Below are 71,077 nucleotides of genomic sequence, written 5' to 3' on the forward strand. Positions count from 1 at the left end.
CCTTAATCTCACATGTCAACAGTACTAGTATCATGGGATGAGTAGGAGATTTTTTTTTCTTTCTCCTTTTATCTTTTTGTACTGGAATTTAAGTCACGCAATATGGATTGTTTCTACCTATTGAACCTCCTTCATGGGATCTCTAATCACAGAGGTTGGGTTGCTTCCCTAGGTGACTTCCTTATGGGCTTAAACCCATCCCCCTTGACAAATCTAGGACTACACTCCTATATAGACCTTTGGTCAACTGATCAACAATGTTCTTTTCTGATTTTACAAAGTCTAAAGATACAACTTCTTTGTTTAATAGGCTTCTTACAGATTTGTACCTAACATATATATGTCTATTCATTTTTTTTATTAGAATGTGTTTGCTTTACTAACTGTAAGAAGCCTTGTTGTCACAATGGATAGAGATAGTTGGAATAGGCTCTCTAATCAAGGGTATTTCAAGTAGGAAATCTTTTATCCATTCAGCCTCAGTACATTGAATATCAAGTGCTATAAGTTTAGATTGCATAGTACTTCTAGTAATTATAGTTTGTTTCTTGGATCCCCAAGATATGGCAGCTCCTCCTAAAAGAAAAACATATCCTGAAGTATGTTACATCTGAGCTATCGGAAATCCAATTGGCATCAGTATACCCTTCTACTACATAAGGAAATCTGTTATAGCAAATAGAAAAATTTAAGATACCTCTTAGATACTTAAAGACTCTTTATAAAGTAATCCAATGATCCTTACTTAGGTTATGGGTATATCTACTTAATCTACCAACAACAAAAGATACATCAGATCTAGTCTTATTTGCTATGTACATCAAAGATCCAATCATTTGTGAGTAATTCAGTTGAGACACAGGTTCTCCCATATTTTTCTTTAAAACTAAGTTAGGATCATAAGGTGTTGAAACAGACTTGCAAGTATAATAATTAAATTTCTTTAGCATCTTTTCAATTGCACTAGGCTGATTTAAAGTAAAGCCTAGAGAAGTTTTCTCTAATTTCATTCCTAAGATTATGTTAGCTTCACCTAAATCTTTCACATCAAATTTCTTTGATAAGTAGATTTTCACCTTCTCCACAATTTCTAGACTTGTTCCAAACAACAGAATGTCATCAACATATAGACATAATATTCCACATTCTCCATTCCATTCTTTATAGTAGACACATTTATCATGTTCATTGATTTTAAAATCATAATCTAAAATAACTTTGTCAAACTTTTCATGTTATTGTTTTGGAGCCTGTTTAAGTCCGTACAAGGACTTAATTAATTTGCCAACTTTCTGTTCTTGACCTTTGACAATAAATCCCTCAGGTTGCTCCACATATATCTCCTCATCTAAATCTCCGTTCAAGAACGCAGTTTTTACATCCATTTGATGAATTACTAAATTATGTATGGATGCTAAAGCTATAAGAATTCTAATGGTAGTGATACTAGAGACAGGTGAGTATGTATCAAAATAATCTATACCTTTATTTTGTGTGAAACCCTTGGCTACTAGTCTAGCCTTATATTTATCTATGCTACCATCAGGTTTCAGCTTTTTCCTAAAGATCCATTTGCAACCAATCGGTCTAATTCCGAGAGGTAAGTTGGTTAATTCCCAAGTGTGATTTTATAAAATAGACTCAATCTCACTATGTACTGCTTCTTTCCATAATGGAGCATCTGCAAAAGCCATAGCTTCTTTGTATGTAGTTGTATCACCCTCAATGTAGAATACTACAAATTCATCTCCAAAATTCTTTTCTTTTTCTTATTCTTTTAGTTATTCTAAGTTCTTCTAAAGGTTATGTTTCTTCAATTATGAGATTACTAGTACTAGTGGAAGCTTTATCAATATTAGTAATGGCTCTGTCTCCTATTTTATTTGGGATTCTAGACATGAAAGGGAAAATATCTTCAAAGTAAGTTGCATCCCTACATTCAAGTATAGTGTTATTGAAAATTTCACAAACCTCAGAATTTATCACTAAAAATTTGTTAGCACTACTATGGTGAGCATAGCCTAAGAATACAGTATCTACAGTTTTGGGGTCCAATTTCCTTTCTGTACTTACATGAGCATTTGCCAAGCATAATTAGCTCTAATGAGCCACGCTCATGCTACCGCCAGGGTACCAACTCCCGCTAGCGAAGTGACCTACGGAAACACAGCCAAGCAGGCTACCGCCCGAGCCCCGGCTCACCCCCAGATCACCGCCGACGCTCCCCACGCGCCACGTCAAGATGACATCAGAAGCTCCAGAAGCTGGGAACTGAAGCATATCAGTCCCACATCAAAAACATGGAAGAGAGCAGCCTCTTCCCCACCTATAAAAGGTTTTCTCCTCTCTCTTCATTAATTACGCATTTACTACTTACCTACTGTTATTCTGTCAACACAAATACATTCACTAACTTAGGCATCGGAGAAGAGAGGACCGCCCAACACGGTTTCCCTCTGACGCCCCTTTGTAATTTACTTGACAGGTAGCTAAAGCTCTGAGAATATCTTTATTAGCGGTCCCCCATCGGACCAGTGTTAACCAAGATTTGGGCCACCGCTCAATCTTCGACATTAACATTGGTGCCGCCTGTGGGAATCCTTGAACAAAAGCCCATCCCACCACAACAATCACCATCACTAACGATAGCAGGGGAAACGCTGAGGAGCAAGCGGATCAGTCTGCCAACCTCCATCCCACCAACCCCGCGGCCAGCATTAACCCAGCTGTTAATGTTAACCGTGCATTATTCAACACTCTGGTCAACCCCAGGGCTCATCCCAGGTCTCGCTGACTCAAATCGTAGCGGAGGCCCGACCAGCCAGCAATCGCCCACCGGGTCAGGATCTCGCCGCTATATATGAGCTGGCACTGGCGGACCTCCACAAGGAAAACAGGGAGAGCGAGCAAGAGTACAGAGAGAAGGTAGAGGCCCAAAAACAAGTGGCCACGCTGATGTCAAAATTCGACGAACTGAAGAAGGCGTTGGAGGCAAACGCTAACCCATCGCAGAGCGAGCAATTGCGTAGCACTAGACGTATCGACCCAATACCGGCAGATTAGTACCCGTACCAATCAAACAGATGCAGGTATCGCCGAACCCACCAGAACTATTGGGAATGGGCTCACCTCCCCTGCCCCGCCTAATGACGAAACAGGAAGCGGAGTCACAGCCGCACACCAACAGCTCGGCAGCTAGGGCTAGGACGGAGGGCAATCCACCTATCCTCAAGAGGGAGCTAGTTCAGCGGAATATCCAGGCTGAGCCTGCTGGTGACACAACCGCCCTAATCCTAGAGAGGATGCAGCAATTAGAGCTAAGGCTAATCCTGGAGGAGGCAGGCGCCCCAGCGCCAATCCCAAATCCTCTCTTTGCGTCCAGATCAGGACCATTCACCCCAGGATCTTGCAAGCGGTCAGACCAGCATATGCAAAGACACCAAAGATGTCACACTACAGTGGCATGACTAACCCCTTTGTCCACATGGACACCTTCAAGAAAGTCACTAACAACAAGGGATTTGATGACGCCACCCTCTGCCACTTGTTCAGCGAAACGCTAGACAGTGAGGCAATGAGCTGGTTCTTTGAATGCCCACCTGGATCCATCGACTCATTCCATGTACTATCAAATGTTTTCCTCTCTCGGTTTATCTTGCTAGCCTCCGGGCATCACAACACAACTCAGTTCCTCAACGTCAAGCAGGGTGCAAAAGAGACATTGAAAGCATTTGTCACCAGGTGGCGAGCGGCAGCATCTCAGTGCCGCAATCTTGATAAAACAATGGCATTAGTGGCCTTCAAACAAGGACTCTTCAAGGGGCCATTTCTCTATCACCTCAATTACAATAATCCAAATGTCGCGTATGACCACGTCATGGGCGAAACAATCATCCATGCACATGCATAATTCATCACATATGGAGAAACCCCCCCATCATCGCCAACACCTGTAAAGTCCACTCAGCCCTCCTCCAGCCATCAGGAGACCGCTAACAAAATCTCTGCTACGCCGCCAACTGATAAGAAAAGATAGTGGCAATAGAGCAACTACCAGAACAAGCGGCAGAAGGACCAGCATTACAACAAGGGAAACCGCTTATCCCATGGGGATAACTGTAACAAATCGACGGAGTCCTCCCAGCGGTACATAGTGTTTACAGTCCTCACAGCCTCGTATGAAGAGATATACGACCAGTGCAAGGACCAGATCCCACTGCCACCCCAAAGAAAGTACCCAAGAGTAGGAAAACCAAGAAACACCGGCAAGTGGTATAAGTACCACGAGGACAGCGGTCTCAACACCAACAACTACAACTCTCTCAAAACAACTATTGAGACTTTGTTCCATGATGGTAAGATGGAACAATTCAAGGTGCGTCAACCGCCACCTGTGGTCACCAACATTGAACCTATGCGCCGCATAAACACCATCAACGTCGGTGCCCCAATAACCAACATGTCTCATAGGGCAAGAAAACGCTATGCACGTGCTAACCACCCTAAAGAAGTTTGCAACATCCGCTATGAGAGATCCACTAGACTCCCAAAGTCTGGTTGGGAACCTATCACCTTCTCAGAGGAGGAGGAGCATGGAGTACATCTACCCCACGATGATCTATTCTTGATCGACGCCATAATCTATAAATGGTTAGTGGGAAGGGTCCTTGTTAATAGTGGATCCGCTGTCAATGTCATCTTCAATGGTTGCTACAACCAACTCCAGCGGAATAGAAAATTGCTCCAAGATCATTAGTCGCTGCTCAGCTTCTCTAGTGACTTCACACAACCACTTGGTTCTGACTACATTCGACTAGTTATCGGTGCTAGTCTATGAACAGCGGAGATACATACAGAGTTCATCGTCGTCGACTGCTTTAGTTCATACAATGCCTTCATTGGTCGACCGACACTCAACAAACTCAAGTGCATCATAACAGGATACATGCTTCTCATGAAGTTCCCCACACCCAAAAGGACGGGCTGTGTGAAAGGAAATCAACAGCTGGCACAACGACTGTGGCACTGTCGACGCGCCGGCATGAGATCCTAATGGTAGGAAACCATGCACCGGCACCAAATATCTTTGAGGACCCTAGGGATGACGAGGAAAAATATGTAATGAAGGAGCCTATCAACCCATAAACATCATTAAAGGTTATAGGCATCTCCGACGATAACCCTGAGCGGACAATACGCATAGGCGCTCAGCTAGCCCCAGAGGTAGCGGCTGAATTCACTCAGTTTCTACGTGACAGCGCCGCCATCTTTGCATGGTCCTACGCTGATATGCCAGACATCTCATGTAACGTCCCAAACCTGAATTCACCTGATTACTAGTCATTTGGATGGTAAACGATCTTTATTTTCACTTTCACTTTCATTATCATTTCAGTACTTTTAGTTACCCTAAAAGTTGACTTTTTCTTCGGGTCAAAATTTGAGAAAATTTTCTTCATGAAAGTTGTAGAGGACGATTAACCGAGCGCGTGCATATGTGGTATTTAAAAATTGGAGTTCGTATACTAAAGTTATGAGCGAAATACGAAAGTTACTGTTCATAGTAAGTTTCTATAAAAGGTGGAAACTACTGTGGTAAGTTTCCATTTTCAGAAACTTACCGAGTTTTCTCTCTCCTCTCCCCCGATCCTTTCCTCCTTTTAGGCCCAATTTTTCCTCCACCGATTTCTTCCTCTTCCGGCCATCCCACAACGGAATCCTGGCACCAGCAAGCTCGCCTCCTCCTCCTTGTCACACCTGCGGTGGTGTTTTTCGACGACTCGGCTGGAGGAGCTCGGATTTGAGTCATGAAGCTCACTATAGCAATTTGGAAGTTTAGTCGATTTCCGGCGATTTCGACCTTCTCCGGCCACCAAACCGGCCTCGAAGGTGCGATTTTCGCCAATGATCATTTTCCCCCTAGCCTTGAGCCACGATTTGCAGTGTAGAGGGAGAATCAATCAAAACTCGATCCTAGGGTTCTTGGATTTTCTAGGTTTTCTTCACCTGCCAATTTCGAGCACTTAAAGGTAAAATTGGAATGTGCTGTAGTTGAGAAACTTGTTGGGTCTGTTGTGATGTTGCTGCTGCCAAAATTTGGTAGCCATCAGAGGTGGTGGCTGCCAGCGTGTGGGCCCCACGCTCTGCCACTGTTGGTGGCGCGTGGAGGCGAGTAGGATAGGTTTTTAATTCCTGTTTTAGCCCAATTAAATCCTATAAATGTTGTGGAGCTTGTATGTGAAGTTTGATGGAAATTGAAGGAGTGTTGTATCGATCGTGTAATTCCGAAGTTTGGGATGTCGAACATTGAATTACAGGAATCCGACCATCAGATTTCTCTCGGTTCTGCCCTAGAACCTTTAAACTAATGAGTTGGTATTAGGGGTGAAGTTGGATTAAATTGGAAAAGAAATTGGAAGTTTGATTTAGGGGGATAAGATATTAGAATCGTATTTAATTGCCGAATCGTTATTCACGAATTATATTTATGTATAGGGCGACGTACCGAGCTATTGCTCGACGAATGAACACGTATCGTGATCGCCTAAATAGTACTGTGAGTGGACTTTTGTTTTAAATAATGATGCATGCATTTATTTTGAAATTATTGATTTATTTAATTATCGTTTTATTTATCGAGCATAATATTTTTCTTTGGATTATAATTTTGACATTGTTTTTCCATATGAATTTCGGTTACGAATCTATTATGCTCGGATTTGGATTTATGATTTATTTTTCAATTATGATTCAGAAATGGAATTCTGAGACACCGATAAGTATCTCCGATATATTGCTTTGATTTGAAATCATGATTTAAGTGTTTTTTTTTTTTTTGACGAATTATTTTCCGAGGTGATTTCCGAAAATTTATAATACATTTCTATTCATCGATATTGAGATTTCTGGAATATTTTTTGAAAATGGGATTTTCGATGGAATTATATGTATCGATCATTTCTCGCCTATTGGTTTATGAATTCGAGATTATTTTGGCGTGCGGGGCCACGTCCTTGGAAAATGTCTTTTCTCGTGAGTTATTGGGGAAGCCTTACTGATTTTCGATTTTCGTATGATTTTAACCCACCATACCTGGGTCATCATATTTATTGCTAGATAGCCTATTAGTACTCCTCCCTGCTTACTATGTGTTCGTGGGTGAGTAGAGCAGAGCATGAGATGCTCCAGAGTGTGGGACACTCCGACCCGAGCCTGGGAGGCTCCCTTATTTGTGTGGTGAGAACTTCTTCCCCATATTTGATTGATACCTTCAGCTAGCGGGGTTAGCTCGATTTCTTTTGACCAACGGGGCTGGAATGTTTTCACGAATTTTCGTGTTGCGAGAAACATGTTTTATCCACGTTGCATGCATCAAGGTATTTATAAAAAAAAATTGAACATATGGGAAAGTATTAAAGCTTTACTTTCATTTGAATTATCTTACTTATTTATTTTTGTCCACTCACTCTAACGTGTTTTAAATTACTTTCCCATGGGCCCTTCTGTTTCAAATGCTCAGTTTGCAGGCGAATTAGTAGAGGTCAGGCGTACTTGGCATTTGAGGCATAGTTGTCACTACCTCAGCATTTTAGGATCTCTTGATCCTTTCCTCTTCTTTTTATATATCCTTATGTATTAGTATTGGTCTGATAACCTTTGGGATTAGTATTGTTAAATTGAGTTTTGTGTTTTGTGAAAGTGGAGTTGATGGTAAATTGGGAGCAGGGTGGCTCCAGGAGTATAACGTTGGTTTGCTTGAAGTGGTTTGTGCGTTTTACAAGTTGTGGGTAGTCCACTTTTGGGGGAAGTTCTGCCAAATTCTTGGTAGAATTCATTCTAAGGTGGGCCCCGCAGGGCCTGTTCGGGTTTCAGGGTGAAACTCGGGGCGGGTCCTGTCATCTCCCCTGAGATCATCACACACAAGTTGAGTATCAAACCATCCTTCTATCCTGTCAAGCAGCGGCGGATGGCCTTCGATGAAGAGAGATATTGTGCAATAGGGGAAGAGGTTGCAAAGCTTCAAAACATTGGGTTCATCCGCCAAGTTAATTACCCTCAGTGGATTTCCAACTTGGTCATGGTCAAGAAACCTAGCGAAAAGTGGCGGATGTGTGTCGACTTCAATGGTCTTAACAAGGCATGCCCAAAGGATAGCTTCCCTCTACCCCGCATCGATCAACTGGTCGATGCAACGCTGGACATGAGCTTCTCAGCATGATGGATGCCTTCTCCGGCTATAATCAGATCAAAATGCACCCCGGCGACCAGGAATGCACCACTGACAAGGGCCTATACTACCACAATGTCATGCCGTTCGGTTTGAAGAACGCCTGTGCAACTTATCAGCGGTTGATGAATGCCATGTTCGTGGAGCATCTCGGCAAGATAATAGAGGCATACGTGGACGACATGTTAGTCAAAAGCATCAAGGCCAGAGGACACGTGGCAAACCTCATGATCATATTCGCCATTCTCTTGGCATATGGTATGCGCCTCAACCCAGAAAAATATTCTTTTGGCGTCACCGCTAGCAAATTTCTGGGCTACATCGTCAGTGAAAGGGGCATAGACACCAATCCTGATAAGGTACAAGCCATCCTCATCATGAATGCTCCGGAATGGAAAGTGCATGTTCAAAGCCTCCAAGACAAACTAACCGCTCTCTCGCGGTTCATCTCCAGACTCACTGACAAGTGCCTCCCATTTTTCAAAGTTTTGAAGAGGACCCACAAGAAAGTAATTGACTGGACACCATTTTTCAAAGTTCTAAGTCCCCAACGCCACGTCACCAAGATCCTCCCCTCCTGCCGAGACCCGGGGGGACTGCCTCATCACTTCCTGAGTCTCGGGGGACTGATGCTCGCCAACATGCAATTGGGGACGCTCGCCCGCCTCACCAGTTTAGATGGGCGGCTCCTAGGGATATTGAGTAGTCTCCCGAGCACCCAGAACCTCATTCCCTTCGGCACCGGCTTCTTCATCGGCCCTCTGATTGAGATACTCTAGCATGGCATCGGGAAACCTCAGACACATCTCATTGGACAGCAACATACTCACCCAATGATCAGTCACACTCACCGTATCCGGCAACTCGACCTCAACTCGCCTTGCCGTCTGCGATTCTCGCAACAACCCCTGAATAATGGTATCAAGATCGACATCAGCGTACGGGGCGTCACTCTTGCTAGTCATTCGGCATATCCACTGCAAAATAAGCATATAACATTAGCAATGCCATAACACGACACACGATACACAACCACCAGAACAACAAAAGAGAACCCCTCACCCGGAAACATTCCCAACTCAAACCTCTCGTATATCGGGAGCCTACATAGACGATAGAACCCCCTCGTCCCCTTGGGAAACGCACCCATCACCCTTGCCACACTCTTCCCCTCCAGCGTGGTCAGATCGACCTCCTACCTCACTACGATGCAAAAAGACGCTATTAGTATACACCAAAGGCAAAACACCAAAAATGCAATCACGATACTCACAGATAGGTCGGAAACGGGGTCGGGGCCCTATGCACCATCTCTGGATCCTGCCACCGGCCTCCTACCAAGCAAGGCCTCCCCCGCCAGCGTGCATAAATGTTCGACAGCAAGTCCACGATTACAGCACGGCCGCGCGCCCTAAAATTTACGCATCCACTATCGCCGACTTTCGTCGAGTACTGCATCTTGAATAGGGAATTAAACTCGCCGATACTGGGACATAACAACTTGTTAAGCTTCCATAGCAGCAACACTCCCATTATTTGCCTCAATACATTAGGCGATAGTTGCGCTACCGATATATTCAAACAAGACAACAGATATTGCAACTCCTCCGGTATTGGGAATGTCAGCCCACACCTGAGCTAATATTCATAAAAGAATGCCCACCCCAACTCGGGGTGTGGCTAAAAGTTTCACCATCTGTAAGACCCCGGAAATTCGTTATTTATGTTTTGGAATTTCCTTGATTTAATAAAGTGTTCTTTAGTACGATTTCATAGTTCGAGGGTGGAGTGAAGTTATTTTCGGGCGATTAATTATTCGAATTGCACATTTTAGGGGGGTTACGAAGTCGACTTTTTATATGTACGGAATTTGAGAAAACTTCCTTCACAAAAGTTGTAGAGCTCATCGATACGAGTTCGGGCATATAACGAACGCAAGAATCAGAGTTCGTATGAAGAAGTTATCGTGTTTCGAAAAGTTTCCATTTCGGGTATAAATACCTAACTATTTTTGCAAATTTTCCGAAAGTGTCAGTTTCCATTTTTGGCAGCCAGCCCTAATCTCTCTCTCCTCTCCCCTGAAACCGAAAACAAAGCATAACTTCTCCGGCCATTTTCTCACAGCTCCGGCCATCGTTTGAGGTGAAACCAAGCCCAGATCGACTCGCCTCCTTCCTGTGAGTCGACTGGTGGTCACGGTTTACCCTCTCGTGGCGGCTACGTGACGGTGGAGCTCGAAACTGATCCGAGCCCGAAAACGAACCAGCTGCGATTTCTCCAAGATCCGGCCACCAAAACTCGAGGTTCTTCACTTGTTGAACTCGCCTCAACTTTCTGAACAAGCACCAAGAAGGACCGGACCTGAAGTGAGCAATTTCACATTGAACGGAGCTTCATCGGAAAACTGGAGAAATTCCGGCCAAACCGGACTGTTTTAGGTAATTTCGACCACTTCCACTCATTTTCTGACTTCGAACTAGTTATGAAAGTTTCTCAAAATGATTATACGAAGAGGAAAATCTCGGCCCTGACACCATAGGCGGTGGTCGGCGGCGGATCTGTGCCTAACTCCGGCGACCTTTTCCGGCCACCTCCGGGGGTCCCCAAGGGCAGTTTCTGCCCATTTTTATGTTCTACATGTTTATACGATCCTTACGATATATAGCATGTGAATTTTGGAGATCGTATGATTAAGTTATGAATTTTTACATTTCGATCGTTCGATTTGTGATCTGTGAAGATCAGACCGTCTGATAGACTTGTAGTTTTTCTATGATGATCGTATGACTGTCCCGATGACTTTGTGTGGTCACGGGCGAAGATCTGACCGTTGGATCTTCGTATAATTGTGAAATAGTATTTTGGAAGGCGAGTCATGAGAATCCGACCGTCAGATTTTCATATAAATTTGTGGAGATGTTAGTAAAGGCGATTCAGGAATATCCGACCGTTGGATCTTCGTGATAATTTAGGAGGATGATCCTAAGGGCGATCTGTGAGGATCCGACCGTTGGATCATCGTTTAATTTTTGTTATGAGTTGTTGGCTAAATTCAAGTCACATTTGATTAGGTGTTTGACGGTTTGATTTGGCGGACGATTTGTGATTCATATTTCGAGCTGTTAAGAAGACGCAGCGGGATTAGAGGTGAGCAAATCTCACAGTGTTTCGGTTGATAAATTAGTTATGTTTAATTTAGTAGATTTAATTGTTAGCATGCAAAATCATATTTATCAAAATAAATTATTTATTTTTAAATATATGAACTTGATCGACAACGGTTCATGGGTAAGTTAAAACAATGTTGTGATATAAAATGATTTTCGAGAGTAATAACTTATAAAAATATCGTTGGTATTAGTAGTCATTCCTGCGTGAATGACTGCGTATATATATATTTACGTGGAATCTATATATTGGATGGCGTGACATTGTGATATGAGTGAATTGTGATTTATTCAGAATATCGTTTTGAACTGTTGCTTATTGTGTTGAATGAATAGTTGAGTTGTTGAGATGAGTAAAAAGTTGGAGTTGAGTGTGTTTGTCGTGTCGAGCATTGAGGCAAGTATTATCGTAAAGGTGAACCTTGGCCAAGGTGACACATTACGATTCAGTTAGAGCTCTAGTCTGTCTGTCAATGTACTTCTTGGGGAATAACTTTGAGTTATTGTGTGCCCTTGAGTACAATGTACTTCTTGGGGAATAACTTTGAGTTATTGTGTGCCCTTGAGTACAATATACTTCTTGGGGAATAACCTTAAGTTATTGTGTGCCCTTGGGTATATTTGTTTAAAAGAGAGTGTGGGTGTCCTTTCTTTTTTCGTCCATGTGGGACTTGGTTTCGAATGAATTGTGGAGGTGATATTATTTGTGAGATTGTGTATTCAGAATTGAATGGTGAATTCTTGGTTTTAGCGTGAATGTTTGATTTATTTATATATGCATATATTTTCTTTTGCATTTCTATCGTGTGATTTCTTTATCTACTTTCTTCTTCATTTCAATTGTTTGATTTTAATGTAATCTCTTGAACTAAGTTTCTATGCAGGGATTACTATGATTTCTTTTGTTTGATTTATTATTGCAAGCATTTACTCTTTTCGGGAATACAATTCTTCATGTGAGTGATTGATGTAATTGTATGAGTGAGCGGTTTACAATTCATCATGTGAGCGATTGATGGAATTGTATTAAAATAGTATTTGGAGTTAATTGTGTAATTGGAGTTGTGGGAAAAGAGATAAAATGAATTGAGAGATAGAGCGTGAGGGTGTTAGTTGGGTTGAAATGATTGAGCATGATATTGATTATTATGAACTTGACGTTTGTGTTATGATGATTGCTTATTGATTTTGTTAGACAGAGAGAGTGAAAGCATGTTTTGTGGAATTAAATGTTAATGCTTTAATTGTCTCACGAATTGAGGAATTATAAGCATGAGTGACGTGAGTCACTTTAATTGAGTTTACTCATACGGGCTGAAAAGCTTACCGGGTTTGTTTTGTTCATTCCCGGTGCACTATTTCTATGGTGTAGGGGTTTTTGTGCAGGTTAGAATTTAGAGTGATCGTTATCGAAGCTGAGGTGGACTTTCCGTCACGTGGGTGTAGAAGGGCGCTTATACTTGTAGTCTTCCGCTGTATAGTGAATTGGTGAGTGTGTTTACATGTTGATTTTACATTCAGTTTAATTTGTAAGCTTAGTTTTTAGTTGCTTATTTTAAATGAAAATTTTCTATGTATTTCCTTGTGTGTTTTCGCGTTTCGGATTTGAATTACTGTATTCAAAATTCGGAGCGTGACACCATCCCTCAAAGAGCGTAGCAAGATGTTTTCTGGAATCACCCAAGTGGTCCCCATCTCGGCGATCTGCTCCTCCGTTATACTTGGACCAGGTTTGTCAATAGGCGTATCGCCAAGGAGTAATCGCCCCCGTGGAGAACAAGGGATCTCCAATACTTCGACATCCTCCACGTCAGGTACATCAGACACCACGGGTTGCCCAACCCTACTCGGAACTCCACGAGACAAACCCTCGCCACTTCCCCGGGAAATACCCTCTCCACCTCCTCGGGAACTCCGTACGATACTTGCACGAGGAACTACCCCACCACTTCCTCGGGAAGCTCCCTCACCACCTCCTCGGGAACCACATGCGGTGCCCCGCAAGGAACACCTTCAATGCGACTGCGAGAGGTGTCCTCTCCTCCACCACGAGAAGAACTGACATCACCATGAGAGGCTCGTTCCCCTCCACAAGAGGAACCCTCTCGCCTACTGCGACTGCGATTCTCCCGCGCCATACTACGAGCTATACAAATAACGAGTCAGTCGTTTCTCATCTATTGCCGTCCTCGACCTTCCCCCCCCCCCCCCCCCCCCCCAAAATTTCAAATCTCAAAAGCCTACCCGGCACAATAACAGCAAACCCAACTCAACCCGAAGTTCACCTCTCCGAAATCTCGCCAGACCTAACCCAACCCATAACCTATCGGTAAATCTCACCCCCGGAATTAGACCCCTCACAAGTCCCATGCACACCAATGCCCTCAGATAAACCCAGAAAAGTCAAGAGACGGCATACCTGTTCACTCCTCCGATCGAAACATAGAGACAACGACAACCACTTCACGACAAGTTCCGCACACCAATGGCCCCAACCTCACCTAGTTCTTATCTCAATGTCCAACACGAACAACCATCTCCTCATCTCTCCTATGTCCATATATAAGGACCTCGAGAACACCGTGACTGTTGGACGGGCAAGGACGACGACCCCAGATCTCACCAAGTGTCCGACATCCCTAAGCGTTACAGAGGTCATGCGCGGTCGCCCCGGCTCCTCACCACTACACCATTATTACACATTACGGACTCCAGTACACCGGTCTTCCCGCATACAAAAACAAATAAAATCACCACACGTGTCACTGGGGCATAGCTTATGCGCCAAAAGATGCATGCAACCCCACCACCGATTCGCGATAGCGACACAACGTCGAATGCCAACACGTCCTACTCACCCCTGCCAAGACTCCTCTTAAGTGGGGACTTGGGGGACTGGGGTAATGGCTGTACGGAAGCCACATGGCATAAACTGGCCTTAAACTTCCGATACTTTTATCAAATAACAAACTCCCCACCCAAGAGAACTCTTGACCGGGGACTTGGGGGACTTGTTGGTATGCACATACCTCCTAAGCACAAGTATCGAAAGCACAAGACTCGTATCGCCAATACACAAGCGAGGTAAGCTCCTAGCATAGGGTCCCGATACCCCTCAGGGTGATATCGGAATCCGAGCATCCCACACAGAAAGAAACTGAACCAAACTCCCACAAACCTGCTACATTAAGGTCATCTCCAACAACCTAAAGAGGTAACTGTTTATTGTCACTTTCCATTATCATTATCTTTCTCGATACTGACTTAGACATCGGAGCGTTAAAGGCCGGCACACCCGGTCTTCCCTCTGACCTTCGTCTGTTTTGCAGATAAGCGAGACCGTTAGTGGTAGTAGCAGACCGATACATCCCGTGTTCAGTTGGATCGAACTCCTCTCGAGACAACTGAAACGTGGTTCATCCATTAATTTGATGTAGTTCGGTACCTGAACGGCTAGCAATACTTTCTATATTGGAGATGAATTAGGTGAGTACTTAGAAAGCCAGCTTCAGCACACAACTCTGGCTGCAAAACCTTATATTCGTCACTTTTTTCTCTCTTAGTTTTATTTTCCTTAGTTAGCCTAAACCCACAGGAGGTTTCTTAACATGGTTACTTATTTGTTACATTTATTCATTACTTTGTTGTTCGATCAATAAATATTTTTTGTGAGGAAGTATTACTCTGATTAACATTTTGGTTTTCAGTTTTCCAATACAACGAAGGGCTTCACAATGTGGTTGTAGCAGATTCTCCTAAATCGTTTGATCAATGTCGGATGTCTCCAAACCTTGGCGACTATGGTGGTGGGTCAGACTTAATAGTCATGAATGATCCTGGAACCTACTATTTCATGTGTTCATTTAACTGCTTGAAAGACATGATGAAATTCAAGGTCACTCTCATCTTGTAGATTGCAAACACTGTGGCACCTTGTGGAGAGAATCATACTCAATATTTTCCTTTTACAAAATTGCTTATCTTCGATGTTCAATGTAATACCAATTGAAGATTTTTGTACAATATAACTTATACTTTATTGATGAAACTCGGAAATCAATGATATCGAGATTTTATGTCTAACTTACTATTTAAGAATACTAAAATCGAGAACTAAATTTTAAAGAAGGGATTTTATCCCAAAGAGAATATAAACTTATCTTAATATGACAAATTGATAACAAACTTTTAAAACCAGCCAAAGTTGTGCCCTTAGAATGTGTAGCTGCATATTGCGTTGGTACCCCTATGGCCATTCTATCGATTGAAGCATTTTATTCTATTGGCATAACTAATGATCGACTCATTTTCTTGTTGGCTAACTTTGAAAATGTGAGAGAATTTAACTGAAAATAAAAAATAAATTGCAACTAGATGGCATGAGAGGACACAAGGTACTTTCATTCCTCATGAAAAAGTACTTGGAGATGGGTTAGGACCCATTTATGTGAACTAGAGAAATGGAGCCCTAACCCACCTCTAAACCTGAACTTTATCGACCTTGATGCAGAACAGATGGCAGTCTAATTTGAAGAACAATTGGATCGTGCTAAAGGTGGAAAACGAAAAGTGACTAGTAGACGTGAAATGGGCTTCCGGAGTCCGATTGGGACGCACCTTACCTTTCCGGAAAGGGAATCGCGCCAGAAATCAAACTTGTCGCTACGCCACGACCTATGACCTTTTTCGGGCTTTCGGGGTCGTTTAGGGCCTCAAAATTGCATTTTTCTATTTTATGATGTTTTGGTTTTTCTAGTTGTTTTCGGATTGTTTTCGTTTTTACCCATGGGCTTTAGGGTTTCAATGTTAGTCGCCCTAGGGTTTATTTTCTTATAAATAAGCCGCCTAAAGGCTGAAGGAAGTATCTTTTATCATATTATCAATCAAATTTGAGAGTTTTCTCTTTTATCTCTGGTGGACTCCAGAATCCTTTGCTTAGGTTTATTGCTGGTAAACCTAGTTATCAATCCGTCTGCGTCAGGTGGTATCAGAGCAGGTCTTCCCTGTCTCTCCTATTTACCTTGGTAGCAATGGGTGAAGTTACAAAATCGGATATCGAAGCTCTCACGGCAGCGTTTACCGCTGCCACCAATACCATGAACAATCGGATGGAGCAGCAGATTGGAGAAATTCGTGGGTTGTTGGGAGAGAGAAACAACCACAACAACAACGATCAGAATAGAGGCAGGGAAGGAGGCCAGGGAGTTAGGGCTCCACCTAGAGAGGTTGTTGTTCATACTTCAGAATCTGAGTCTGAAGAAGAGATCGTGCAAGATGAACCTCAAGGACAAGCTGACCAAGATTACAAAGTCAAGGCCGAAATTCCTTTCTTTTCGGGCAACTTGGGTGTAGAAGATTATCTAGACTGGCAACTTCAGGTGGACAGGTTCTTTGAGATTATGGAAGTTCCTGAACACAAGCAGGTTAAGCATGTTGCATGGAGATTGAAGAGTACTGCTGCAGTTTGGTGGGATAAATTGCAGAACACTCGAAAGAAGCAGAGGAAGCAGGGTGTTAAAACATGGCGAAGAATGAAGCAGTTGATGATGGAGAGGTTCTTGCCGGACGATTATGAGCAGATTTTGTATAGGTTGTATATTGAATGTGTCCAGGGAACCAGGACAGTGGCTGATTACACCGCTGAGTTCTTACGCTACTCAGAGCGTAATGAATTAGGCGAAACTGAGGGGCAGAAGGTGGCTCGATATGTCAGTGGGCTGAAGCCTTCCATTCAGGAGAAAATCTGGTTGCAAACTGTTCATACTATGGCAGAAGCTTCAAACCTAGCATTGAAGGCAAAATTGTTAGAGAAGCCTTCACGAGCTTCTTCTTTCCAGAGATATAACTACCAAAGGAGCACAGATTTAGTAAACGCCGCAACTGACAAGGGTAAACCCACACTGCAGAAAACAGAACTGCAGAAGACAGAAGGTGCTTTTAGGGCTTCCAATCCTCCTTTTAAAGGAGCTGGCAGTTCCAGTGGTGCTCAAAACAGGGCCCCGAACCAGAGGTTTAATAACCCCTATGCTAGGCCTACAATAGAAGTTTGTTATCGCTGCAACAAGCCTGGTCATAGATCTAATGTATGCCCTGAGAGGAGAACTGCCCTTATAGACGATTATGATGAGGAAGAAGAAGAAGTTGGAAGAGATAGCGATTATGATGGGGCTGAGTTTGCGGAGGAGGAATCTCCTGAGAAGGTTAATATTGTGTTGCAGCGGGTTCTACTATGTCCTAAAGAAGAGGGGCAGCGGCGCAATATTTTCAGGTCACTTTGTTCCATTAATAACAAAGTGTGCAATTTAATTGTGGATAATGGAAGCTGCGAAAATTTTGTAGCCAAGAAACTGGTGGAGTATTTGCAGTTACCTACGCAGCCTCATGAGACACCTTATTCCCTCGGGTGGGTCAAGAAAGGTCCACAAGTTCGAGTTGTGGAGTCCTGCAAAGTACCGGTATCCATTGGTAAGCATTATAAAGATGAGGTTTTGTGTGACATTATTGATATGGATGCTTGTCATATTTTGTTTGGACGACCTTGGAAATATGATGTGGATGTGACTTATAAAGGCAGGGACAATGTGATGTTGTTTATGTGGAATAACCATAAAATTGCTATGGCTCCTGTTTGTCAATTTGAGAAATCTGGTGTGAAGAAAGGGGAGAGTTTCCTGACCTTGTCTGGCAGTGAACTTGAGATGGAGAGGGCCTTTAAAGAATCTGAGGTTTTCTGTCCAGTGGTGATAAAGGGGTTGTTATCTGCAGAAAAGGAAGAAGTGGTGATCCCCAAGGAAGTGCAGGACATGTTGGGGGAATTTGAAGAGCTGATCTCGGACGAGTTGCCCGACGAACTGCCACCTATGAGAGACATTCAACATCAGATTGATTTAGTGCCTGGAGCTAGCTTGCCCAATCTACCACATTACCGCATGAGTCCCAAGGAGAATGAGATTTTGAGAGAGCAGATTGAAGACTTGTTGAAAAAAGGGTTCATTCGAGAGAGTATGAGTCCTTGTGCAGTTCCAGTCCTCCTTGTTCCTAAGAAGGGCAATCAATGGCGGAGGTGTGTTGATAGCAGGGCCATTAATAAGATAACTGTGAAGTACAGGTTCCCTATTCCTTGTTTGGAAGACATGCTTGATGAGCTAGAGGATTCCAAAGTGTTTACCAAGATAGACCTTCGAAGTGGATATCACCATATTCGAATCAAGCCAGGAGATGAATGGAAGACAGCTTTTAAGAGCAAGGATGGCTTGTACGAGTGGATGGTTATGCCATTCGGATTGTCTAATGCACCCAGCACTTTTATGAGGCTTATGAACCAGGTTCTTCGCCCTTTTATAGGTTCCTTTGTAGTAGTGTACTTTGATGATATACTGATATATAGCAGGACCAAAGAAGAACATCTGGTGCACTTGAAGCAGGTTTTGGGAGCTTTACAGGAGAATAAACTGTACATCAACCTAAAAAAATGTACATTCTGCACCAGCAAGCTATTATTTCTGGGATTTGTGGTTGGAGAAGAAGGCATTCAGGTTGATGAAGAGAAGGTACGAGCTATAAGAGAATGGCCAGCTCCAAAAACAGCTTCTGAGGTGCGGAGCTTTCATGGTTTAGCTACCTTCTACAGGAGGTTTGTGAAAAACTTCAGTACCATTACTGCTCCTATTACTGAATGCTTGAAGAAAGGCAAATTCCAGTGGGGAGAGGAACAAGAGAAGAGCTTTGCCTTGATCAAAGAGAAGCTTTGTACTGCACCAGTTCTCGCTCTTCCTAATTTTGATAAGGTTTTTGAGGTTGAATGTGATGCTAGTGGTGTGGGAGTAGGTGCTGTATTGTCACAAGAGAAGAAACTAGTAGCATTCTTTAGTGAAAAGCTGAGTGAAGCTCGTCAGAAGTGGAGTACTTATGATCAAGAATTTTATGCAGTGTTCCGAGCATTGAGGCAATGGGAGCACTACCTGATTCAGAGAGAATTTGTACTGTTCACGGATCATCAAGCTTTGAAGTACCTTAATAGTCAGAAAACTGTGAATAAGATGCATGCAAGGTGGGTGAGTTTTCTGCAGAAATTTCCTTTTGTGATTCAACATAAATCTGGTACTCTTAATAGGGTGGCAGATGCTTTGGGTAGGAGGGCTTCCTTGCTGGTCACCTTAGCTCAGGAGATTGTGGGGTTTGAACTCTTGAAGGAGTTGTATGAGGAAGATACTGATTTTAAGGAGATCTGGACCAAGTGCATTAGCAATAATGCAGTTGCAGATTTTTATGTGAATGAAGGATATTTATTCAAAGGCAATCGTCTATGTATCCCTAGTTCTTCATTGCGAGAAAAATTGATTAGAGATCTGCATGGAGGGGGATTGAGTGGACACTTGGGCCGAGACAAAACTATTGCTAGCCTTGAGGAGAGGTATTTTTGGCCACAGTTGAAAAAGGATGCAGGAACTATCATGAGGAAGTGCTATACCTGCCAGGTTTCTAAGGGTCAGTCCCAAAACACAGGACTTTATCTTCCTTTACCTGTTCCTGATGATATTTGGTAGGATCTTGCTATGGATTTTGTGCTGAGATTACCCCGTACCCAAAGAGGTGTGGATTCTGTGTTTGTGGTAGTTGACAGGTTCTCTAAGATGGCGCACTTTATAGCTTGTAAGAAAACTGCTGATGCGTCCAATATAGCCAAACTATTTTTCAGGGAGGTGGTTCGTTTGCATGGAGTGCCTAAGTCCATCACCTCTGATAGAGACACGAAATTCCTTAGTAACTTTTGGCTTACATTGTGGAGAATGTTTGGAACAACCTTGAACCGTAGCAGCACAGCTCATCCTCAAACTGATGGACAGACAGAGGTTACTAACAGAACTTTGGGTAACATGGTTCGGAGTGTTTGTGGAGATAGGCCCAAACAATGGGATTATGCTTTGCCACAGGTGGAGTTTGCTTATAACAGTGCGGTGCATAGTGCAACAGGGAAGTCCCCATTCTCCTTAGTTTATACTGCTATTCCTCGACATGTGGTGGATTTGGTAAAGCTTCCTAAAGTTCCTGGTGCTAGTGTTGCTGCTGAAAGTATGGCCAAGGATGTGCAGTTTGTTCGCGAATCAATTAAGGCCAAGTTGGAACAAACTAATGCAAAGTATAAAGCTGCAGCTGACAAGCATCGACGAGTTAAAGTATTCCGGGAAGGTGATGACGTGATGGTGTTTCTGAGGAAGGAGCGATTTCCTGTTGGTACCTATAACAAGTTGAAGCCCAGAAAATATGGCCCTTTTAAGGTGGTGAAGAAGATCAATGATAATGCTTATGCTGTTGCACTTCCAGATTCAATGGGCATTTCTAACACTTTCAATGTTGCTGATCTGCATGAGTTCCGTGAAGATGAGGCTCTTTATCCTGAAGAGAACTCGGGGTCGAGTTCTTCGGAGGTGGAGGAGACTGATGCAGAACAGATGACAGTCCAATTTGAAGAACAATTGGATCGTGCTAAAGGTGGAAAACGAAAAGTGACTAGTAGACGTGAAATGGGCTTTCGGAGTCCGATTGGGACGCACCTTACCTTTCCGGAAATCAAACTTGTCGCTATGCCATGATTTGTGACATTTTTCTGGCTTTCGGGGTCGTTTAGGGCCTCAAAATTGCATTTTTCTATTTTATGACGTTTTGGTTTTTCTAGTTGTTTTCGGATTGTTTTCGTTTTTACCCATGGGCTTTAGGGTTTCAATGTTAGTCGCCCTAGGGTTTATTTTCTTATAAATAAGCCGCCTAAAGGCTGCAGGAAGTATCTTTTATCATATTATCAATCAAATTTGAGAGTTTTCTCTTTTATCTCTGGTGGACTCCAGAATCCTTTGCTTAGGTTTATTGCTGGTAAACCTAGTTATCAATCCGTCTGCGTCAGACCCATGAGCAGATATTGCGCCTTACGTGATAGGGTCCATCCAACCTATCTCGTCTTACACTCTAAACCGACAAAGCTTATGGCGAACTGTCGTATCTTACGGCCGGAGACAGTTCAAATGACCAATTTTACAGGTCTACTTGCAAACAATCTAATTGTCCCTTATATGAGATTTTTCTATTTTAGCTTCTCTTCACGTACATGCAAAAAAATGCTCATCACACTCAATGGGCCTAAACTAATGTTGCATAACTGCGGACTAACAACTATGCTCAAAAGCTCAATACGCCTGAAATGTTCACAGCTCGTCTCTTACTTTGGCACCATGTTCGAGTCTTTAACGAAGCATCCATTTAACACCAGCTTTACAAACACAAGGGGCACACTGCATGGTATTATCCGCCTAATTCACTCGTCAGTACCATAACTTATTGTTATCATCGATCCCAACTCGGCCATTTTTATGCCTCTGCTGCTTATAAATGAAACAGAGCCTTCTTATCACGGCATAATTACAATTTATACACCAAGTTTTCTGTTCTCGCTGTTGTTCACATTATCAATCTTCCATTAATCGATCTCATGGCTTCTTTTGTTTCAACTTCCCCAATCCCTGTGGCCACTCTGCCTTACACTGCTAAGGCCAGCAGCAGCACAGTTTGCCAAATTAACGGCTTCTCTAGCATTGTGAGTTCCACATTTCTGGCACAAATATGCCGGCATTATATTATTGTAGGGGTTATTTATTTACTTTTTTCATATGCAGGGAGGTCCAGTGGCTAGAGGGCTAAGAATTATGCCAAAGATCAAGATCACCAAGGCAGCAGAAAGATCATTTCCAGTCCCTAGTTGCTTGAAGACCACAATCTCATGTTCCATTGTACGTATATACGTTTCGTTTTTATTGAAAACATGAACGAGCACTCTAAAAATATTTGTGTGTGATTCTTGATTAAGTAGAAGATTTAATTATTTGGATTCGATAATGCCATCTGCAGGCTCAACCGGAAACTCTCCAAACTGTTCAAAGCACTATTGCCAAGCAACTATCCGTTGATGAAAGCACCGTCACTCCTCAGACCAAGTTCGCCGACTTGGGGGCAGATTCTCTAGACACTGTATGCTCATTTTCATCTTCTTCTCTTTTTCTTAGACTTCATTCAACATTAATTATGAAGAAAAATATTAGTAAACTAATAGTCGTTCTCTCTTGTAGCTACTAGTTTGATTAAGAGTTGTGTATAGGTTGGGGTTTTGCACAATAAATTATAACACATATTGTTCACCTAATCAGTAATTGATCAAGAAAATTATGTTCAATTACAATCCAAGAGTGAAAAATAAAACAAAACACCTTAACATAATATATTTCAGCGGTGGATACATCCAAGTGTTGCTGAGCAAATTTCTTGGTCAATTATTATCAGGAGAACAATAATTTTGCACCATAACATGCCAGAGTTCATTAGCTGTGACTTTTGCCATATACTCGTATTAATTCTAATTATGTTGCTCTTATCTGAAACCTCTACATAAAGTAAATAAAAAGTAAATCATGCTATTTACTATCTTCACCTTTACTAATTTTAAACTTTATCTGAACTTTATCATAAAACAAGATATTTGATATTTTAACTCATGACAAAGTCATATCACAAGCCAGAATTATTAGATTTTTTTTATGAATCCCTTTATTTAATTTACTAGGATGGGTGACCACTTGTCTTTGATTATATAGTCTTGCTTCTGTTGATTGATACCCCATATTGGTGACTAAGAAATGAATGGAAAATCAAATTGAGATAAGGTCTAGATTTCCACTAGGATAGTATTAATAACAATATACAATGTATTCAATCATTCATGTGCTTTGACAAATGTAATCTGTGTTCAACACTTAATGCTTTACTTGTTTAATTGGTAAAGTAATTAATTAGTGCACTCTATATGCATAATTATCTGATCCATCAATGAATGAAATGAAACAGGTTGAAATTATGATGGCTTTGGAGGAGAAGTTTGGTGTGTCCATCGGAGAAGGGGGAGCTGAGAATATCGCTACCGTTCAAGATGCTGCTGATCTGATTGAGAAAGTGAAATCAGCATGAACTTAATTGAATGGCCTCTAAATAAGAACCTCTAGAGTCGATATGAAGGAAATTGATTCCTCTGCTTCAAGTTTTGTATTCTCATTTTCCCTTTCCATTATGTCCGAACTCCAACTCGTAAGATCTTGATCAATCTATAATTTTCATTTTGGAATGACATGGATTTTGAAAAAATAAGTATTTCATTGTTTGCCCTTCTCTAATTTTCGAAATGAAATGAAAAGATCGATTATGTAGTGCATAACCACTTTTCAAGGCCTTCACAAAATAATATTTTGCCATTAATTTATCCCAATTACTTCATTTACTCATATCCTCTACTCATTGATATGAAGGTGGGATATGTTTGCTCGATGAAATGCACAAACATGCTGAACTCGATAGATTGTTTGTTTCTGATCTCATGGTTGAGAAAAAGTTCATGGCTGGATCCACTCGCATAGCAATAGATCAACATTCACATTCAGAATAAAGAAAAACTTGAATTTTTCTCTAATGTCCTTCATGCATCTATATATTGCTTTTTTTTTTTTTTTATCAAGATCACACGATTCCTCAAAGGCTTCCAGTCCCAAAAACTAATCTGTGCCGGGGGATTATGTCAGAACTCTTCCTCCCCTCTGGCCATCAAGAATATATTAAAATTTAACTCCAATAAGCGTCGGCGGGATAATTTGTTAGTTAACTAATGTTATATAGAAATGCAGCAACCTTCAATTAATAAATCAAAATGACAATTAGTAAGTGGCCAATAGACTAATTAATTAACTCAAAATGTTATAAAAGCTCAAGGAGTTTTATTGAAGGGGAGCATTTTTAACACACAAAATAATCCATATGTACAAGAGATCACCACCACCAAAATACAAAAGAAAACTTGGAAGACAATAGATAGAAGTGAAAAAGAAGGCTACCATCTCCTACTTCCTCCTCTTCATCTCCACGAAGCTAGCATCGTGCATTGGTTGCTGGACTGTTCCTCGTCCGAACCACCTTATTGTTATAGATATAGTATACACAAACCTAGATCGATCTCTCCATATATTATTTATAATAATATACATATGCATCAGTTCCCAGAAAGGTTCTCTATGTACAATAGTCTGGAGTACTTGCCGGCGCAATACTTAGAAGCAAAACATCGTCATCGTCGTCATCATTCCTTCCTTGATCTCTCTCAACGATCCAATGCAGTAATCACCATCCTGCAATACATATTGATATACCACATCAAACAAAACAGAGGAGGTCGAGGTCAAAGAGCATATATTTGTCAAACAATGTTTTTTCCTTGATTGATACTGGTTTTAGTATTCCTATTGGAATAATCATACGTGAATGGCATTCTACGGACATTTTTCTTTTATCGAACAGTCTCATATGTTATACTACTAGACTCGATCTTCCTTGATCATAATGATAAAAGAGTAAAACATATAAGACTGTTCGACAAAAATCAATGTCATTTACAGAAGATTATTAGAGTTGGCTTGCATGAAAGATTGAATAGCTTAATAAGGGTACTGACTCGGTCAGCTTTTACTCTAATGATAATTAATTATCTAAACCCTAGAACTAAATCAATAGCTAAACCAAATTAGAAAATTATAATATGTAATGTGATATGTATTATCCTTCTAGACACTAAAAAAGCAAACAACCAATCGTAACCAGTCGGACTTCTAGGCTCGGCGCGTCGCAATGCGTCCGTGGATGATTTTCTCCTTGTTAGTTTCCTGAAATTTTTTGTTGGTGTTCCCGCTGCATGAAAAGCCAAAAGGACACAGAAGGAAAAATAAAACAAAAATTAAAATTAAAATTAAATACTTAAACTGAACAGAGAAGGCTATAAACATTCTATTTATAAAAGAAGAGAAACCAGTTGAACTTGATTCTGATTGAGGGTCTGACTAATCCATGAAAAAGTAAAATTAATGTCTAAATTTCTCACAAAAACATATAGATCCTAAAATCTACAGAACTAAAAGAAATAAGATCAATAATTTGACAAGATAACATGTTATAGTTTACTTAATGATGTTGATCTTACGTGAGACCGGCGTTCCCGGCGTGGTGGGAGACTCGGAGGGCGAGCCAGAATCAGCCGGAAAGTTTCCAAGGTTGGAAGAATGAGTCCTAAGAATAGTAATGCTCCGAGTGACAACTGGCGCCTCATCTGCAGCGACCATAGTTGCAGTGCGCGGGGCGGAGAGGGAGTCGTACTTGCGGAGCTTGCCGAGGCCGGACTCCGGTGCGGGGCCGGCGAGTGTTTCATCCCAAAGCTTGTGAAGAAAACCCATGACTTATTTTTTTTAACTAATCTATCTATCTCTTGTAACAACCGAAGCAGCTATAGCAGGCCGTACGAGTCACGTAACAATGAACTACGTTGGTATGCGTAGAACCCAAGCTATACGACTGTTACAAAGAGATTTTGGGAAGCGAAACAAATGAGAGAAGATGTGAGCAAATACGCAGAAAGAAAGTCTTTCTGGGAAAACAAGGTGGTCGATGTTTTTTATAGACGGAAACGAGGCTTTGTGGGAAGACGAAGCGGTGGTGATGGCTTAACAGAGCTAAATTGAGTAATTCGAGCTAACGGCTAACATGGCTTCACTGCTTTGGAGCCATCCAACTAATTTTTACCTTTCTCTTTTTGGCAGTTTATTTTGGGTAATATGTATGTTACATGTGAGTGGCAAGGATAAATTAGATATATAGTTCACGATGGACATGAAGAATTTGCAGTCCACTCATAGAATTGTTTACTCCACTATTAACCAATATAATTCCCACGTGTTACATAAGGCAATATTCACCATTAACGACTTACTAGAGAGAATCATTTACGTTTTCAATCATTAGTTAAAGGTCATCTTTGGAAGGAAAAAAGGGGGGACTAGCATGTGTGCCTGACTGGTGAAAATGCTTTCCACCTCTTTGTTGGAGGTTTGCGCTTCAAACCTTAGTGGTTAAATCTTAAACTATTTAGGGTCCGTTCGGTATCATTTTGTGATATTATTTTTTATTTTATGAATTCAAAAATTTATGTAATTTACATTCGGTGCATTAAATTTAAAAAAAAAAATTAGGAAACAATCCAAGAACTATGAATAAATGTGGGAAATGACTTTTTGACGTTTTCATTGTTTCCTGAAAACAACCTGCCCTACAATTTAGAGAAAGTGATATATTTTTTTTTTACTTTTAAGCACATAGATCCACAAACTCTTCTCATCTCTTTTGCTCTTTCTTTCCCACGATTTCCACTGAGACTTATCCTCTCTTCTCATGATCTCATCTACTTTATCTGCTGTTTGAACTTTCTTCTTCCCACATTTTCCTTAATTTTTATTTAAGGTAATTATCACAAATGGTACCTGAACTTATCATCTATCTTATCGATGGTATTCAAACTTCAATTTTGATCACAACCAGTACCTTAACTTTTCGATTTTATTTTAAATGATATCTATCACTAACTTCCGTTAATGTTCCGTTAAAAACTGACATGTGTCAAACATGTGACTCATTTTTAAGAATAAATTTGTAAAATTACCTTCTTTTTTTTTGTAATATCACTTATTTTCACTTATATTGTAGCTATAAAAAATGAGACTATCAAAAAGAAAAACTTTCAACTTCAATTAAAAATATAAATGAAAGGAAAAAAAAAATATGAAAGTTTTGATAAGATTTTGGTTTTAAATGTTTTATAGTTTGTCCAAAAAAAATGTTTTATAGTTTTATTTGAAATGTTTTGTCTGTATCTATAAAATAAATCAATTTTTGTTGAAATCTTGTTTTTAAATTTTATTTTCATAAGAGGGTAGAGATACATTTTTAATTCTATTTTTAATTGAACTTCTATTTTTATTAACATAATAATTGATCAAATATCTAGTAAACAAAATTATTTAAATGGGTATTTTCGTCAAACTACTCTTGAGTGTAGGTCATGTGTTTTGCACATGTTAGTTTTTAACAGAACATTAACGGAAGTTAGTGATAGATACAATTTGAAATGAAATTGAAAAATTCAGATACTGGTTGTGATCAAAATTTAAGTTCAGGTACCATCGATAAGATAGATGATAAGTTCTGGTATTATTTGTGATAATAACCCTTTTATTTAAAAAATATAACTTTAGGATTCTGCCATTGTTGTTCTCCTTAAGGAGCCCAAGGTTTTGTTAATTTTATTTTTGGTGCCTCCTGTTTCTATTGGATTTTGAAATCGCAAGTGGTTTCAGACTTGTTTTCAGTGACTGTTGGTCCCTTTTGCAAGGAGATGATATTTGGTTCCGATGCAGGATTAGGGATCCATGTTAGATCAAGATCTAGGATCGAAGTTGGATCATTAACTATCCATTAAGTCTCTTGTAACCATGACGGACAATCTGAGTTATTAGCTTAGATAGTAATTTCGGTGGTGGCAGTTTCTTGAACTTTGACCATTGCAATACCGTAGTTTAATATATGTATCATGACTATTTTTCGTGACAATGGAGAATCGTCTAGTACAGGGTGAATTCACTCTCAGTTAACCGACATCTCATCTCATATCATATCGGTGACCATGAATGATGTGATGGATGGTCATCGACGAAGGTGTAGTGCCTTTGGTGTGTTTCGCCTAGTTGGCATATTTTGGTTTCGGCCTCTCATCTTGGGATATTGGGACCTAATATTTCTACGGCTAAATCATATATTGGTTCATGCATATTAATTACATTGACGTTCGCGAAATTGTTCCCCCTCTGTAGTTGTGATCTTGACGAGTCTCAACAAGGAGCGTTGATCTTCTGTGACGAAACTCTTGGGTCATCCCAACATAAAATAGAATAATGGAGTTGATGTTTTTAGGGAAACTGGATTTGTGCTACTAATTTTTTTAATAGATAAAAAGAAGAGAAATTTTAAATACACACCCCTAATCACTTAATACACATCCCTATTATTTTGTATTTCAAATTAGATTTTGTAGGTAAGTTAAATGACCAAAACAGACATCTATGCATTAGAAGGAGAAGAAAAATAGTCATATTTTCCTTATATTATTCTATTTATGTATAAATAGTTAGATAAACACAACAAATTTCTATACATGGCCTCCCAATTTAATACAAGAATAAAGTTAGAAACTATCTAATTTAATTTTTCCTTAAATAAATTGTAATTAGATGAGGTTAGAGACCATAATATTTAGAATTTCAAAATCAATGGCATTAAATATTTTTTAAACATATCGCTTTACTCCCATTTTTTAGTTAATTTCCTTTTTTGTTCTAAGAGTTATGATTAATCAATTTATTTTCTAATATAAAACATCACAGGTGAAAAAACTTTGTAATTGTTAATTTGTTTGGCCCCTCTAATGACAACTATTTAGTTCCGCAACTATGGAGAAACTACTGGTATAGTTTTGGTTGAATGTTCGACCCATAATTTTATACTTGATTAACATGGTGTTTGGTGGATGAGAGCTCAAATAACACAAAACCTATTTATATGCATCTATTTAAAGGAAACAATAATAAATCTTTATGGATTTCTCAATAACTAACACAAGTAATAAATGTCAATATACTAGAATATACTAAATAGTAACCTTAATATAGTCAAAAGTAGGATATTTCATGATTTTTGAGATTAAGGGTATTTTAGGTACTTCGGGTTGTGTATTTAGTCAATTATTAGAATGAGAAATTAAATGGGTTGTGTATTAAGTATGGAGTGTGTATTAAGTAATTAGGGGTGTGTATTTAAAACTTCTCTAAAAAGAACACAAAAAATTGCGGGCTATGAATTCAATTTTCATTTGTTGATTTTAGAGATTACATTTTTTTTTATAATTAAAATAGAGAATTAGGCGATATTAGCCCTTCGTTAGTGTTCATTGTGCGAAAAGCCTACCCTTCCCATAATTGGTCTCCCTACACCCAGAAACTCATCCCCCGTCCCTCTATTTTATTTTATTAGAATAATAAAAAACAAAATACAAGATGGAAGAGGGAGACATAAACCAAAATCTCTCCCAATATCAAGAAAAAATACAACTAGACTAAAATTTCCAACATTAAAGATAGCAAACCATCCTATCTTTAAAGAAGAGGAAAAATTGAGTACTAATAAGGACCCCCAAAAGAACAACTCAAGAGCAGCAACCAACATCTACTATGCAAACCTGAAATTAGGAAGGCTTGCCAAATCTCGGGAATATGTTGCAACTGCATACATTTTTTAAACTACTTGCATTAGAGCAATTCAAACAGCTTTCCTCTATTTTAATTTTTCTCTATTTTAGAGAAAAATTAGCCTCTTTTACTCTAACAGATTCCCAATAATTATTCCATTTTAGAGATAGTGAGGAAAGAGAAAACAAGATTCTCTAAATTTACAGCAATCTCTAAAATTTTAAGGTTGAATTATGGAGATTTTAAAGATTGCTGTAAAATAAGAAATTTGCTGGAGTTGGAGAAGAAAAACTCTTAAAGCTTTGATTTTTGCTTCCCTATAATACAAAATTATAGAGAAAATGTTAAAGTTACTTTTAGAAAACGGTTAAAGTTACTTAAGTGATGTCTATTATCATTATACACCAAAAAAAAAGGTGATTGTATCTATACTTTCAATTTTGATATACTCTCTTGTATTTTCATAACTAAAAAATTCTCAACACAATGACATCCAAAAATAAATGAAAATAGAAGAAAATAGTACAAACATTTTCTATATATTGAAGAAAACATCGATGTAAATAGCTATTGCAATGTGGCTAATTATCAAATCATTTCTTGTTTCACGCTAGTGAATGGGAACAAAACACTGCGCCCTAGTGTGATCTAGTCGTCCAGATAAGGAGAAAAGAAAACTCCAAAAGAGCGAGCCAAATTTCTGGGAAAACCAAGCCAGCCGCCAGATGTGATGACAAGGACAACTGGGTCGACATGTGTCCCCCCCACTCTTCAATATAATTTTACACGTCCGCTGGATAAGGTCGAAGAAGAAACAGATCCACCGAACACCAAGACGTTGAAATGTCCTGCAGGGCCCGCCATGGGTCACGTGACAAGGATCGTGCACCTCTGTACCCGGACCATCCCGGAATTCAGAGGACCCTTCTCCCCTACGTCCCTACTCATGAATACTCCGATCATCCGACACTTACATACTGTATATTAATGTTGGTATTTATCGGTGAATTGTGAAATGTAGGTTATTTAAGTTAAATAATAGTGTAGACTAGAGGGTGCAAATGGTGAGAAGTAGTCTGCATTCTGCAATAGCACTACAGTCATTTTCGTATTGTAATAATTTGTCTGGATGACCCGGACTAGGCCACATCAATTATGTTTTCCTCATTTAATTGGATCGATTTAATCTGATCTCTTCTTTTTGATTCATTGACCGGTTCAATTTGCCATGAAGCGTTGCTCTTCTGCTCTTTTCTTGCTTTTGTCTAATATTCCTTTTAGATTTTTACAAGAGATGAAGGATATGCTTTATTGGTTCTCCTGCTCCCTTTTTCTTGATTCTTGTGTACTCTTTCTTTCTTTTTTTTGGTCGAAGGGATGAAACAATGAGAAGGCACAAGGCCACAACAACATTACAAGGGACACAGTTCAATACGTTTACTTACTTGAAATGTAAAATAATCATGAATCGGAAACAACTGGAATGAGATAAAAAAGGAATCGGTATTGATTCCAGAGGAGTTGATTCTTAAACTCATCTTCCCCCCTTCGTAATCAAATTCCTGAGTATTCAGGAATCAATTCCTTATAAGGAGGTGATCGACCTACTCTGATTCCTTCATGTGTTAGTAAACGCATGAATACTTTTATCTGGAATCATTCCGATTCCTTTATGTATTAGTAAACGTAGGAATAGTTTTACCCCGTAATCATTCACTCTCATTCCAAGTAAGTAAACATGCCCTTAAAGTAAAGAAACGAACAGCTGAAAACAGAAAGCAAAAGCAAAACAAAAAGAAGAAAGAAATACAATAGCAAAGCCCAAAAACGGGAAACGCCGAAATCCAACAAATAAAATGCAGCAACAGAAGATTCTGGTTAGCTGAAGCCACCAACTAAAGAAATCATAAAGATGGAGGGCAAGGCAATCCATCTCTTGATAGAATACCAACAAGGGAGGATGGCGGACGATTAATCTAGACGTCCGGGCACATTCTTCGCACAGCAAGTGGGCGAGGTGATCTGCCGCCGAATTTCACTTTTCTTGAGACCCGTGACCAAGCAATATGCTGTCGGAAGGAGGGAGAGTTCTTGATCTTTGCAACTGTAGGGTAGATGCTCCAGATGTTGCAAATTGAGGCAAATTGAGGGAGAATTGATGGCATCGATCAAACACTTTGATTCTAATTCGATGATGATTGGAATAGGGGATAGCTTTTCGGCAAGATTGCAAGTCACTGCTGTGCGGATTTATTACTTTTACTTGTCAATTAATAAATTAAAGGGTCTTTGACCCAAAGCATCAAAATGAGGAAAAATTATCCCACTTACCCCAACAAGAGATTTTCATTCCCTCTTACCTCATTTAAAGTAAAATGACAACTTTGCCCTCGACTTAATTACTGAATTACTTCCATGCTCTCTCTCTCTCTCTCTCTCTCTCTCTCTCTCTCTCTCTCTCTCTCTCTCTCTCTCTCTCTCTCTCTCTCTCTCTCTCTCTCTCTCTCTCTCATCCCTCTCCGATGCCCGTCAAATTCATATTCCGCCGCCGCTCTCACCAAGCTCGCCACATCGCCAGAAGCTGTAGAAGTCCGAGTTCGGGTGGTCGTGCAGAAGACACAAAAACGGCGGAGGCCAGGAGTTTCGTCGGAGCTAGTTTTGGACAGAGGCGATGCCGGCTATGGACAGAGGCCAGGAGATTTCGTTGGCGTGCTGAGATTATAGGCATCACCTCGATCCTCGCAGCCAAAATCGCCTCCAAAAAATTCATTTCCGACTGGGATGAGATTATTAGACCCACTAAAAAGCCTCTGAAGCCTAATTGCGCTACTAAGGTCGAGTTGAAGTTCATGGCCTTCGAGAAAAACCAAGTTTATAGGCGCGGCATTGTCGGCGATCCTCGTCTCCTTTTGGTCCAGTCTTGACTTGGGTGCCGAAATCAAATTTTTTTTTTAAGTAATGGGGCAGAAGGAAAGGAAAAAAAAAAAAAAAAGGTTTTGAATGTCTATTGGGGGCAATAGATGTTTTGAATTGATATAATCTCTTCGTTTTTTTCTTTAATAAAAGTTCTATTTGTCTAAATTTTAAGAAAATTAGTTCTCATTTCGGCGACCAAAAGTTATATTGGGGAGCAATAGATGTCTATTGAGACAATAAACCTTTCCGACGACCTCTTTGGGGACCTCCAGCGAGGTTTTCAGAAAAGTTCAGTGGGCGACGACAGGTGACCGGTCACTGGATTCCCCGCGAAAATTGGCTGGAATCAGGCGGTTGGTGACAGGACTCTGGTGAAGTCTCTTATGGTTTATCTCTCTTCCATTCTCTCTCTCTCTCTCTCTCTCTCTCTCTCTCTCTCTCTAAGTAACAAAAGAGCGAGAGTAAAATAGTCTCAAAAATAAACAATAATAATAATAATAATAATAATTGGGTATTCTTAGAGTGTTTTAGGTAAGGGGGAATTAAAAAAACTTAATGGGGTAAGTGGGAAAAAAATCTCTAGAAATGAGGTAAATAGACAAAAACCCTAAATTAAATAGGAAGACGGGCGGTGGACTCTAAAAGTGTGGCAAACCCTTCACCTTTAGATTTTAGGGTAGGACTTGATCCCTGTATTGTCCACCTCTGACAAGCTAATATCGCATAATTTCTTATTTATTAAAAAACAAAATCATTAACGGGTCTAATTATCACCCCACACAAGTTTTCATTTTGTTCAAAACTTCAAACTCAAACATTCTACTATAAGAAGCAATCAATCTCACATCGACAAAGAAGACACTCCATCATCATATTCAGGCCGCTCCAACTACCAACTTATTTACTTAAGGAAGTTGTCATAACTTATTAGAAGAACTAATGCAATAATAAAATTTAAATAAGACTTCCAAATCATGTTCTCCTAGGTTGTAGGGTTAGATGGAGAAAATTGAACTGAATGAATATGTTGGCTGGTTTTGTGCCAATTGATTCATGATCATGTGCTAATCACAAGTTGCTTCAAATAGTTAATCACATAGTGCTCTTATTAAGCAGTCGAAAGTCAACCTAGGTACCAATAAACATCGATCTTTAATTCTTGCTCCTTTCTTCCGGGATAAAATTATATGGACTTCTTGTGATTCTCATAGCTCATCATGTTAGCGTCAAACTGGCCCCCAAAAGTATAACTTCCTTTGATCTTTGCCACAATTTTCTACTAGATGATTAGATGTTTAGTCCCCACACCATAAAGACCAAGAAACTACTAAGGATTGAGATTGGTCGATCAGCCTAATGCCTTATGGCCTACGTTGTAAATTAGTGCTCCCAATAATTCAATATAGTTAGGTGGGTTTCCCTGTTAGGTATAGCTGGTGCCATGTAGGATAGTGAAATCAAACGTCATTCCATTTCTGAAAATGAACCACCAAACAATATTATGTCAGCATAATATCAAACCTGTAATGATTTTTGTTCTTCTTCTTCTTGCTATGCTCCTTTGTTTCCTTCTGTTTCCCAAACCTAAAGTGCAAGGCCCGATTCCATATACTCTCTCATTTACCCTCACAAAAAAACAATTCTAAGATTCACCCTTAGGGTGAATGAGTAAATTCACACTTTCTTGCGATTAACGCATAATAACTTTATAATTTTCTAATCCAACCATTCATATTGTATAATGTAATATAAAAATTAGCTCTGTAAAAAATCAATCAAATTGAAGACCTTTTAGTTATTCATTTCTATGAAATACATGGATAGTTCATCATAGTAGTAGTAAGTGTTGTTAGAACCATCCATTTGTTTGATTCAATTAGATAATTAAACGATTTCCGATTCAATTGATTTTCTACAGAGATGATCTTTAAATGATAATTTAAGATATAGGCCATTGTATTATAAATTTATTAAGTAAAAATATGTTAATCGACAACAGGGTAAATATGCTCATTCACCCTAGACCTAAGAATTGTTCCTCACAAAATGGCCTAATAACCTTCTTTCCGTTTAGGTGCACATAGTTCGCATCTTAAGATATGTTTAACTTGCCAAATTTTTTTCCACATCATTAGATATCTAATGATTCGATCTTTTAAGGATAAGTGCTACTGCCATGTCATTGTGTATTCATATGCAATTAGGCTACATCTCTCAAACGTTTTGCGCTGTGACGAATGCCATAAGATCAATCACTTTGCACTGTCTTGTATGAGGGTTTAACCACACCCACAAACATGATCGTCCAACCCACTAAATGGGCCTTAAGACCTTATTTATGTTTCTTAATAGACCAACAGGGTGAACTTTGGTTTGATTTTTGGGTTTTTTACTTCAACAGTGTCTGAACTCTTCGAGGACTTTTGAAATGATACCTGAACTTTCAAAGTTATCAATGTGATACCTGAACTCATTTTTTCATATCAACGTCGTACCTGCGGTCGATTTCCGTCACAGAACAGTTAACTATGACCACGTGCCTAGCACGTGAGGCACTTAATGAGGTTAAAAGACTAATTTACCCTCAAAAGTATATACTTCAACAGTGTCTGAACTCTTCGAGGACTTTTGAAATGATACCTGAACTTTCAAAGTTATCAATGTGATACCTGAACTCATTTTTTTGTATCAACGTCGTACCTGCGGTCGATTTCCGTCACAGAACCGTTAACTATGACCACGTGCCCAGCACGTGAGACACAAAATAAGGGTAAAAATGACCTTTCCCACTTCCTTTAGTTCTTCACATGTTCCGTCGTACGTTTAGTTCTTTTTCTCCATTTCTATTTCCTTTTTCATCTGCAAAATGCAATTAATGGGTTGATGACATTTCCTAGCAAAATGCAAAACCCAAAGCAAAACTTGAATCCAATTCTCTGATGGACGGACACCGCTGGGGACTCTATCTCATCGGAGTTCTCCAAGCACAACTTGCTCAACGGCTTTGCTTCTCTGAATTTATTGCAGGCCGGAGCGGTGTAGACGGTTTCAAGCCTCTTGGCCTCCAGATTTGAGACTTGGAATTTACCTGAGATTTCAGACAAAGGGATCAGAGAGAGAGAGAGAGACAGAGAGAGAGAATATGGCCGGCGGCAATCCAGACCTTCTTGTGCAGCTTGCCAGAGATATGACGGAGGCGGGCCACGCCGTCATGGCACTTAGCTTCCTCACCGCAACTAACATCACAGCATAAGTTCATGAATTTCAAAAATAGTCTTTGTAATTGAATCAAAATCTGCAAAAGTGAAGGAGACTGAGAGTCTCTCTCTTTCTCTCTCTGCAACTCTCTTTCTCTCTCTCTCAACAATGGCGAAAAGGCGAAGGATGGTGATGATGGGAGAAAACCCAAAACTGATTTTTCCGCAACTGTGTGTCTGTATATAACTATATTTATCCGTATATGATTTATCGAACAATGGGGCAATGATCATTTCACTGATTCCAGCTTCTAATCAATTTGTCCAAAAAAGAACGGGTTTTTGGTTATTCGCGGCTGTAATATCAGTACTTAGTTTGAGCATAGGAAGAGGTACTCTGGCGAGGCAATCAGTGGCAGTCGGGGCAGGTGAGGAACAATCTGAGGGTTTTACGGCGGTGGAGGTGGATGACGGGGCTGGCGGATGGGCTGTACATAGGGCTTCAGGCGATGACGGGGCATTGAGTGGCGAGGAGCTTGAATTTTTGCAAGGTAGCCATATGGATCTAGCTGAGTTCAATGTGGTTGTAGTCAAGTAGTGCTTGGAAAGGGTTGGGCGGTTGAGAGAGAAGGTGAGATCTGATTTGCGGCCATGGCTTCCAATCGGAGGGGACAAATCAAAGGGAAGAAGACGTCGAAAAAGAAAAACAAGAAACAAAAAAAGAAAGAAAGAAAGCAAACAAAAATAAAAAACAATACTTTTGAGGGTAAATTAGTCTTTTAACCTCATTAAGTGCCTCACGTGTTGGGCACGTGGTCATAGTTAACGGTTTTGTGACGGAAATTGACCGCAGGTACGACGTTGATATGAAAAAATGAGTCCAGGTATCATATTGATAATTTTGAAAGTTCAGGTATCATTTCAAAAGTTCTCGAAGAGTTCAGACACTGTTGAACTAAAAAACCCCACGAAGAACTAAAGGAAGTGGGAAATGTCATTTTCACCCTTATTTTGTGCTTCACGTGCTGGGCACGTGGTCATAGTTAACGGTTCTGTGACGGAAATCGACCGCAGGTACGACGTTGATACAAAAAAATGAGTTCAGGTATCACATTGATAACTTTGAAAGTTCAGGTATCATTTCAAAAGTCCTCGAAGAGTTCAGACACTGTTGAAGTAAAAAACCCTTGATTTTTCAGTATTGAACGCTAATCGAACCGATGGCTTCGGCTTTCAGTTTTCCAAAACTAAAATAACCTTGATTTGATTTTGTTTTCTTTCGGTCAATTTCAACTGCTTTACTTTAATTTAACAAATTTTTGGCCCTCTAAATTATTAGTACTTTTTTTTTTTTGTTGAGAAACTCAACTATTAGTACCTAGTCCTTACTAAACGTCTAAACCTATTAGGCACTATAGAACATTATGAAATATTTATATTAAACTGAACATTATGAAATATTTATATTAAACGAATTTCTTCTGAAATATGGCAGTCTTGCACACACATACGAATCCTTTTTGCAGGTATTAGAATTAGGAAATTAATTAGTACAGGACTTCTGATCTTCATGATTAAGTTGGATTGTGGTTTTCTAGCCTTCTAGAAACCCAATAAAATTGTATTTAGATTAAAGCATTCAACTTTGACCTAATTACAAAGACAAAAATTGCAAGTTGATTCTTAGAAAAATAAGAATGCAAGCTGGGTTGATATAGCTTTTCATCAGTTAGCACAACTTGGATCTATAATTAATGGGAGATCATGGCAAGTTTACCAATAATATAATGATTTGGTTTGTTAATGGAGGTCAATCCAATGCTTTACCATGTCTAAATCAAGATCCTGAACTTATTCTATGCAGACTTACTGTCACCACCTCAACCCATATAATCTAAAAGCTGGATTTTTCTGTTTCTGGACATCATTTTCCAGATCCCTTTAATTTTTTGCAATCCCACATTCACCAACTTTTGTCCACTTCAACTAGCTTAGTTGCTCAACTTGTTATGAGCATGGCATTGCTGAGTGACCAACTATTGGAGTTGAGGGTATAGGCATAATTGCCCTTGCATATTTGCCAAATATTATTTGGGAACTTGTATAACACTTGAGGAGCTAATTCCAAATATGTGAGCAATAATGTTACGGAAGACTATGCTCGGACCATAAGTCGACAATGATAAAACACTGGCAAAATTAAAATCGTTCAATTTTTTAATTTTAATAAATTTAATAAATTTTTGAGCAATCATAAAATTCTTTTTGAGACAAAAATAATAGTAGAGAAGCCAGTAGTGATTCTTGATCACTCAAATCCAAATGGAGGTTCATGAATTTAGGATTTTTGTTCCTCCTCTAGTTGGGAGTTCTCTTCTGTTCTACTTAAAAATCAAGATATATATACACACACACACCTTAAAAGGCGCTTGCATCTAATCTTCTTTGTTAAGTCTCTTCAATTTTATCTCCTATTGTTAATCACATTGCCTTCTTCATTCATCATAAGAAATCATATAATGACCCGTCAAAACAACAAATCATATAATAAAAGGGAATGGCGTTTCCCAATTGTGAAGGGTCTTTATTTCTGAACTACACCAACGATAGGTTGAGCGGATAAGTTGGGAATTCGTCCAAGCGCAGTCGGGCTCCCTGTAGGGTCACAGCAAACGTGCAGTAGGGTTCACTGTCCTCAGATATGACCAAACCACAATCCTACAATAGTGCCATTTCTGTTTTCTTTTTTCTTGGTTATAAATATTAAATAATTAGTAGTTCCTTGACCAGAAAAAGAAAAAGAAAAAGAAAAAGAACAAGAACATGGAAGTTCTAAATAAAAGTGGGTGAATGTTGCAGAAAAATCTGTTCAGGGGCGCTGGATGACTGGATCCATCAAGAGAGCACTGAATGATTTGAATGCTGTTAACAGTTGTTTCATGATAAATAATATAATTAAAAAAAAATGGAAGATTGAAAACACTTCAGAACACCCAATAGCAAAAACAGGGAAATCTCAATTAACATAAAAAAAAAAAAAGGATGAACACTTCAGAAAATGTCATCACCATTAAATTGTATGGCATGGCAGAAATGCACTAGGAAGCTCACCCTGACCTTAATTAAATAGTAAAACTACAGTTTGCCTAAATTTGACCAGTAATTGCTTCAAGCTGATGATGTTTTTGCTACTGCACTCTCCAAGCTGATAAAAACTCTGCCAAGTAATTCTCTAGCAATCGGTGAATAGCTGAATCAATTCAATGGCATTATCTAGCAGATATACCCGAGTGATCATTAGATGAGACATCGTGCCCAGATGTAACCTTTTGTTTCCTGCCCTCCCTTCGCCTACTGGTTACTCCTCCTGGAATCCCTTCTCTTCCCGACATCCCTTTCCCGATCCCTTGCTGGCTTTCCGCCTGTCTTCACAGCATCAATCACAGACAGATGAATATGAAGCTTATAAATTAAACAAAAGAACCAAAAAGAGAACGGAATGGATTTGTCACAGCAGTATGGTTATAGTCGTCTAAATACAAAAATGTTCTCTATGTTTATAATTCAGTTTCAGAAACATTATGATGTGAAACTTAAACCGGAATAAATATGTTTTTCATAACATTGAAATTTTGGTTCATAGTCATATCATTTATTTGCTCCAATTGTAAATCAATTTAAGGACACGCCTTCACAAAGGACACATAATACATTAGGCGAGGCATTGTTTTGAAAGATCAAAATATTGTTCTGATCCACTATCACATACCAGTAACTTGTTAGAAAATTAATTTTTGTACCAAAAAAAACAAGAACAAAAAAAGATACTGCAAAATCACCCAACCATTTCATCAGTCTCATATAACAAGCATAAAATGCTAAAAAATTAGATTTAAAAGCATAAAGGCAAGAGCACTAACCCCTACACAAAAACTGTGAAAATGAGTGTCAAAACCAGAACTGTCCAAGGTTGCGTTGCCATAATTCATTTCAGAGGAATTACGTTTGTTATTGGGTGTAGAACTTTCACAGTAGGATACGTATGAAGATGAAGAAGTAGAACAGGAAGCAGGAGGCTGAGAGCAGGAGCTGAAACTCTCAATATCCCCCTGAAACATTTCTTCAAAGAGTTCCTGCAATTGTTCAAAGCTCTCCCCTCCATTTTCCTGTCAGTTACACATATGTCAATAGCAGCAGTAACACTATTCACAATACCATCTCATGATAATAAAATGTAAACCGAGACTTGTCGCAAAACTAATTTCTGCATATTTCAGTATAGTAGCAGATGAGAATATGAATGCAATCAATGGAAATGTTAAATTAGCTTAGAAATTTCACTAAAACTGGATTTTAATGCAGATACCAATTATACCAATTATAAGTATGCATTAACTTTATGAGAGAAAACTTTATGATTATATCACGCGTGAAATAATGAATGATTATTAACCGTTGATTGTGGGACCTAATGAGTCTAAAGAATTTAATAGTAAGAATAGTCAAACTCTTAAAAGTGGGCCCTTCAAAATAGACTTCCTGAGATTTATTTTATTTTATTATTTTTCCCTAAAATAGACTTCCTAGGATTTCAACACAAAAGAAATCACAAAAGAGCTCATAAATATGACCCAAAAAAAGGAAAAAGAAGAAGGGAGACCCTATCCAAAGGGTAAAGGCATTTGGCCTAATTTAATATAACTGTGGACCCCTGAGTGCCCTTCAACATTCTGCTCAAGAACAAAACCAACCATTTTTCCTTTTCTCATGAGTATTAGCAAAAAGTTAGGCCTCTATGTAAAGCAGAATTATGCTAATAAACACTTGGGTTTTCCTTCAAAGCCTAAAGCTTTCATACCATTTTCCCATGATCACTTTCAACAACATATATACCATTACTATGATTTATGAACCAGCACCATTATGATCAATGGAATGCAAGTATTATCCTAGGAAACAAGAAAGGTCATGAATTTGTGGTAACATACATTCGGCTTAGTCTGGCTCATCATCACCGCCATCTCGTTCAAAAAATCACCCATTCCCTGCACCAACATGTTACCAATAAGCTCATTATCACAAGGAGGCATACAAAGTGTTTACATCTAAATTTCAAGACTACATATTCTGGCGGGTGTATGCAATAATTTGGTGGGTGTAGAGAACAGATCGATCCCATGATGCCATTATAGAAGGCTTACATTTTCGTCATCATCACCTTCATAAGCTCCTACATCGTACATAAATCTCTTGTTCGCGTCAGACAGAACTGTCAAAGCAAAAAGCAGAGCGCATGCCTCAATCTCTCTGTTTCTTTATACAAGAACCTAGAAGTTGAAATAAAAACCACAAAAAAAAAAAAATCAGGAGGAGGAGGTGGAATTACCAGAATAGGCTTGTTGAATGTCCTGAAACTTCTTCTTGGCTTCTTCCACGAACTTTGAATTTCCTGTGGCCGAGCAACGATCTGGGTGCCATCTCTATATCAACAAAGACAGATTTATTAACGCAAAACTCAATGAATTAAACAACAACACACAAAATTCCCCGACCTCCCATAAATCCCATAAAAACTCAATGCTTTTCGACCTTTCTAACCTGTTTGACGTTTCACTGAAAACCCAATTTGGTTCCAATGAAGAACCAAACGGGACTAGTGACCCTGCACCAAGCCCAATACTGAGGAACAGTCAAAAAGTTCATTCTTTTCGATGATTTGACAAACACCCAGAAGTTAATTGGAGAGAAAGACTATTTCTTTAGCTACGACTTATGAAATTAACGAGGCCCCATTCAATGAATTGCAAATCAAAGTGTTAAAATCATTAAAAATTGTAGAAACTCTAACCAGCGCAAGTTTCTTATAGGCATTCCTGAGCTCCGAATCCGAGCATTCCTTCTTCAACCCCAAAACAGCATAAAAGTCATTGCCTTTCTCTTCCCTGTTAGCCATTCTTCAAATTCCCTTGACGCAAAAAAACCAAACTCGCACAAAAGACAACACCACCAAAACCACAACACAACAAAACCAAATATTTCAGGTCGACAAATTATAGTACCCAAGAGGCTGCTTAACACAAGACAATCATAGAAGAAAGAGAATTTGTATGTGATACAACTCGGTGTACTACTGCTACTGCACCTCGGTAAACATTAAACATGTTTTAGGCCTGGGTGTTTGGGAGGAATGGGAAAAGAAACACGAGCAGCACAGACCTCCCCAAGAAGTCTCCAGAAACCAAACAAGTTAAATAGGTTTTATTTGTGATATTTTTATATTGGTTTTTTCATTCAACTTGTCTAAAATAATAGAATCTTTATGATTATAGGGAGTTGGTGATGGACGGCGGAGATTGCAGGGGAGGTACGAGATATTTTGCAGGTTGTGTATCCAGAAGGTTCTGTGTTTTCACTGTTTCCAGAGACTTTCTGACGACGACGTAACCTCTTTTAATCGTGAGATGAAACTGGGACGGTGGACCCACTGCCGCCATTGCTTTCGTAAAACACAACTTGGTACCCAACTGGTCCAATTCACTCATGTGCCATTTCAGATAACAATACTATGAGAACTTTTGTGCTCTGGGTGCGGTGACGCATTTAGAAAACAAAAAAAGAATACGAGCGCATTACAAAGTTAAAAATTCATTAGAAATGTGTTGTTGTATGCAAGGTTCAAAATCTCTGCGATATATCTGATATATCTCCCGATATCTCCTTTTTTCGACGGACCGATATATTTATGGGGGTAAATATCTTATCTGTCACCGTTTCTGCGAAATTTCTCCGACATCGTCAAATATCCCCGATATATTATATATTTGCGATATATCCCGATAAAGTGAAGAAATATCTGTAAAATTTGAGGTAAAAAAAAAAAACTCAGTAATTCTCTACGTTATAAAAATAAAAAAGAATTATTATATATATAGACTATGTTATAGTACTTCTAAAAAAAATCAAACATATATATATATAAGTATATAACAAACTACAACCGACAATTCTCTATTTTTCTACCATTTTCTCCTCTTTTTTGTCGTCCCCTCCGGCCCTCCCCACCTTTTCTTCCCTTTTCTTCTCTTTTCAAATGGTTAATGTAGATTGTATGCTTTAGAGATGCAACAGAATCATTTGGGTCAACCATAGCAAGAAAAACAAGAGAAACCAAAAATACAGGTTTGTGGTATATCCGTATATGTATACATTAAAACACACACATACACACACATGTAATTTCTTTAATAGAAAATGTTGATCTATTATAGTAGTAACTCATTGTAGTAGCTTTACAGCTGATTGGTGGACACAATTTGGGTATTCTGCACCAAACATGCAGAAAATTGCAATGCGTATTTTGGCACAAACGACTTCTTCTTCTGCGTGTGAGAGAAATTGGAGTACATTTGCTATTATTCATACCAAGCAAAGGAACCGTTTGGTATATCAGAAGTTGGAAAAGCTTGTATACTGCTACTACAACATGAAGCTGCGGCTGCGAGATAAACAGGCAAAAAATAATGTGGTCAATGAAAACAACTATATAGATCTACTTCATGTTGCAAGTGAGCCGCTTGATAATGGCATTGATCCACTTCATGATTGGATTATGCCTGCACACCTCGATGATGAACCTGGAAGACCTCTTCCACAAGTTGTAGAAACTGCAACTAATGCTGGAATCAACGTAGAAAGAGTTTTATCTGAAGAAGTTGTTAAAAACCCAGAAGATAATTCAGATAGTGATGATGCGTGGGGTGGTACAGCAACTCCAGATAGTTCTGATGATGGTGGAGATGGTGGAAGCGGAACAGGTGGTGGAGGTGAAAGATATGAATATGGACAATCTTCTGTGGATGAAGGATTCCAATTTACCTGTGAATGTAATTTTGATCATGTCACCCAAGATGAAGACGACGGAGTGAGAACAGCTGGTCATGGTGCTGAAGAGAAGACCCGATATGGGAGGAAGACTAGAGGTGCAACTGATGATCAAAGTACCCCATCTGATGTTTCTTCAATTGCCTTAAGTTTTGACTCTATCAGTTTAGGCACAGAGCGCAGTGGGATCTCAAATGAATCTCATGAAGGCAACAATCAATTTGGTTATGATGCTTATGGATATAATCAATATGGAGAAGTATATGATCAGTCATCTAGTTGGGTTCATCCTTATTATCCCCTTATAGGGAAAACAGTCAGCAGCTCTAAAGAGATCTATAACTATCATGTTCATCACTACAATTCGCACTATATGGGTCATATGTCTTGGTCTGATTATTGCATTTTTGTAGACCAGCGAGCGGCTTTTCAACCGCCTAGAGTCTCTTTTTGGATGTAGATGAAGTTTACATTCATATGTATTTATATGTAGTTCTAAATTTCTAATAAATTGACTTTTTTCAAAAACGATATTTTCGTACACTGTATCCCCGATATATCCGATATCTCCCTTTTTCAAAGTACCGATAGATATGAAAATACCGATATTTAAAACCTTGGTTGAATGAATGAATCAAAAAAATTTGCATGTGAAAGGTTGAACGTGTTAAACTTTTAAGGTATTATTTTCCAATATTTTATAGAGGTGATTGACCATTTAAAAATGATGTTTTTATAAAGAAAAAGAAAAGAAAAGAGGATATGTGCATTTTATGAAAAGTCAAGAATGCGTGAGAATGAGTTATTTTACAAGTGACTCATTTAATTTTTTTTAAAGTAAGTTCATTAAATCAGTTAACGATTATATAATTAAGAATGACATTATAAGTTGTTTACAAGCTAAGGTTGGCTATCAGTATTCCTTAAACCATGGGAAGCATGTAAGTGAGCAATTATTTCTCTTTTTACATGGGTAACGAAAAAAACAGGGTGTTTCTGGAGTAGGTTTCTATCCTCATCAATCAACAGACTCATAGTAGATATGTAGTCTGCAAAGCTTGACCCAAAAGTATGCAGTCACTCTCAAAATTTTGTGCCCTAGGTGTGGTGACGCATTTAAAAAATTCATTAGAAATGTGTTGTTGTATGAAAGGTTGAACGTGCAAGGTATTACTTTATGATATTTTATAGAGGTGATTGACCGTTTAAAAATGATGTTTTTGTAAAGAAAAGAAGAAGAAGAGATTCTGTGCATTTTATGAAAAGTTAAGCATCCGTAAGAATGAGTTATTTTGTGAGTGACTCATTTAATTTTTTTAAAGTAAGTTCATTAAATCAGTTAACGATTATATAATTACAAATGACATCTTTTATAATTTTAGGAGTTGTTTACAAACTAAGGCTAGCTATCACTATCTATTCCTTAAAGCATGAGAAGCATGAAGTGAGCAATTATTTCTGTTTTTACATGGATAACGAAAAAAGCAGGGTGTTCCTGTAGTAAGAGCAACTCCAACAGCTTTTCTATATCTTGATTTTTTTTTTTTTTTAGGGATAAATTTGGCTGTTTTGCTCAAACATATTCCCTATAATTATCTCTAAAGTAGAGATAGTGACGAGAGAGAAAACAAAATTCTCTATATTTACAGCAATCTGTAAAAATTTAAGAAAGAATTATAAAGTCTGTGAAATAGAGAATCTGTTCGAGTTGGAGTAGAATTTTTTGTGGAGATATTAATTTTTATTTTTCTATAATAGAAAAATTATAAGGAAATTATTGGAGATGCTCTAAGTTTCTATCCTCATTAATCAACAGGCTCATAGTAGATATGTAGTCTGCAAAGCTTGACCCAAAAGTACGCAGTCACTCTCAAAATTTACCTATGTGTATTGCAGCGTTTGGGCTAGCAGAATTCGATCCCTGAGTGCCATTAGTTCAGCATGGAAAGGTGAAGTAAGCAAGGCGTAAGCCCGAGACACACCAGCTAAAATATCTCCTTCACTGTTGCAAAGCCACACAGTCAGCACCACCACGCCTTAATGAGGCCAGAAAGGCCCCCATCACACTTCATCTTTAGTTCTTTACCATACCTGCTGCAGGTTTACTCCACCTTCTGCTCTGCCTAGTTTGTGCCTGAAGCCTTCCATTACACTTCTTGAACTCCTCGTACCAGCCAACTTTTAATAAAAAGTTTCAGAGGCATTGCAAGTGTGGTTTATACAAAATTTCTTTAGTATATACAAAATGTAATACGATAAAAATTGAAGATGTTGAACTCCAGACAATGGTTTATTACTCAAAAATATTGATATCTTTTGATTCGTGAAATTGAGTTGTAAAATGGGATGGAACAAAACTCTCCTTTCATATTTGACTAGTGTAAACCAAAAAGGAAAATAGTGAAACCCTTCATCCCTGATTGGTTTGTTATGCTTGTGCCAATTCCGTGAAAAATTGAATTTTTCCATTCACGCAAACGGTCTATACACGACACAAGTGTCGATCTTATCGTATAAGGCGTTGCACTCCAGATATACTGTCTAGTACCAATTCTGAAGCCCAGATCTCACAAACAAAAAAAGCCCACAGTTTAGGAGAGAATACTTCACAGATTTTTTTCTTTTTAATACGTAGTTCACAGAAATTTTGCTATGGAGAAACTTGGCAGATATTTGAGCAGGAAGCATTTGTGTGGTTGATGTTTAAGACATGAATCTAGTGGTAGAGTAATTACCCACATTTACATGAAAAGTTCAATTTTATGCTTTTCATTCTCTTAAAAGTTTAGACCTCGATTCAAAAAAAAAAAAAAAAAAAGGTTTAGACCTCATATGAACAAAAATCAAAAGAATGTTATTCCAATTTCCACTACATTTTTTTTTTTTGGCTTACAAGATGATCTGAATCTGAAAACCATTCACACACATCCTGTGACATTCATATTTCAGCTGCCCAAGTTAGATCCCCAAAAGTTCCACTCCCAAGTGAATCCTATTCAGTTAGTTGGACTCCATTGGTATCCACTCCCAGGCCAAAAGCATCCCCCAAGTTTATAGTTCTGGTCATAGTTCTCCTTCCAATGCCTCCATTCCCCTTCCTCATCATTGCAGCAAATTCTCCATAATCGATCTGCCCATCATTGTCCTGATCAATTTCTCTGATCATATCCTCCAGATGTACCTCCCCCAATCCAAACTCAACACAGGCTTGTGTGAGCTCATCAATGGTGATGTACCCGCTTCCATCTTTGTCGAAAAACGAGAATGCTGACAGCAGATTCTCCTCCCTCTCCAACTTGTTCAAGTGCACAGTTGCTGCAAGGAACTCACCATAGTCGATTGTTCCATTGTTGTCAATGTCAGCTGCCTCCATTAGATCCTTGATCTCACTCTCCATTAGCTCAGACCCCACTTTCCTCAAACCCTCCTTCAGCTCCTCAAATGTGATGCTTCCACTATCATCTGCATCAATCATCTTGAAAAGCTCCTTCAGCCCACCAATCTCCTCCTCAGACAGCCTCTCAGCGATGACCCTCAGCGCCATCTTCTTCAGCTTGTTCATTGCCGAGAACTGCTTCAATCTCGAAAGCACAGCGGAATCCAGAGGCTTATCCGGAGCAATGGTGTCGTCTATGATCCATGGGTGGCAAATCACCTGATGGGCAGTGATTCTTTTCCTTGGGTTCCTCTCAAGCATTTTGGCAATCAAGTCCTTGGCACTGTCTGAAATCCCAGGCCATGGTTGGGACTCAAAATCCAATCTTGACTGCAAAATCTGCCTGAAGATCCCAGTCTCAGTCTCAGCCCAAAATGGAGGCACCCCACTCAACAGAATATACAAGATCACTCCTGCACTCCACACATCTGATTCAGGCCCATAGTGCTTGCACAGCACCTCAGGGGCAACATAGTAAGGACTACCGACTACATCAGAGAAGATTTCACCTGGCTTGTAGAAAACCGAAAGCCCGAAGTCCGTAGCTTTGAGAGCAGAGTCTTCCTCGTCGCTGTCGAACAAGAAATTCTCAGGCTTTAGATCACGGTGCATAACCCCTAAAGAGTGACAGGCCTCCACGACCCCAACAATAGTCTTTATGAGCTTTGCAGCCTCTCTCTCACTGTAATGACCCTTCTTCACAATCCGATCAAAGAGCTCTCCTCCTTTGCATAGATCCATGACCAAGTGAACCGAGCCAGGGTCTTCATAGGTGCCTCGGATTCTCACCACATGCGGGTGCTCCGACAAATGGTGCATCATCTGAATCTCCCTCCACACGTCCTCATAGTCCTCTTTGCAGAGCAGCTTGCGCTTCGGGATGGATTTGCAGGCGAAGTTGTGGCCTGTGGACTTCTCGGTGCAGAGGTAGGTGGTTCCAAACTGACCCTGGCCAAGGATCTTGCCCAAGGTGTAGAGGTCAGTGAGGTTTTGGGTCTGGTAGGGTAGGACCCATTTGGGGTTCGATGGTGTGGCCGAGCTTGATTTCTTCATTGGCACAACAGATCTGGAGATCTTTTTTTTTTTTGTGATGGAAGGAAGATGATGACCCAGGAGAGAGCCAATATCAAAACTGAACTCGCAGCTTTTCTTGACTAAGATTGGTCTTGGTACAGTCTTTCCACAATGTGCCTCCCACACCACATTATACTAGTAATATTTTTCATTTTTGGTTTGTCCATTATAGATTACCCCTAGTACTATTTAAGATCAGCATTAGAATTCTTTTTTTCTCTTTAAATGTTTTTTTTTCACTTTTAATAAGAATTAAACGATATTAGTTCTTTTCTCTGTACATTCTTGAAGGGCACTATTGCATATGAGAGTGCATTGTACCTCCCTCGCTTGAAGGGGAGGTTATATTTGAATTCTTGTAAAGTAAGATAGTGTACTAGTGTGCTAAATATGTGCATCTTATTGCATCGGTGGACTCCCAATTAGCAGATTGCCAATATTTTGATTAAAGAGTTGAGAATGTTGCCGAACAAAGTCTAGTTAATGAGAATTTGATCAAGTTGCATAATTCCATATTTTGTAAGTGAGAATGGTTCATGAGAGCATCTTCAATGGAGATGTTAAATGGAATGTGTCAAAATTAATTAGAAGGCTGACATGTCAATGTTGTTTTCGTTAAATTTTTTTTCTCCAATGAATAAGTTAAATAATAAGAATTTGTTGAAGGATATCGACATAATGTGTGCCTCTACAAACTAAGGTTTATAGTTGTAATAGGAATGTGTTCTAGGTATTCAATTGTAATCAAATTCTATTACCTTTTTGGGTAGCTTGTAACTCCCTATTTAAAGGGCTCCTATTATCAATAATAGACACAATTTCATTCTCCTACAACACGTTATTAGCACGAGTCCTAACCCTAGCCCAAAATAAAAAGAAAAAAAAACCTAAAAGCTCTCTCTCACAAAAATTCTGTCGCAGCCTCATGCAGCCCAGCCTCCAGCCGGCCTCCCTGCAGCCTGCAACCCGCGCACTACTGCTACCCCAACAGCTCCTGCACACCGAGCCTGCAGCCTCCCCTGCAGCCCCCCTACCGCACCTGCTCCTGCCAGCCTCCCACAGCAGCCCTGCGCTCTACCCCATCCTTCTGCCGCAAACCGCAAGTCCCTGCCGACCTGCACAGCAGCCCCCGCTGCTTCCTGCTGCACGGCCGCACGCTCCCCTGCACCTTCCTGCTGCACAGCCACGCGCACACCCAGTAGCCCGCGCTGCAGTCCGTGCACACCTGCACCCAGCAGCCCTCGCTGCAGCCTATAGCCCGTACAAGCCTAGCCCGTGCATCACCATCCCTGCTGCTGCATCTCTTCCGACTACCAGCGAAATGAAAGAAAAAAAAAACAGAAAGAAGAAGAAGAAGAAGAAGCGTAGAAGAAGGAGGGAGAAGGAGTGGGCCCATCAGAAGAAGAAAAGAAAGAAAAAAAAAAAAAAAAAAGGGGGGAAGCAGGCCTGGGCCGAAAGAAAAAAAGGGAGAAAAAGAAAGAAAGAAAAAAAGGGAAGGGAGAAGGGCAGCCCACCGATTGCCAATTTCCGACCAGATTCTGGCAATCCTAATTTAGCTACACGCTTGCATCAACATGCGCGTGTATAAAGAATCGTGACGCAAAACTTCAAATTACCAAGTAAGCTTTTGTAATTAAAGTTCCTGCTTTCTTATATCTAAATTCCTTTTATTTTCTGCAAATATTGGAATATATGTTGCCAAATGATTTTGATATTTAACAAAGTGGAATTGTGGGGATTCACGCTTAACGAACAAAGAGTGTTCGCATGAACTAAGAGTTTTCATAATTAAACGAACTAAGAGTGTTCGTGTGAACTAAGAGCGTTCACAATGCTTGGACTAAGAGCGTCCGTAAGCATCAAATTGTGACCATATTAAAACATCATTGTTTGGTCTAATCCAATTATTATTGGAAATTGATTTCTTGGTAGCATAGCTCGGAAATCTTATTATTATTATTAGTTTTCGTGGAAGTTTAGCTCTGAAACTAATTCGTTCTTGTTTCACCCTTTTTCAGGATGTCAAACTCAAACATACTCGATTTTGTTCCATTGGATTATGCAGGCAAAAGATAGTTATTGTGGGCTCAGGACGTTGAGCTCCATCTTATTTCTCGTGATCTATTGCACATAATCCAAGAGCTTTGTTCTGAAGGAACTGCTCCAGACCCTCAAACTGAGATTGACAATTCCAGGGCACTTGCCCTAATGATGCGTCATATGGATAGAGACCTCCAGTTTGAGTTCATGAATGAGGATAGCGCCAAAAAGCTTTAGCACCTCGTGAACGTCATGCCAATGTTCGTGACTCCATCCTTCCGAATTTAGAAGCAGTATGGAATGATCTTCGCTTCTCTGACTTTGATACAGTCATACAATTTTATTTGGAAGCTCTCCGCATCACAGGAATGATGCGCTTCTGTGGCAAGATGATCACAGAAGAAAAATAGATTGAGAAATTGATAGGGTTCGAGATAGCTATCCAGAGCATCGTCCCATGGCTAGAGAAAGTCGCCATAGACATTATGATCCATATGATCGAAATGCTCATGAAGGTAGTAGCCAAAGGCAACAAATCACGCCACCGTAGGAGCCGTGATTTTGAGGGACTAAGGGTAGGAAACCATAGAGCCAACGTTGGTCATGGTCATAATCTTCCAACGCCTCAGGTCCTAGGGACCATGCACATTGTGCCAATGCGCCTCAATCAAGGGAGAATCCTCTTCATGGTATCTATTTCTGATATGGAACGTCTGATCAATGGGCCTGAGTTTGCAATGTACCTAAAAAGGTAGTTGCCTCACAGTGATCAAGACATCGAGTTCAAAAAGACTTTAAATCTGGCGATGAAGACAAAATGCCGCAGATTTTTATTTCAAATAGTCTTTTATTTTTCCAAGAATTTTGTAATGGCAATTTGCCTTAGTCAATAAATGACAATTGTATTAACCCTTTCTTATGTGGCGAACCTAATAAAATGTGATGTCTAGGAAAGTCATTGAGATTATTGGTACTTAAGAGAGCCTCGCTCCACCAACGTTTCTCTCTACTTTCCTGGTCATATTTGATTGGAGTTACCAAACGGATAGAGTGACTACAATATGTCTTACTTTGATTTTATTTTGGATTAGATTTTGGAAACTTTGATGTAATCATTGGCTATTAATAAAGTATCAATTCTTTTACTTAATGTCTTGGACATACCTTAATTCGAACTTTATTATATAAGAGCCAATGGTTTTCATGTGGAAACACATTTTGAGAATGGACAGAGTTCCTTTGCATCACCTCTAATGACTACGGACATAAACGAGTATTAGAGAAACTTATGTGTCGCTCTAGTGGGTTGTATGCAATCACTATTTGAGTTATTGAATCCAACCATGTCATGAGAGACGACTTATGGGATTCTGACACATATAGGCTTTGACATGATGATCCATGTATTAAAGACTTTACACGGACATCCATTTTCAGAACGAAGAAAAATAAGAACCAAGAATTGGTTCGAGGAGCTGCACATGCGCCTCATGGTGCCATGATTGTGCAAAGACCGACCATACATGGCCGGCGCCGCCTACCCCCTGCGGCAAATACATGGCATTGACGCCATAAACTCCTCTCTCTACTTCTCAAGTCTATTGTGACATTATAGCTTAACCAAAACCTTCATTGGTTGATTATAAAGCTCATAACATATCGTAATGCTACTTATACTACACTCCTAGCACATAACATATGGCTACGGGCTCACTACCCAGATCATCCCATTCAGTCAATTTGACTTGATACTGCTAGAGAGTTTACATCGACAATTTTCGATGACTATTGCATATCATTGGGTATTGATATTAAGTATCATATTTCCATGTACACACTCAATTGGTCTCACGGAAAAGCCACCATTAAATGACTACGATGGTAGCCCGGACATTGGTAATGCGCACCAATATTTCCGCTTGGGTTATGCAATAACGCATGCAGCTATGCTAATTCGTCTACGACTCATAGCAGCCACTCAACTTTTATTTGCGTTACAGCTAGTGACTGGGTTCGAGTCTAATATCTCGTATTTATGCATATTTGAGTGTGCGGTTCATGTGCCAATTGCGCCGCCACAGCGCATCAACATGAGTCATTGCAACGAATGCATATATATATATATATTTGTTGGACATAAGTCTCCAACTATAAGTCCGCTATGTAGAACCTTGGACATAAGTCTCCAACTATAAGTCCGCTATGTAAAACCCTTGACAGGCGATCTCTATTTCGCTGGATTTGTGAATTGTCACTTTGATGAGACAGTCTTCCCGTCGTTAGGGGGAGATTAGAACGTCAATGTTCAACAGGAACGACAGGAATTGTCGTGGTCTGTCCCCACTATGTCTTATCTTGATCCCCTAAAAGTAACAAGATCACATATACCTGCTGCAAACATGCCTGCAAGGATTGATGTCCCCACAAGAGGACATGGTGCCACCCAGAGAAGATGGGTACTGCACCACTATCATGGATGGTGGTATGGTGACGCCATAAAGGTGGCATAATGGCGTCATAGGCCATGGGTTCCGCTAGAGAGAGTAGGAGACTCATAGGTTCGATGGATTCTCGCCATAAGAAGAGAGCGAGTTTGGCACAACTTGATCAATTGATCATTGATACTCAAAATCCGTCTCATGAGAATATTTTTGGATTGTGGTTATGTCCAAGAGACATCATTGGGGGACGCCTCAATGTTAGAACCAATTCCTGAAAATATAGAGATCTCTACGAACTACACTAGTATACATGAGGACGTGGAATTATTGAGACCAATGACATCGAACCTTACTCCGTTGAAGAATGCCAACGTAGAGAAAATTGGCCTAAATGGAAAGATGCGATCTAGGTTGAATTGGATTCACTAACGAAGAGGAAGGATTTCGGGCCTGAGATACCAACACCTCCTAACATAAAACCTGTTGACATTAATAGGTCTTCGTTAGATAGCGTGATGAGAAAAATAGATGGTAATCTCGCCTTATGGCGCAAGGTTTCTCACAACGCCCTAGAATCGACTACGAGAAGACATATTCTCTAGTAATGGATGTCATTGCACTTCACTACCTTGTCAGTTTGGTAGTTTCTAAATAACTGAACATGCAGCTTACGAATGTGGTCAATACGTATCTCTATGGGGATCTAGATACGAAATATAATGAAGGTTCTTGTGGACTTCATTTACCTAAGTCAAGTGGCTCTAGACCACGGAGTGCATTTGCAATGAGGTTGAAATGCTCACTAAAATGACTACTTGATTGGGAAGAGATATGATGAACTTTGCCCACGCGTTTCCATGACAAGTGCCGGATTTGCAATTGTTGCGGTTTATGTTGATAAACATAATTGGAACCCTTGAGAGTTAAGGGAAACCGCTAAACACTTGAAATCAGAGTTTGAGAGGAAGGACCTTGGGAGAACACGGTTTTGTCTAGATTCAGAACTTGTATACCGTGTCAAGAGACATTTTTGATAAAGTCAAAGATGCACATGGTCGTCCGTAGTCTTGGCCCTAAAAGGGATCCGTTTCGTCCCAGGGATGATGACGAAGACGTATTAATAGCAGAAGTGCACACTTTTGTACAATAGGCACATTATTGTACTTAGCACAATACAAGACCGGACACCTCAATTATTATGAACTTGTTGGCTAGACATAGCCCCGCGCCAATGCAACGCCATTAGATTGATATGGGCTTGTTCTATCCCTACAGAGAAAAGAGATGACGGAAGTGTGGGATCGGACCCCACAAGGCAAAATGCCACTTTCCGTGCTCCTCCTCCCCTCCATCAAAATAGCAACAAGCATTTCTAAATATTGAAGTGAACCAAATCCGATCAGAGGATAATGTAGCATACTTATTTACTAAGTCGTTACCAAAATCCACCTTCGAGAAACATGTGAAGAGCATCGGATTGAGAAAGTTATCCGAACTCCCATGATTGTAGCAATCAGGGGGAGATATTGACATCAGGGGAGGCATGATGTCTACATGTTCGATCTCTAAGAGTGAAGGACGTGTTGTGCTCTTTTGTCATTCGACCAGGATTATTTTTGTCCCACAGGGTTCTTGTTACCTGGCAAGGTTTTTAACGAGGCAACAATTAAAGCGTCATCACCAAGTTTGAGCAGCACAAGGGGGAGTGTTGAAGGATATCGACATAATGTGTGCCTCTACAAACTAGGGTTTAGAGTTGTAATAGGAATGTGTTCTAGGTATTCAATTGTAATCAGATTCTATTACCTTTTTGGGTACCTTGTAACTCCCTATTTAAAGGGCTCCTATTATCAATAATAGACACAATTTCATTCTCCTACAACAGAATTTTTTATTATTATTTTATTTACAAAAAATTATCATCCATATTTATCCCTCCTTCTCAACTTCTCTTTCTCGACTTCTTCTTCTGTTTTTTTTTTCCTTACAAGAACAAACATCAGATGCCCAGATTCCAAGAACAAATCCAAGCAACCAATGAAAACTAAAACACAGCTAGAACAGATCCAAGCAACGTAGCAATAAGCTCGGATTACAACACTACAAACACAAGCAAGCCTTCTATTTAATTCTCTTTCTCCAAATCAATCTTCTCCACCGATCTCAACCTCATCCCAACACCGCAATCGCCGTCTAAACACTGCAATCGACAATTGTGACACTGTTCTTACCTGAGTGGTCGGGGCTTGATCTGATCGGATCTGCTTCAATCCAATTTGTCGATTTTCTCTTTTCGTATGAAAATTGAATATGAAGGTTTGCCATAAATGGTTTTGGTCTGGGTAGGAAGAAACAGAGAAAAGTGAAGGAAATAGGGAGAAGAAAATAAGGAATCAATGTATTAAAAATTGAAAAGATACAAATTAACAGATTTGGGAGATCTGTCAAATTTAACAGAGAGAATTGGAATGCCTAATCCATGTAGGATTTGGCAGATCTGCTGGAGTGCTTTCCTCTTTCATTTCTTGCGGTTGAGCCTCCACATTGTCATTTGACAGTAAGGTTGGATATGCTCCAAGTCATTAACTATGATGTAATAAAATAAAAGTGGGAATCTGGCACTCAATTCAATTTTTTTTTCTTTTGTTCTTGTGATCATAAAGGATGAGATTTCATAAGGAATGCAAACAATAGCATAAGATGTGACGCATCCTCTTCAGAATTCTAGCAAACCCTAGCCGTAATCCAAGCAATACCAGTCAACGCCAACCCCAAGCGGAATCTTCTCCGCCTCTCGCTACCTCCTCTCGGTGACCCAACGTCAATCTCACTCGACTAGCTCCCAACTAGACTGCCTTTCCACAATTTCTGGGGAAATGGACAGTTTTGCAATTGCCGGACTCTCACGCTGGAGGAAATTAACGAGGGAAGATTTTAGTCAGGATTCTGGTAGAATCTGACCAAATAGAGTGTGGCTCAAGGCCGGTGATGGGTTACCAGGGTTAGCGACGATTGGGTCACACTAGACAGAAAATCGTGGTGGTTGGCATCCTGTAAGTGCAGCAGCGGTTTCAACCGTGAAAGGGATCGGCTTGATGCCGGCTGTGGTTTGGTGCAGTAGAGGCTCCCACTACCATATAACGGCGATTGGAGGCATCCGGTCTCAAGGAGAGGCAACGATGCAATCTCGGTGCTTCTTTGCTGTACGGGCGACCGTGGCGGAGGCGGCGACAGCGACATTGACCGGCGCAAAGAAGGAAGAGTCCAGTTTGGGTTGGGTAGCCCAAATCACTTTGGAGGTCCAATTGTGTTAGGGTGTCCAATTTCTTTTGGGGCCCCAAACAAAATTGGCTACAAAAACTAAATTCAAATTTGAAGCTCAAAGTTTTGGGTTATGTTTTTATGGGGTTTCGAATTCCAGCCAAACCTCCTCACCTTAACTTGGATGGCAAGGAGAGATTTTAGTTTTTTGTTGAACTAAGCCTATATACTATGTTCTAGATTTTTCATAGTTATAGGCTTGCTTTCATTTGTGAGCACTTATTGTCTAATGAGTGGTGCTAACACGTCATAGACTTGCCCATAAATGATAAGGGAAGGTATGTATCTGGCTTGATTCAAAAAAAAAAAAAAAGGATGAGATTTCATTGAATTAGAAATTATAATTACAAATAGAGAAAAATTACGATTCGGAGTCATTAAAAGGCCTACTTCTAATAAAACAACAGGGCCTAGGGTCCTGACCTTCTTGGACTTTTTGGGTCGATTTGCAGTCTTTAAGCGCTAGATTATTCGAATCATGACTTCTCTAGGAGTTAGTAACTATCTTGAATGTGACTGGTGTGTTTCAAGCGGCTTATGGATAAAGAGTTGCTCCTATTTATTTGCTAGGAAGTGGCGTTTTATGGCTACCATAATTATGTGCAGGCTAATGGGAGGCTAATTAATTTTTTTTTTCATTATAGACACAAAGTTGTTCTTTTTTTGTAAGTTCGCTACATAGCAAGCTAAAATCAAACTCGTAATGAGTTGCATTTACTTAAACAAGGTTCTGATATTTTCTTGCCGGTCAAGTTGTTTTAAGTTCGTGTTAGGCTCTAGCTATTGGGTATATATAATGATATCAATTTCTATTCAAAATAAAGGGCCTAGGTTCCTTAATTTTACTTCTACAAGCTGAGAAAAAAAAATAATGGAGCTACAGTTTTTCCTATACGTTGCGAAGCCATATAGATACATGGACACTAATCTGGCAGAGGGCTTACAAAAAAGTAATTCAATCTTTGGAAACTAACCCAGGATGGGCTAGTGTTCCAACCAAGTTATGGCTCAATACTCATGGCCCAAAAAAAAAAATGTGCCCACCAAGCTATCTCCTACCTCCTGGCCAGTGAATACAGGTGATAAATATGATTTTAACTCGTGGTTATGATTACCTTTGTCCTTGTCTAGTCTTATCGTGAGTATAATTTTCAATGGGGAATTAAGTCATGAGTAATGCTAGGTGAACAACCTGTATCCCACATTATGTGGTTGCTGATGTGGTAGAAAGTCCAACCTATCATAGAATTTCATTAAATGACATGGCATGGCTCTGCCACATCAGTTGTCATATAAGATGAGATGCAGGTGGTACCCAAAAAGGTGGTTCATCTAGCATTATTCTAAAGTCATTGTCTTAAATTTGATTCTACATTACTAGATTGGATTCAATATTATTGGTTTTGTCCCATTACATATAAACAACAAGAGAGATTTTTATTATTTCTAAGAGAGTGGTTCTAGTTGGACCTCCCAATTTGATATTTGGATCTCCAACTTTTTTCAATTGTAAATAGACTTTATCAAGTCATATGAAAAGACAAATAAGGATAACAAGAGAAAAATGCAAAAAAAAAAAAAAAAAAACTCTTCTTACCTCCCTTAAATATAACATTCAATTAAATTATTATTTATTTTTCCGGAATTTCCTTATATTGCCTATATAGTTTTATAATTTACTTAAAACAATTAAGTAAAAATAATATTTTTTTATAGATGGCCTATGATTTAATACAAAAATAAATTCAAAAAATTTGATTTGTAATATCCTTAAACCTAATTCAATGAATATTATGATATGGTTATCACTCGATCTTCCAACCCAAAACCTTTGAAATCCTTCTTTTAGCAAATTCAAAGGGATTCCAGCAACATATCAAGATCGAGAACCAACCCTTTGATTAATTTTGGTGGAGGAGAGACATACTCATAAGAGAACAATATCATGTTATTTTGATTCATTCTTCTTCTCGTGGTTGAAGATACAGATAAAAAGTATAGTAACAAATTGTTGTATCTCATGTTCAAGGGTGTTTTGGTAAATATAAGGAGGCCTACTTAGCTTTCCACGTATTCTAACAAGTAAATTAAATGTGTAATAAGTATGTGTGGTCCGAATAACAAATTTGGAGGTCCAACTAGAATCACCCTTCTTAGTTTATTTGTTTGCAATAGAATTGGACGCATTATCAAGCAAGCGCTAGTAGTTTTTTTTTTTTTTTTTTTTTTTTTTTTTTTTTTATAATTTATATGCTTGCTTTTGAAGCAAGCTTTAGTGAGTGTGATGTGTTTTACTAGCCAACGGTAAACTCGTTGCTTGAAATACTTGATCTAGGTAACTAGTTTTAGTAAAACGTATGGCTCAAAACTGATGTCTTTTGAAGAATATTGAGTCATCTATACTTTATGATTTTTTTTCTAATAGAAAAATGATAATATTATTAATTAATTGGAGCAAAGTTATACAACATGACTCACCCCTTCAACTGTGGCAGGAAGAGTCACATCCTAAGAAATTTCACCCAATGATCAAAATATCGAGTCTCGAGTGTTGAAACCAAAAAACATCACAAGTCCAAAAATTATATGGTGACGGTCTTTTAAATCGGAAAGGTGGGAGCCCATCACACCAAATATTGGTGCACAATTATACGCTTGTACAAGCTGTTGCGAGACTAAGAAAAAAGAAATACATTCATACATCTCTGATTGATAAGCTTAAAGTTTGTTAAATATCTTTGAATGTCCAGCAAATGAGGATAATTGCTATTCAAAATTTTGGTCTTTGAGTTTTGACAAGTACAACTGACGTCAAGGATACATGTTCTGCTAGCTTTGACTATTCAAGTGTTGGTTAAGTGCTTGACCAATTCAAATGTGAAGATAACAGCTGGAGATAAACTTATCATTCAAATACAAAGTTGGAAAGGGTTATCAGCTACCCAGCTACACTTATCCAACTACTGTTATATAAAGGTGGCAACGTGAAAAGAAATACACACAGGGGGAGAGAAATACAAAGATACAGGCAGCAAAGGAGAAAAAGTTATAGAGCAGAAATACAAAGAGCGAAAAGAGGAAAAGGAGGTACAACTACACAGTGAAGCAACGTTTAGTTACAAGAGAAAGAGGAAGAAAGTCTGCAGGTATAAGGCTATATTATGGTTAATTTTTCATAGACAAAATTTCCCAGATGATGTCAATGACAGAAAAAACAAGTCTGCCTTCCCTATGATACAACCTTCTCCAAGTGATCCTCATATGTCTTGTGGCCCTCCAAAACTCTAATAGGCCGTTCATGAACGACCACAATTATTAGAGTTCTCCTAAGCTCATCGAAATGATATTCTTACTGCTCCCAAATGCTCTGAGGCCTGAAGCATTGAAACAAGAGTGTTTTTTCATGAACAGCCGAGTTTCATACTCAAATCCCTCCCAAATGGTGTCGCAAGCTTAATGCATTGAAATATTTGGTTGTTCATGAACAGCCCAGCTTCAATGCTAAATTCCCCCAAAGGATGACGCTGTTATCATTTTAACGGAGGTTGTTCACGAACAGCCAAAGTCATGGATGGTCATGACCATCACACAAATATTCCTTGAAGCCAATGTCGAAGATATAGTAAGCAAATAGAAACTGAGACGAACAAAAGTTTGTCTCTCAAAGTCTCATCCTTTACAACCACGTTTCAAACAAAATTGCATGACAAAGCTTGGCGGTGGTGAAATAATGGAAACCTGCAAAAGAGTTTATATTAAAGCAATACAAAAGGGTCTGGACAAGGTCCAGATGCTCAGAAGCAATAGAAAGATTAATTAAGCTTTGCTTTGTTTCTTGAAGCGGTGGCGTGAATATAAACAAGTAGACAAAACAATGGAGGCAAGCTTAATTGTTAAACAAGAATTCAAACTTGAACTTGCTGTATGTCATAAGTAAGAAGACAAGAAGCATTGGTTTGAATATTCAATCTGGAACTTGCTATATGTCATAAGCAAAAGTCAAACGGTGGCAAGCATAATTGAATTAATGATTCCAACTCTCTTAAAGCAGTGCTACACATGATCAATTAGAAGACAAAAACAAAGGCTTAATTGATCATTAAGAGAGGTGGATTGTACCAAAAAAAAATGGGTCGCAAGCTCTTTGTACACCAGCTGACTGACGAGTTGCCACAATAGAAGTTCGTCCAATTGCCACACCAAATTTGCAGCAGCAAAAAAATAAATTCGCAAATCTTAGTGGGTGTTTCGGTTGATCAAAATCCATTGAGAAGAAATAAGAAGGATGGAGGCTTTACCCAGTTTGTAATTGCAGCATCACGGGCATGCAACCCGCTATTTATGCAGAGCTGGGCTTCATGTTTCCTTCTCCAAAGCGAACTGCAAGAGTTAGCTTCCATCTCCAAACATGATCTGTACCAGCTCGAGGCAACTACGAAAGATCCCAGCTTTCTGATGTGAAGATAAGAGTCTATCAGTTTGGTCTCATAGGTGGAGCGGGCTTTGCAATTGGGCCTGACGCAAATTAAATCTAAAGGGCCTGGAAAGAAAGATGGGCCTGCTAAATCACTCATCCACAAATTTTGATGCCCATTTTCAAACAGTTTATCTCGACGTTCGGGCCTGGCCAAATTCGTTTGTCGACAACACAAAAGCCCATTACATGGCCCAGTACAAAATTCAACACATCGGGTGCCCAAATCAAATTTGAGTGTCTGCAGAAGAAATACATCCGACGGATTAGAAAATAAATATATGTACATCCGTTGACACAAAAATTCTCCCAACACTAGAAATACAAATTCTTTGAACTACAATGGTTTGATCTCTTTATAGGGTATGTAGGCAATCTAGCGACCCACTAGATGCAATCGCAAGTCCAAAAAAAATCTCTGACTCCTTGGTTCATCCAATCTGAATCCCTGACCTCATCAGTCAAATTCTGCCAAACACCAGGAAACGTCACAGCCTTTCCAAACAAATCCAAAATAAATCGAATCCCTGGTTCGCTTACACCAAATTCGTCCAAACACTATTCCTATTCCCAAAAAGCCATACCCTCCAATGGGTCATTCAATCATTGGAACTCTTGAACTACGAGTGGCTTGATCCCTCTTCAAGGGTACGTAGGCAACCCACTCAAATATCCGGGTGTAGCCGCAAAAACAAACAAACAAACACACATCCACAATTGGTTTCTTCATAAATGGAATCAAAGGGTGTTTCCTTGTGACAAGGAAATATAATTAAGAGACACATTCTGTCTTGAATGGGTCGAACCTGAAATAATTAAAACTCTATTCACTAAATGATTACAAGTGAAATTATGTTGGGTGACATTTACACTTATTGTGTGCATATTTTTACTCAACATCGAGGAAATATTGATAGTCCCAAAAATGGAAATTTCGACGAAAATATCGTGGATATATCGATTTCGGTAAATAATCAAGAAAAATGATGGAAATTTGAAGAAAAATATAGATATTTGGAAAAATGGCCCCAACAGTGTCTCACCTTTCGGCCATTCTAAACTTTCGTACATCAGTTTCAAAAAATATCAAATTGGTATCTGACGTTCTCACCCCGACCCAATATTAGTATATGGAGCCGTTAGCTCCGTTACTGAGATTGCCACCTGGCTTATTCTGAAGAGTATTTTTGTCCTTTCATGTTTTAATCTATTATTTTTTTTTCTTTTCTCTAAGCTTTTTTTTTCCCCTCTCTCTCTACAACTAGTCTCTAATGAGTCTAATCTAACCATGTTCCCTTCTGATATCTCTTGTTTCTCTGCAACACAAATTATCTCTTAAATGATTCAGATTTTAACAAGATCGACATTTCAAGATCAGAAAACCACACAAACCGATTCGACTCAGTTGCCCGTCTATGAGAAGGGTGTTGCACTAGCTCTTCATGATGGACTTCTGGTGGCAGAGGTGCTCGAACGGCGTGCAAGAGTCGTTGTCGCAGTTCGGCCGATTCTCGTACTTCTAGTAGATGTCCATGAGAAGGAAGAGGCAGAAGGGCACCACCTAGAGGAAGGGTTTGAGGAGGTTTTGCGTGACGGCCATGAGGCCCTTGAGGAGGCCGTCGAGGCCAATGAGTGTGAGGAGGAGGACCATCATGGCCTCTACACCAGCGGCGTAGCCTAGCACCATCCACTCTAGAGCGATCAGATCTGAGATTTCAGCGATGATTTGAAAGGGATCGTTTGCTTCGTGAAGAAGGAGATTTCGATTCTCTCTCTATTATGTTCTTTTTCTGATGGAACTGAAATAGCAAGAATAGTTGCCGGCTAGAAGTCAAAGAATGGCTCCATTAGATCGTAGCATCATCAATTGGATCATCAAAATAAGCCATGAAAATCTTAATACTCTCCTCCTCCTTCTCCTTCTCCTTCTCAAGATGGGCATCATCAATTGATGGGTTATTTGTATCAGAATTCAAGGACTCATCACCAAAGGCCATGAGATTATCGATCTCCTCTGCCACTAGAATCTAACCATCATTCTCAAACGGTGTCGGATCAAGCAATAAATCATCCTCTGAGAACATCAATTCCAGATCAGAAAAGATAAACTCCTCATCATCAACCAATAACTCATCGGTAGAGAAGATTAAATCCAGGCCATCTCATGTATGTTTGATAACTAGCAGTAGCCATTAACCAAACCTTTGGATTGTGCTTGAGAATGAGGTACTTCAGTAATCTGAAATTTCTGAAACCAAGTGCTCAACTGGGCTATATGATAACTCATAATTTCATACATTTTTATACCCTTAAATATCGGATTCTATGCTTAGTTCTTGTCATTTTTGAGTCGTTTACTTTGTGTTTGTGTTTTGTAGGTTAAATTGGAGAAAAGAAAGATTTGGAGCTTAGAGTCACGCAGGATTGAAAGGATGCTGGCCATCCTGATTTTCCAGAATTGTCTCTGTTTTGCGTCAACTTCAAGTATTAAAATTTACCTTCTCACAAGGAACTAGCAGGCGAACCTTACACCATTGGAAAGATACGGATGTTAGTTTTCTGAGGAATTTTACGGAAGTCGATTCGCATTCTTCAGGAAGAAGTTATGATGATTTAAGTGAACCTAGTCCGGGAACGCAGATTCTGACGGATTTTGCATATCTTTTCGGAATCTGATTTGTGAAGCCCAAGTCCATTGCTCTTAGCACTTTGATGGGATAAGACTGAACGTGTCTGCCATGTTTGGAGTAATTCCTTGTGTTGACTATAGTAGCCTTGCGTTTTCTTTGGAGAGAAGGAATCTATTCCAAGTTGGACTAGAAGACATAAGAAGCCCAAAGTCAAGTAGGATTTGGAAAGAGAGATAGAAGACAGAAAACCTAACACGCCTAGAGACAGGAGGCAGCATATTCAGCAGAGAACAAGGAGAAGAGAAGCTCTCACCATCGCTGGACCCGAGTTCCTCAATTCTTCCATTGTTTGTTTCATGTTTTCTTTGATTCTAGTCATGTTTTTCATGGTTATGGATTGCTAAACTTCTAAGCTAGGGCTGAGATGAAGCCCCTAGTATGACTATTCTATTTATTTAGTTGGTTTGCCATTGAATTTCTGGATTTCTATGTTAAACTCTTAATCAACGTTTAAATAGAACTTTTATTCAAAATCTTTGCTCGGGATCAATAAGACCTAGGTTTTGTTTATGAGTTATTTGGTTGGAGAACATGACGCTTGATCAATGAGTAGATGTTTTCTAGGGTGCCAAAAGATCATTCAATCTTGTGATTAGAGAGTTGTGAATTGAGAATACAAGTGCTTGATCATAGTCGATATTCTTGTTTGCATGATTTCCTAGTTCTTTTGTGCTTAATGGAGTTGAACATGTTTTCTTGAACCTGATCATTAAGTGGAGTAAATTATAGTTTGGCTACGTGAGTTCTATACAGGATCAATAAGTTGGAATTCATAGGTTAGAAGAACTTTGGCATATGTCTGGGATCAATAAAGCTTATGTACAAAATCTTTAGCATGAAATCTAGAGAATTCAATTGTATCAACTAGAGAATAGGATAGAAGTATTAGGTCGTGGATTCAATGCTTTTTGGCGCTTGCGAGTACTAAATTAAAATTGACAACAAGTTTTTGGCGCCGTTGCCGGGGACTGACTTAATTCAATTTGATTTGTCAGTTGTGCCATACTTAATTTTTGTATAGTTTTTCTTTTCTTTTACTTTTTTTTTTCTTGTAGGCTTGAAGTTTGTTTATGTAAGGTCGTCGCCAGAATTTAGCTCTCATTGTCTACGATCCGGAGATTGAACAAACTCGTAGAAGACTTTTAAGGCAAGCAAGAACTCAAGCACAAGTTGCGGTTCCAATGGCAGGAGATGAAACAAAAGCATTAAAGGAGTTCACTGCTCCTACGACACTCACAACGTACATCATCTTGTACATCATCCTACAGGAGTGCGTTTTGAGATTAGACCAGCAACAATCTAGAGCTTGCCTAACTTTTATGGGAAGACGAATGAAGATCCTTATCTCCATGTGGAGGAATTCAAAGACATATGTGGAACTTTTCGGTATGAGATATCAGATGAGCAGATCCGTTTAAGACTTTTTCCTTTTTCATTGAAAGACAAGGAAAGAAAGTGGCTAAGCTCTCTTCCCCCTGGTTCCATCAATACTTGGGATGATTTGGTTAAAAAGTTCTTGTTGAAATTTTTCCTAGCTAAGAAAACCAATGCTCTCCAAGCAGAAATTTTTGGTTTCTCTCAACCCTAAGGAGAACCTCTTTATGAGAGTTGGGAGCGTTATAAGGATTTGTTCTTGAAGTGTCCTCACCATGGATTTTCTAAACCCCAGAAGGCTCAATTTTTCTACAGAGGTGTGAACTCCTAAAGTAGAAGTATGGTGGATGCTACAGTTGGTGGAAGCTTGATGGGAAAGACGACAGAAGAGGCAATTCAAGCTTTTGAGACTATATGTGAAAATTTGCAGCAATATGATCCTTATACATCAGTGCCCAAAAGAGGAGGACTATATGAGGTTAGTGCAAGTACTAAGTTGGAAGAGCAAGTGGTAACCTTGGCGAGACAAATGAAGAGCCTTACTCCTCTGTTAAATAAGGCTGCAAGGGAGACATGTGCTTCGTGTTCAAGTATTGCACATACCATAGTGGCGTGTCCCGAAAATTTCTTCCAAGATGAGCAAGTCAACATGGTGAATAACTATAGAAGGCCTATGAATGATCCTTTTTCAAATAGCTATAACCCAGGTTGGAGACAACATCCAAATTTCTCTTATAGCAATAATAATCAGGTGCAAATGCCAAGGAATCCTCCCATGCAAAATTATCAAGGGCCAATTGAACAAAAGAAACCATATATTGAAGAAACCAGGTAGCAACTTGCACAAAATCAGATGGAATTTCAAAAGGCCAATGCTCAGATGCTTCAAGCTATTCAAGAGACCAAGAAAGAGCAGCAAGTTCAATCTCAAGCTATTTCTAAGCTAGAAGTTCAAGTTGGTCAGATTGCCACTGCCTTAAATGAGAGAGAACAAGGGCGTTTACCTAGCCAAACTCTTGCTAATCCAAGGGGTCAATTTGAGAAACATGAGCCTATGAAAGCTGTGATCACGTTGAGGAGTGGAAAAGAAGTTGATATTAAAGTTCGTAGTCCAGGAGATATTCAAGAAGTTGAATAGGGGATTGATGAGTCTGTTGCTGTACCAGAAATTAATGAATCAGCAGAGAAGGATTCCGCTGGAGGATTGAAGTTGCAACAGCAATTCCAAAAACGAACTGATTCGAACCCAGCGACTTCTAGCAACCCAGAAACGACTTTAAGGCCTAATACAGAGTCTCAGTTTGTTCCTAAACCTCCATATCCAGAGTTGCTTCAGAAGCCAAAGAAAGATAAGCACTTGACCGAGATTATGAAACTATTTCTCAAGGTGCAAATTAATATTCCTTTGTTTGATGCCATTAACAAATCCCAGCTTATGCGAAGTTTTTGAAGGAATTTTGCACTAATAAGAGAAAATTTGAAGATCATGAGAAGGTGTTGTTGTCAGAAGAGGTCAGTGCCGTACTTCAAAGAAGACACCCTCCAAAGTTGAAGGATCGAGGAAGCTTTACAATCCCCTGCACAATTGGTGATCATTATTTTGAGCGTGCTTTGATGGACTTGGGTGCCAGCGTTAACTTGATGTCGTACTCTCTATATTTGAAATTAAAGCTTGGTGACCTGCAACCAACATCAATCACCTTGCAATTTGCAGACCGATCAGTCAAGAGGCCAAAGGGAATTGTTGAAGATGTGTTAGTGAAAGTTGATAAGTTCATATTGCCTGCAGATTTTGTCATTCTTGAAACTGAACCAGATGCTTATTCAAGTGAGCTTGTACCAATCATTTTGGGTCATGCATTCATGGCTACTGCTGATACCATAATTAAAGTAAAAGATGGACTTCTATCTATGACAGTTGGTGACATGTCGGTGAAGTACAAGATTTTTGAAGCGGGTTGACGTCCCTTTGAACATGGTAAATGTTTTATGGTTGATTCTATTTTCCCTATTACTCATGAATCTTTTATTTTGAATTCTTCTCAATATCCCCTTGAAGTATGCTTGACACAATCTGGAATGGATTTTGATGCCAAGAAAGAGGTTGATGAGTTAGAGAAGCTTCTTAATGTTACACCGGTTTTTGAATCAAGAAAGTGGAACCAATTTGAGTCTTTACCTCTGTCCACAAATAAAGTTGTGCCTTCCATTCAGCAAGCACCAAAGTTAGAGCTCAAGCCACTGCCATCACACTTGAAATATGTATTTTTGGGTGAAAGTGAGACACTTCCAGTGATTATTGCTTCGGACCTTTGTGAAGAAGATGAAAAGAAGTTGTTGCAAGTTCTTCAAGCTCACAAAACAGCGATTGGATGGACAATTGTAGATATTAAAGGTATAAGTCCTACAATGTGTATGCACCGAATCCATCTTGAAGACAATATGAAGCCAACACATGATGCACAGAGGCATTTGAATCCACCAATGAAAGAAGTTGTGCGTGCTGAAATTTTGAAGCTCCTAGATGTTGGAGTTATATATCCAATTTCAGATAGTCAAAGGGTGAGCCCAGTTTAAGTGGTGCCTAAAAGGTCAGGAATAACCGTTGTGAAGAATGAAAAAGATGAATTAGTGCCTACAAGGATGACTACGGGTTGGAGAGTTTGTATTGATTACTGAAAGCTCAACACTGCCACACGCAAAGACCATTTTCCATTACCTTTCATTGATCAAATGCTCGAGCGATTGGCGAGTCATAGTTATTATTGTTTCCTTGATGGCTATTCAGGGTATAATCAAATTTCTATTGCACCGGAGGACCAAGAAAATACTACATTTACTTGCCTTTTTGGTACTTTCGCTTACCGGAGAATGCCTTTTGGATTGTGTAATGCACTGGCTACCTTCCAACGGTGTATGATGAGTATTTTCTCCGACATGGTGAAGCGATTTATTGAGGTATTTATGGACTACTTCTCTGTTTTTGGTTATTCTTTTGATGATTGTTTGCTTCATTTAGCTCTAGTGCTCAAAAGATGTCAAGAAACCAATCTTGTGCTAAATTGGGAGAAGTGCCATTTTATGGTCAAGCAAGGTATTGTGTTGGGACATATTGTTTCAAGCAAAGACATTGAAGTTGACAAAGCAAAAGTGGATTTAATTACCAATCTTCCTCCACCAACAACAGTAAAGGGAGTGCGTTCTTTCCTTGGCCACGCCGGATTTTATCGGCATTTCATGAAGGATTTTAGCAAGATTGCAGGACCCTTGAGCAATTTATTATCAAAGGATGCAGAATTTGTGTTTGATGAAGCATGTCTAAAGGCATTTAACAAGCTCAAGGCCCTCCTAACTTCAGCTCCTATCATAAAGCCTCCGGATTGGAACTTACCATTTGAATTATGTGTGATGCATCAGATTATGAGGTGGGTGCAGTTTTGGGGCAGCGTATAGAGAGGCTTCCTCATGCTATTTATTATGCTTCAAAGACTCTAAATGATGCTCAACTTAACTATTCTACCACTGAGAAAGAGTTGCTTGCGGTTATGTTTGCTCTAGACAAGTTCAGGTCTTATTTGATTGGTTCCAAAATAATTGTCTACACTGATCATGCTGCCCTTAAATATTTACTTGCCAAGAAAGATGCCAAGTCTCGGCTAATCCGTTGGGTTCTTTTACTTCAAGAATTTGATTTGGAGATAAAAGATAAAAGATAAAAAAGGAAGTGAGAATGTGGTTTTAGACCACTTGAGTAGATTGGTGCATGAAGATGATGAACTGGACTGCCTTCCTTTGAATGAAAATTTCTCTGATGAACAATTGTTTGTGGTACGTGATTCTCCTCCTTGGTTTGCTCATATTGTGAACTTTATTGTTACTAAAAAAATTCCAGATCATTGGAGCAAGCAAGAGAGGGAGAAATTTCTTTCTAAAGTGAAGCATTATATATGGGATGAATGATATTTATTCAAACATTGCCCAGACCAATTGATTAGAAGATGTGTACCTGAAAGTGAGTTTCAAAGCATTCTTCGTTTCTGCCATAGTTATGCTTGTGGTGGGCATTTTGGAGCCAAGAAAACATCGGCTAAAGTTCTTCAAATTGGCTTTTATTAGCCAACATTATTCAAGGGTGCTTTTGAATTTTGTTCTTCCTGTGATCGTTGCCAACGAATGGGTAATATCTCTAAACGTGACAATCAGCCTTTGAGTAATATTTTGGTGGTTGAATTATTTGATTTTTGGGGAATAGACTTCATGGGACCTTTCCCTCAATCCTTTGGCAATCTCTACATATTGGTGGCAGTGGATTATGTATCAAAGTGGGTTGAAGCACTTGCTTGCAAGACTAATGATCACAAGGTGGTACTTTCTCTTCTCAAAGACAATATTTTTGCTTGTTTTGGCACTCCTAGAGCTATTATAAGCGATGGAGGATTACACTTTTGCAACAAGCCATTCACATCACTTATGAAGAAGTATTCCATCACTCACAAAGTTGCTACACCTTACCACCCTCAAACTAGTGGTCAAGTTGAGATTTCCAATCGGGAAATTAAAAATATTTTGGAGAAAACAGTTCACCCGGATAGGAAAGATTGGTCTTAACGTTTGAATGATGCTCTATGGGCGTATAGGACAGCCTATAAAACTCCAATCGGCATGTCGCCATATCGCTTAGTTTTTGGGAAGGCTTGTCATCTTCCGGTGGAGTTGGAGCACCGAGCTTATTGGGCAATCAAGCACTACAATTTTACATGAATGTAGCCGGTGAATAGAGAGCATTGCAGCTGAATGAGATGGAGGAAATTCGTAATGAGTCTTATGAGAATGGAAAAATTTACAAGGAGCGCACCAAGAGGTTTCATGATAAAGTCATTCGTCAAAAGACATTCGAACCAAACCAAAAGGTGCTGCTATATAACTCTCGACTGAGACTCTTTCCAGGAAAGTTGAAATCTCGGTGGATGGGTCCTTTTCTGGTCACAAAGGTGTTTCCCCATGGAGCAATTGAAATTAAGAACTTGAGGAACAACTCTGTATTCAAAGTGAATGGTCAACGCCTCAAACCTTACTTGGAGACATCTTTTTGACGCCAATGAGCAGCATGTTTCCTTCACTGATCCTCTAAATTAATGAGCTTAAACTTGGTCTGGCTGAAGACATAAATCTTAGCGCTTGATGGGAGGCAACCCAATGATTCTTGGAAGAAGATGAGTGTGTATTCATCGAGAAGGAGGCTTCTAATCGTGCTCACATCTGCTAACTTCATACCAGGGACGTTTCCTAACTCTTTTCTCCTATTTTAGTAGTTGTTTTTTTATCCGTTAGTTGTTTTGGTCGTGTCTGTCCCCTTACTGTTATTGCTGTTTTATATTCTGGGATTGCAGTATGCACTTCAATCCTGGTACTGATTTGTTCTTCACATTGCGAACAATGCTCAATTTAAGTTGGGGGGTGGGATTTCGTATTTTTATTTTATTTTAGGTATGTGTTCGGTGTTTTGTTTTATTCAAAAAAAAAAAAAGATAATAATAAAAAAAATTGTGTTTTTCATTGGGTTTTTAGTTTTGTTGGTTAGTCTAAGTCTTAGGGTTCTTCCAAATACTATGATGAGCATGAACTTCTAACGGATAATTTTAGGGGCCGTGACCACTTATCCAATTTCAGCTTAAAAATTGCCCACTTGCTCCACTAAGAGTTTTCTAACCCCATTACCCAATTCAACATCTACTGCCAGTTCTGCCCCTATTAATCAAATTGAAACTCACAGATCTCTCTCATCTCAGACTCTCTCTCTCTCTCTCTCTCTCTATCTCTCTGTGCAGTTGGCAGTGGCGACCATGCCTTCAACACCTTCTTCGTCGACCTCGATCCCGGTGCCGGTAAGCACATCCCAAGCCCCATCTTCGTCGACCTCAAGCCCACCGTCAATCACCGATCACTGATTTGGTGCCAACCACCCTCAATCATCGATTACCGATCTGAAGCTCCCTTCCCGCTGTGCTGCCGGAACCTTACCAACCTGAAGCTCCGCGCGTGCAACGATTTGACCGACGCAGGCATGCTGGCATCCACAAAGAACTCCAAGGTTTGAAGAAGCTATCTTGTGGATCGTGCACCGTCGGAGCCAAGGGAATGAACGCCGTGCTGCAAAATTGGTCGGCTCTGGAAGAGTATAGGTGAAGCGGCTCCGGTTGATCTGATCTGGTGCCGAGAGCACCTTTTTTTTTTTTTTTTTGTATATTGTGAGCTCCGAGAATGGGGAAGGAAAAAAAAGTGAACGTGTACAATTGAACATATAAATTGATCAATTGTGTCTTTAGTGTATTCATTTTGGTTCACTTGAGGGCAAATATATGATTATTGGAGGGAAATAATATGATTATTGAGGCAATAATATGATTATTGGGAGGCAATAATATGATTACTGGGGGCAATAATATGATTATAAATTGATCAATTGTACCTGTAATACAATTAACTGGACGACAATAATATGATTATTGGGGGGTAATAATATGAGTATTGGGGGGGTAATAATATGATTACTGGGGGCAATAATATGGTTACTGGGTATTATTAGGGGGCAATAAATTCAGACGCCGGAATCCGGTCACTAGTCCTGTAGAC

At 39.5% G+C, this 71,077-nt stretch overlaps 5 protein-coding genes, 1 long non-coding RNA gene and 1 other non-coding gene across 12 annotated transcripts; 3 read left to right on the forward strand and 4 right to left on the reverse strand.

The window, feature by feature from the left end:
• The first annotated feature begins 10,462 nt into the window (after positions 1-10,462).
• On the forward strand, positions 10,463-13,028 carry LOC112186728. The gene is made up of 3 exons (XR_002930870.2): positions 10,463-10,665; positions 11,299-11,374; positions 12,767-13,028. It is a non-coding gene; the product is annotated as an uncharacterized LOC112186728 (long non-coding RNA).
• Positions 13,029-16,424: 3,396 nt separating this feature from the next.
• Positions 16,425-21,303, forward strand: LOC121051317. The gene is made up of 10 exons (XM_040513539.1): positions 16,425-16,703; positions 16,818-17,859; positions 17,965-18,327; positions 18,526-18,649; positions 19,025-19,209; positions 19,324-19,448; positions 19,587-19,871; positions 19,941-20,099; positions 20,328-20,877; positions 21,296-21,303. Exons 1-10 carry the CDS (start codon positions 16,425-16,427, stop codon positions 21,301-21,303), a joined length of 3,120 nt encoding a protein of 1,039 aa, XP_040369473.1.
• Positions 21,304-21,735: 432 nt separating this feature from the next.
• LOC112188846 (acyl carrier protein 1, chloroplastic) lies at positions 21,736-23,644 on the forward strand. Its single transcript, XM_024328070.2, has 4 exons — positions 21,736-21,982; positions 22,062-22,175; positions 22,294-22,413; positions 23,284-23,644. The coding sequence occupies exons 1-4, from the start codon at positions 21,878-21,880 to the stop codon at positions 23,401-23,403; spliced, it is 459 nt and encodes a 152-aa protein (XP_024183838.1). The 5' UTR covers positions 21,736-21,877; the 3' UTR covers positions 23,404-23,644.
• A 534-nt stretch (positions 23,645-24,178) lies between these two features.
• LOC112188847 (dormancy-associated protein homolog 4) lies at positions 24,179-25,936 on the reverse strand. 3 transcript variants are annotated; one of them, XM_024328074.2, is made up of 3 exons: positions 25,454-25,936; positions 25,084-25,164; positions 24,179-24,608 (listed from the first exon to the last, which is right to left on the reverse strand). In XM_024328074.2, the coding sequence occupies exons 1-3, from the start codon at positions 25,701-25,703 to the stop codon at positions 24,601-24,603; spliced, it is 339 nt and encodes a 112-aa protein (XP_024183842.1). In that variant the 5' UTR covers positions 25,704-25,936; the 3' UTR covers positions 24,179-24,600. The 3 variants fall into 3 exon arrangements, with proteins under 3 accessions (XP_024183842.1, XP_024183841.1, XP_024183840.1); XM_024328073.2 differs by having other exon boundaries at positions 25,075-25,164; XM_024328072.2 differs by having other exon boundaries at positions 25,065-25,164.
• Positions 25,937-38,710: 12,774 nt separating this feature from the next.
• LOC112188473 (dnaJ homolog subfamily B member 6) lies at positions 38,711-41,979 on the reverse strand. Of its 4 annotated transcripts, none has more exons than XM_040514704.1 (6): positions 41,562-41,979; positions 41,303-41,392; positions 41,100-41,193; positions 40,702-40,758; positions 39,634-39,879; positions 38,711-39,135 (listed from the first exon to the last, which is right to left on the reverse strand). In XM_040514704.1, exons 1-6 carry the CDS (start codon positions 41,582-41,584, stop codon positions 38,983-38,985), a joined length of 663 nt encoding a protein of 220 aa, XP_040370638.1. In that variant the 5' UTR covers positions 41,585-41,979; the 3' UTR covers positions 38,711-38,982. The 4 variants fall into 4 exon arrangements, with proteins under 4 accessions (XP_040370638.1, XP_024183359.1, XP_024183360.1 ...); XM_024327591.2 differs by having other exon boundaries at positions 41,312-41,392; positions 41,562-41,978; XM_024327592.2 differs by lacking the exon at positions 41,303-41,392 and adding an exon at positions 40,915-40,982 and having other exon boundaries at positions 38,711-39,139; positions 41,562-41,974.
• A 4,448-nt stretch (positions 41,980-46,427) lies between these two features.
• On the reverse strand, positions 46,428-48,237 carry LOC112187505 (calcium-dependent protein kinase SK5). The gene has a single exon (XM_024326337.2). It carries the CDS (start codon positions 48,081-48,083, stop codon positions 46,587-46,589), a length of 1,497 nt encoding a protein of 498 aa, XP_024182105.1. The 5' UTR covers positions 48,084-48,237; the 3' UTR covers positions 46,428-46,586.
• A 16,382-nt stretch (positions 48,238-64,619) lies between these two features.
• LOC112191139 lies at positions 64,620-64,726 on the reverse strand. Its single transcript, XR_002932856.1, has one exon. It is a non-coding gene; the product is annotated as a small nucleolar RNA R71 (small nucleolar RNA).
• Between the last annotated feature and the right edge of the window lie 6,351 nt (positions 64,727-71,077).

This window comes from Rosa chinensis, chromosome 2, assembly GCF_002994745.2.
Source record: "Rosa chinensis cultivar Old Blush chromosome 2, RchiOBHm-V2, whole genome shotgun sequence".
Taxonomy (NCBI): Eukaryota; Viridiplantae; Streptophyta; class Magnoliopsida; order Rosales; family Rosaceae; genus Rosa; species Rosa chinensis.

Coding starts and splice junctions, on each gene's coding strand:
- LOC112188846 (XM_024328070.2), top strand. CDS start 21,878: ATGGCTTCTTTTGTTTCAACTTCCCCAATCCCTGTGGCCACTCTGCCT. Junction 21,983..22,061: donor TTAACGGCTTCTCTAGCATT/GTGAGTTCCACA, acceptor TTTCATATGCAG/GGAGGTCCAGTGGCTAGAGG. Junction 22,176..22,293: donor CCACAATCTCATGTTCCATT/GTACGTATATAC, acceptor TGCCATCTGCAG/GCTCAACCGGAAACTCTCCA.
- LOC112188847 (XM_024328072.2), bottom strand. CDS start 25,703: ATGGGTTTTCTTCACAAGCTTTGGGATGAAACACTCGCCGGCCCCGCA. Junction 25,165..25,453: donor GCCGGGAACGCCGGTCTCAC/GTAAGATCAACA, acceptor CTTTTCATGCAG/CGGGAACACCAACAAAAAAT. Junction 24,609..25,064: donor AGTCCGACTGGTTACGATTG/GTTGTTTGCTTT, acceptor TATGTATTGCAG/GATGGTGATTACTGCATTGG.
- LOC112187505 (XM_024326337.2), bottom strand. CDS start 48,083: ATGAAGAAATCAAGCTCGGCCACACCATCGAACCCCAAATGGGTCCTA.
- LOC112188473 (XM_024327590.2), bottom strand. CDS start 41,666: ATGGCTAACAGGGAAGAGAAAGGCAATGACTTTTATGCTGTTTTGGGG. Junction 40,983..41,099: donor CATTCAACAAGCCTATTCTG/GTAATTCCACCT, acceptor TTGCTTTGACAG/TTCTGTCTGACGCGAACAAG. Junction 40,759..40,914: donor AAGGTGATGATGACGAAAAT/GTAAGCCTTCTA, acceptor ATGTTGGTGCAG/GGAATGGGTGATTTTTTGAA.
- LOC121051317 (XM_040513539.1), top strand. CDS start 16,425: ATGGGTGAAGTTACAAAATCGGATATCGAAGCTCTCACGGCAGCGTTT. Junction 17,860..17,964: donor CAAAGTACCGGTATCCATTG/GTAAGCATTATA, acceptor TGACTTATAAAG/GCAGGGACAATGTGATGTTG. Junction 18,328..18,525: donor TCTACCACATTACCGCATGA/GTCCCAAGGAGA, acceptor CTTGTTTGGAAG/ACATGCTTGATGAGCTAGAG.